Below are 72,089 nucleotides of genomic sequence, written 5' to 3' on the forward strand. Positions count from 1 at the left end.
CCTGTAATATAGAAGTATGATACCTCACAACAAGCTTGTTTTCATTCTCGGAATGTAGGTTTGGATTAACATTTGAAAATCAATGTAGTTCATTGCTCCAACAAAATTTGGAGGAAAGTAGAATATGCACTCTTTTCTTTAAATACAAAAAATAAGCTAATAAAACATAACACAAATATATGGTTTTTCAAAAATAATTTTGCAAACTAGAAACAAACTGATAAAAGATGTCTACTTAATATCAACAGCAAACATCATACATTGTGAAATACTGAAAAATATATTCCTCAGCTCAGGAAGTGATGTTGGCTATGATCTCTTCTATTTAACATTGTACTAGAGAATGTAATTGGTGCAACAGGATAAGAAAAAAAAAATTAAACATGCAAGTGTGCCATTTATTAAGCTACTTTCTCTCAGCCCTAAACCTCTATCTACATTTTGTTTAGTGATTCTGGGTTTGAGAATTGGCAAACCCCACTTCTAGGACAAGAAATCAGGATATTCCTATTGGACATTGTTTAAAGATAAGCAGAAATCATACTTTAAAATTTCCTAACTTGTATGAAAACCAAGTAGTATTAATAATTAACATAACTGGAAAAATATTTTCTAAAGCCCTGTTTTAAACTAAAGGCTTAAATGAAAGTTCTGTGTGCAGTTTCCTGGGAAAATTTATGTATGTGAGATGTGGTATTCTGCCTAGGCTATTTTATAATCTTGCTATTGATTGAAATATGCCTGTGTAATATAATTAAATATTAGTTATTATGAAAGTACTCTCTGTAAGCTCTCCTCCTCTACTGGCCGGCCACTATTCTATCTCTCTGGGAGTAAATCAAGCTCAGAATAATAGTGGTGTCAGTATATATCACCTTGAAGCAATTTAAACTAAACAAAATCTCTTGTGATCACCACATCCTTTTCCAGCTACTACTCTGTCTTCTCTAATTTGCTCATCTTCATGTGAAAAGATAAATCTTGAAATGTTGCCTATATTCAATTGCTTTCTCTACTTTATTATCTTTCATTAACTTCTCAAAACTCTGGAATATGAGAACTGAAAGTGCTGTCTTGAAGGTGGCACTTTGAACTCATCGCCATAGGTCTCAGGACACTTTTCGATCTTTGTCTTACCTTACCGTAAGCAACGTGTGTCATTTTTGACAACTAAATCCCTCTTAAAACTCTTTCATTTCTTTTAGTTTCCATAATACCACCTTCTCTAGATTATTCTGTTTCCTTATTAGCCTCTGTTTTGCTTTTTATTTTAAGCGAACTATTTCATCTATCCCTCCATGATCACGTTCAGTCAGACACTAAACAAATCCTTGTTTACTGTAGTCCAAGAACTGGGGGTACTTGGTAAATAAAGCAGTCATAGGTTCTGCCTTCATGGAGCTTGCAACCTGCTAAAGTAGAAAAACAAAAATCAGGAAATAAATATCTAAATATCTAAATACCAATTGTGATACAACTGATGGGAATGATATAGTAATGACAGGGAATAATAGAGAACTTATTTAGGTGATCAGAAAAATGTATAAATATGTATTAAGATCTACAACTATAACTATATAATAAGGATGGGCTCATGAAACTGGGCTGAAAGACCCAGGTATGGATTAGTGGTGGTGGAGGGCAGAGAGCATGCCATAGGTAGGAATAGCCTTTGCAAATGTCCTGAACTGTATTTTTTTTTTAAGATTTATTTATTTATTTGAGAGAGAGAGAGAGAGAAAGAGAATGGGGAGAGAGGTAGAGGCAGAGGAAGAGAGAAAAACCTCAAGCAGACTCCCCGCTGAGCACAGAGCCCCATGTGGGGCTCAGTCCCAGGACCCTGAGATCATGACCTGATCCAAAATCAAGAGTTGGCCACCCAACTGGTTGAGCCACCCAGGCACCCCTTGAACTGTATTCTTAATACTCTGGAATGTGGTATTCCAGGAGGAGAGCGGTGAGAGGGAGCTGGCAGAGATAAGCCAAGTCCAGATGCTGCAAATCTACAAACCTAGGTCACTCTTTCACTATCTTATCTTCAATTCCATCTTTTTGTTGATAGCCATCAAATTCATATAAAGCCAGCCCAGATTTTAAGAAAGACAGCTGATCTGGGGATAATATTGAGAGCTTATATGTGCTACTTAAAGCCATGAGGCTGGAAGAGATCACAAAATAGTGAAAGAATGAATGTAGTAAGAGAAGAGTCTTGGGATTCTCTCAACATTTATTGATCCAAACAGTGAAGAGGAACTGGCAAAAGACCCTGAGAAGAAGCAAACAGGTGGCCAAGAGGCAAACCAGTAGAGGGTGGTGTCCCAGAAGGCACATGAAACATGAGCATCAAAGATAAGGATATGGACAAATATGTGAAATGTGGATGAGGATTTAGTTAAGAAAAGGAAATTGTCCATTATTTTTAAAGATAAAATAAAGATTATTGGTGATCTTGACAAGAGGTATTTTTCTGTGAGCAAAAAGAAGTGTAGTTAAATATATGTATTAAATTATATATATGTGTGTGTATATATGTGTATATGATTACATATATATGTATATATATATGTAATATAAATCTATTAAGGCATTTTGTTGTAAAGGGTTGCAGAGAAATGTGCCAATAGATATAAGGCATAATGGCTCAATAAACAATACTTTGAATACAGAAGTAACATATTCATATTCTCATCTGATGATCAGATGATGTATTAGGGAGAGAAAGACTGATGATGTAGACACAGAAGGGAATATTACTTGAGACATATTCTAAATAATGAAAAACATGGATATTTTGGGGTGTCTGGGTGGCTCAGTCAGTTAAGCAGCCAACTCTTTGATTTCGGCTCAAGTCATGATTTCAGGGTCCTGGAATCGAGCCCCACGTCCAGCTCCAGGCTCAACAGGGAGTCTGCTTGAGGATTCACTCTCCCTCTCCCTCTGCCCTTCCCCCTGCTCAAGCTACTCTCTCTCTCTCTCTCTAAAATAAATAAATAAATCTTAAAGAAACAGGTATTTCACTTAACAAATATAAAGCATTTGAAAAATGGCAAACAGTAAAAAAATGTCACTTACTATTCCTATTTTATGCTTATTTACTTTCATAACCAAGATTGAATGAGGCAATGGTCCCCATTTTGTGAGAGACAAATAACATACCATAAAGTGCTATCCAACATCAGTAGGACTCTACAATAGAGTCCTCTGATACCGATGTATGCTCAGAATATTTTTTAAAAGTTGATCTGTAAGTAATTTCAGAGCTGTTGTGCACACAAGATCTATAAACTATGCTACCACAATGCCACAGAAGACACTCACGATCGAGGTAGTTTCAAATGGCTAGCTGTTCATTTTTAACTTGCTCTCTAATTAAACTAGGCTTGCTGGCATAAGGAAAGGGTGGGGAGAAGTCAAAGTGCAGCACTTTTCCTTAGACTTAGATAAAATTCTTATTTCTAGTTACTGTGAACTAAATAGAAAATTGTAACATTTCCCCAAAGTCCATAAGTATTTAATTGTAGTTCTAAGAATAAGCCTTTTTTTTTTCCCCAAGTATTCTGAAACTGGGGCATGCTGTGAACTTCTAGTTCTTCCAGTATCTTTTTATTAACCCTACTTTATTTAAAAAAATTCAAAGTATTTTCTGAATATTTGGTAGTCTTTTGCCTAAATACAAAAAAGACATACAAACAAAAAGGAAAACTTCTCCTAGACATAGTCATAACACCTGCACCAGTTTTGAATTAATTAGGATGCTTACATCTAAAAGATGATTTTTTTTTCACCTTTAAGTCCTAAAATAAAAACGATGATCATATTATGTGTTCCAAACTGGGGAGTTGTAGAAGAAACGAAAGGAATTATTCCTGTTTTAATGATTTTAGTATGTAATTGAGATTATAAAATACTTAGTATACAATTATAAAAACTCACAAGTCAGTTTATAATTAGATTCTAGCATGCTGTATCAGAGGGTTAAGTGCTCTGGGTATTAAGCCACTAGAGAGTCAGAGTAACCACGGGAGGACTGTGGGGGGCATGGGACACGACACCCACCTCTTTGGTATAACCAGAGTGGATTTCCACAAGATTAAACGTTAAATGACCTTGTGTTTGTCTTAATCTAAATAAGAGGAAACCATGAGCAAAGTCAAATATGTATTTACTTTCCCCAGCCCTTACTGAACGGCAGTGGCAAGATATTGTTACAACCAATGTTTGAAGATAATCCATCTCTGTGAAGATTGCAAATAAAAAAATCAATATAAACACTCAACAGTTGAAATGTATAAAATTGATATCTACCACAAATAAAAGATTACCTATAAACATGTAATGAATACATAGCTATTTATACTATCAGTTTTCAAAATTAAGATCCATTTTCAAATGGCCTCATTCAAATGTACAGAAGACACTTCATAATGCATATTCAGAGACATATCAGTAATGTAAATTCGGGCTTTTAAAATGTCCCAGGTGTGTGATCACTGGACCAAAAATTGGAAAATCTGAATTTTGAGGTAGACAATCTGAGTGACAATGGCAAAATCACTTAGCCTTTCCAAATCCTTGAGTGGACATTTGTAAATCTTCTGAACTTTGTAGTATTCACTGAGCTACTAGTTGTCTCTGTCTTAGTCTCACTGAAGACTTTTTCCTTCTTAATTATTATAACTAACCTATATTTGGCATTTAATGTGTGTCAGGCAGTTTGAGAGTTTCATTGTGTTATTTTCAGAAGTACTATTAATCATCTATTATTATCCTCACTCTTCCTATTGTTATTTATGTTTTACATACAAGGGAACTGGTACATAAAGCCATTAGGTAATTTTCCAAGATTCCATAGATAATATGTATCAGAGGCAGGATATGATCCCAGTTTCTTTGATTTTAAAACTTGAACAAAAAATCATTAGGCAATTGTGCCTCCCAGAATTGTGTGCCTGTAATATCTATACTTTTATTGAATTAAATATAAATTCACTTTTTTGCAATGGAATTTGATAACACTTAGGTTAAAGTTCTCCAAGAAATTTGTTGAATGATTTTAATTATTTTACATAAGCTTTTCTCAAATAAAAAAAGCTATAAAGTACGTGACAACCTAGTAGCAAGATGAATTAAGACAAAGCTAACCAATCATCTCTGGTCCAACTTATCTTACCCTACAGGTAACTCATATTTATGACCTACGTGTATCCTTGCTAATGCAAATATACGCAACTGTGATAATCGTAGATTATGTGTTGTTTGTTTGTTTCTTGTTTTGTTGAAATAAAACCTTAATATGTATAATCTGCTCTGTTCACCTACTAGGGGTACCCTTAAGAGGCAATCTATTTAGATCTAAATTTATTTTTTTCAGAGTCCTTCATTTGGACTCATAGTTACATAAATATTAATTACTATTATATAATCTACATAATATTTCTTAATCTCTACATATATATACAGTTATATCCATAGTATCGTATCATGCATGTTTTCTCTCCAAAGGCAATTTTTTTTCTTCTGTCACTGCTATTCATTCAACCTTTTCTGTTCTCAAATTGCATTACAAACCACAACCTACATTAGCATTAAGTATAACTTCCTTCCACTTTGTAATCATTCTCTTATATGGGTATCTTACATGAATAAGTTTGTATAATACCTTTAAACATGCATAGACATAAACATTCATATGCATATACACTACTACAAAATGTTATGGTCATTAATTGCCTTCTAAAAATGGAATATTAAACATGATACAAAATTATTTTTGTCCTAGTTCTTCTAACTTCATAATATATTATGGAAATCCCTTGAAGTCAGCTGATATATTTTGTACTAATTCTTTTTTAGAAGTTGCATAATATTCCTTTAGGTAAATGCACCATATTTTTTAAAATCATTTCTTTATTGATGGATTTCCTGGGATCCCACAGAAATAGTGTTCTAATAAACACATTTTACTTATATCCTGAGCTACTTATATTTTCTAAAATTATTTGTGATTCCCAGGTGTAAGACTGTTGAGTAGAAGAATAGGTATGTACATCTTATTTTTAAGAGATGTTGGCAGGTTACTTTCCAGAAATGCCACAACAATTTGCCTATCCATCAGCAAAATGTGAGAGTTCGCTTTGCTATGACTCTCCAACAGCAATAGGACATTTTTGCACTACAAAATTTTTCTAGGTCAGGAATTTTTCCAAGATCTGCCAAGATTTGTGTCTCCTTCTCATCAATCCCTTCTGGAATTAGAAGAGCACTTTCAACCTGCCGTCACAGGTCTTTTCATCAGTTCCAGGGCAAATTCTATTATTTGCTGAGTATTTGTCTTTCCTTCATCTATTTCCTTGTCTCCTGATGGAATTACTGTCATATATATGTTAAGCCTTTGGGCTTATCACTTACCTTTTCAAACCTTGTGGTTTTCTGTGACTTCAAATATTTTTACCATTGTTTCTCCAGCTCACTAATTTAAGTCTTGCTAGTTTCTATCTTCTTTGCAAAATGTGGATAGAGATTGATTGATTGATTTTGAGCTCTAAAGAACTTCTTTAATGCACTGAACTTAAATATCATGAGTTTTTTTCCCTTCGTTTGTTCAGGGTATGCCCAGTAGGAGATTTCAGAGATTCTATTTTCCTAGATATCTTTTCTAATTTTCTGATTCTTCTTTAACTCCCTGGATACAGGATCCTATGGTGTTGTTATCATTTACTGTATGAAAATGTTCAATTATATTGAAAATTATAAAGGGTAATACAATGACCAGCTCTGTGCCAACTTCATCCATTTTCATATGTTTGTCAAGTTTGTTTTAGATCTTGATTTTTCCTTTTAAAAAACAAGCATATTATATATAATTAATCCACCACGTATACTCATTCCCAGTCTCAACCTCATCTTTTATCCTAAGGCATGGTAAAAAAAACACTTCTGATTTTGATATTTACCATTTTTGTATATTGTGTTTAATTTTACTAAATAACTACTGATTCATAAATAGTGTAGATCTAGTTTGGCCTGTTCTTTTAATCCTATATATGTGTGTTTGTATGCATGAGTATGTGTATTATATATCGTTATCAATTTATTATTGGAAGTCGAGGTTTATAGATGCATAGCATCAGGTTTACTGAAAGCATAGCATTGTGCTTTCAGTAATATCACCCTTTTCATCAATCATCACCATAATGTCTTAGAAATTTAGACTGCTTCCAGTGTGTTGCTAATACAAATGCACTTTCAATGAACATTTCTACATGTTTCCTGAGGTGCATCTACGAGAGTTTCTCCAGGCAATTATACCTAAAAGGGCAATTGCTGGATTACAAAATATGCACATTTTCAAGTTTACTAGATATTCCCAGCCAAATTGCACTGTAAAGTAGTTATATCAGATTACACTCTGACCAGCAGCGTGTGAGAATGCCTACTGTTCCAGCTCACTGCCAGCAATCTTTATTTCCAGAGTAAATTTTACAAGTCTGATATTTGTAAAATGATATTGCATATCAATTTCAATTTGGATTTTCCTGATTACTAGTGAGATTGATCAAATTCTCCTATGATTTATGATCATTTGGTTAGTTTTAGGTTTTGCCTCTCTCTAAATGCCTCGTATAATTCAATTTATGTGTGTGTATTTCAGTTTGTAAAAGTTGGTCTATGTTACTCTACCTTTGTTAGCTTTCATTGGTTAGCGTTTTTAACCCTTTACAACATTTTTGTCTTATATTTTAGATGTGTTCCTTATAATCAGTTGTCCATACAATCTGACAATCAATATTTTGACATATTGTTTGTGAGTATTTTGATATCACCTTTAATTATTCATACTTAAAACTTCAGGTCCTCTAAATGAAGTCAGGGCCAACCTTGTTTCAGGTAACATTCTTATTACTATGGATTTCATTTCCATTTTTGCTATCAGTCCCTGATAGTCACACTTTTTTTTAATTTTTTACCAATTTCATTTATTTATTTAAAATAATGTTTATCATATATTTTATGTGCATTTTAGTTAAGATTTTGTTTTTCATTTTTTAAATTCTCCATATTACCAGAATCAGGAGTCTGTTACTTCTCAGTGTGAATTCAGAGGAGGTCAGGATCACCTGCTAGGAGAGCCCAGAAAATAGTCCAGACACATTCTAAGTGGTACTTGTCATGTACTACAGCAGGAAAATGGTCAGTTCTTTATGAAGCTACCAGAAGATGGTCTCTTTACTTGCTAATCTTCTAAATTTCTTTTCATCTCAGTTTGGGGTGGATTTTTGTCCCCTGTTTCGGTCTTTGAGACTCAAAGTGATTTGGCCCCCTCATACATGTTTCTGTTTATTTTTCTCTCTTGGACAAGGGATATATGTGAGCCGAACTCTTTCTAAGATATGTAGTTACAGTACCTGCCCCAGGAATGCCCCATGCTGTGCCAGACTCTGTTCTATGTGGAAAGAAAACATACATCATTCTAGTTGACTCTCTCCATGTCTTGTTTATTTCCTGGACTTCATGACCACTTGGCTTAGATTAAATGGCCATCAGCATAGGACTTGTTACAGGATTCATTTTAGTATGAAATATAGGATATGTGAGAATAATTTTACAGATTATGTAAGAATTGTGGCGTGATGTAGTAATTGAATTATTGCTGTCTCAAATATTATAAAAACACATGTAAAAGTCTGATATGCATGACACGTGAAATTCACAGTTCTCCAAATAACTGTACAGAACATACTAACATGGTAAAAAAATAATTCTTGATCATTTGGTCTGAGTGAGAATTAACTGATCAGGACCCAAACAAATACCTAAACATTCACAATTGGAATTTAATTTAAAGAAAAGAATTCACCTACATAGTTAAGTTCAAGTGTAATGCATATTTGCAGTGTGGTTGGGAAAATTGAGCTTAACCCAAATCTTCACAAACACGGGCCTCAATACAGCATGACTTTTGAAGCCTTTGAGTTTAAATTTGGGCGCTACAACTCATTACTTTGATAACATAAGAAAATAACATTCTCAAGCCTAGTATACTGTCTGTAAACACAAATAATATTTACCTTATAGAAGGCATTATATATCCTATATAGTAAAATATAGAGCACAGCATCTGACTTTTGCTAAAAATTCAATAAATGATAGCAAACTCAGCCCCGAATCATCAGTAAACATTTAAACTTGCAAAGTATTTTCCAGATGTAAAAAAAAAAAAATCTTTTTGTAAAATTGTGATTTGAAAAAAAATCTAAAACTGTGATTTAATGCAGTACTCTTTTAGCAACCTAAAATAAATAGATCTTCTTCTCACTTAGGGTACTATATTCAAGGGAATAAGATGTAAACAAATATAATTAGGGTTACTATACATACAATTATTCTCATGAAACTAAAACCTAACGAATATATGGAGCAGATGATGATAAACTGATCTAGCTGTTATTAACAAGTGTTGGCAGATATTCATAAATGAAGACATTTTAAGGAAAGTCTAAGAGTTAAAATAATCAAATCATATCGTCCTCTGCATATCACACACAGAAAAGAAAAATCCAAGAAAGTTCCTATTGTAGTAAAAGAGGAATAAGAGAAATTAAATTGTTAACAGTGAGTACTTACCCAAAACTCTCACACATACTGACTTCACCTACATTTACTGCATGCACCAATTAGTCTTTTTATGTCTGTGTTAAAGAAAGAGTTTTTGCTATTAAGTTAATATGAAAATTTCATTTCATGTGTTCATAAAAACTATTGAAAAAATGCTTTTTCTGTATTACTCACCTTATTATGTTTATTTTATGCAATATGATATATTCCTGAATAGAACTTAATAATTTACAGATCGTTTAGCAAACCATCTGGGCTTCAAAAAATTAACAACATTTTTGCTGAATTTTAATGGAAAATAATATGAACTTTTGAAAATGTACCTAGAGAATCTAACCTGTAATAAAAGAGTAAGCAAATAACTGAATGTGGAAAGTTATGCTTAAAAAGGGAGCATTAACTCTAGACTTTTCTAAATTTAGATGTCTACTTTTCTTCACCTTTCCTTCTTAAAAATTAGGTAACCTTTAAACTTTTGCTTAAATAAAAGTAACTATTATTCTAATATTAACAACTCATGCTGGCTATTTCAACAAATATCCATTTGAAAATGGATATCATAGTTGCAGATACAATTTTCATTTATTCTTTAAAATATTTTATTTTTTTAAGTAATCTCTAGACCCAATGTGGAGCTCGAACTTACAACCCTGAGATCAAGAGTCATATGCTCTACTGACTGAGCCAGCCAGGCACCCCCATTTATTTAAGCTTCAAAATCAATGTTGAATATATTTTATAGGAATTACTATCTAACAGTGCTGGGAACATGGCAGATATTCAGAATAATACATGGAGAAATGATATAAGTGATTTTTAAAAGTTTGCAACACATAAGCTGAAATGTTTAAATAAATAAGGCAAAATGAGAAAAAGATGATGCTTGGCATCTAAAAATGTATGAAATAATGAAAGAAATCATTACCACAAAGAGAAGCTTAAAAATCAAGAAAATATCATGCTAAGTAATGCGCTCTTTGTGAATATGTATGTTCCTATTTGGTAAACTCTAATTTTGTCAAATGGTCTCTTCTAGTTGATGACTCATTTTATGACAGAATTATATTTTGAAACACAGCCCCTAGAAGCGTGAATAAGGGCTGACTTTTCTTCAAAATAGTTGTAAATATTTAACATATGTTTACCACTGGCTTCACAAATTAACATTCATTGGTGATTAAATAAAAATACAAGTAAAAAAGAACAAAGGTAGCACTCATACACTTTGTTGAGCTGGATAGAATAAAATATAAGATGTAAAAATACTGTTGGACTCCAAATTATTAAACTAAAGCAGTTATTATCTTAAAAGTCCTCCCAAGAATTGTTGACTCATGAAACCTTTTATTTAAAAAAGAATTTGAACTGCCTAGAACAAACTGATATTCTAAAAAGCCCAGAAAACTACAGAAATGAAGAAAAAAAAAGAAATGAAAAGAGAACAAAAGCAAATAGGAGGAAGAAAGTTAAGGTTATGACAAAACTTTGAAGGAATGAAATTATTGCAAGGTTACTGGATAACAGATGTATAAAACATGCAAATTTATTTGATAACATTTGAATAAGCAACATTGAGCTTGTTCATAAAGACTTACCTAAAGGGACTGAAACAGGAAAAATTGTCAGTGTGTTATAAATTGGTCAATCTAAAGTGTCTCTGTTAAAAAAAGTTGGATATCATTTTATGCTAACACCAAGAAATACTATTATGCCAAACTTAAAATAATTAAATATACAAATTAATGGTATCTTACTTATAACGTTTCTAGGATTCTAACATATATCAGGTAATAAAATATTAAGAATAAATATACTTTCTCAAAATTTTAAATTTAAAACTCTATGCTTTTTAAATTAACTTTGAAATATTTCTTACTCTTTCAGTATTAATAGGGAGGTTTGACTGAGATTTCAGAACACTTGTATTCTAAAAGAATATACTTTAATAATCATCTATATAAATTATAATCCTTCAAATCTAAATGTATTCAGAATTTTTAAATAACAAATTACCAACATTTTTGTATAACTTTGGGAAAGAATACTGATTATTAATATAAAAATATTAATGTAATTGTTTTCAAAAATTTTTAAAAATTCTATCTATTCAGATTTTATCCAAAATAGTATTAGATTGTATGTTTACTGGGCCTACGGTTAAACTAAGACACATCATGTCAGGCAAGACTAAAGGAAGGAAATCAATTACCTCCCTGTAGAAAAACTGAAATTTTTAAATATTATTTTCTTATATTCAGTCACTATTATCTTACTCTTTTGTTTTCTTACTTTTGTATTCTAGCCCTTTCTTCTCTTTGCAACATATACAAACATGCACACACAAACCCATACCTGTACTTCCACCAAAACATAATTCTCACTTGAAAGCCATGAAGGTTCATGCAACTACCACAGTAGGCTGAGACTTACCAAAACTCCCTTGAGTCAATACCATTCGTGTTTTATTAACGTGAGTAGTCACTGTTTTCTCTGACTAGCAGGAGAGAGTTGGGTCCTCACTGGAGAAAGATAATAGAATCAGCACCCACTTAAAATCAGAAGTAATGGCATGATTTCACTCAAATACGGAATTTGAAAAACAAAACAAACAAGCAAAGGGAAAAAAAGAGAGAGAGAGAAAGAGAGGCAAACCAAGAAACAGATTCTTAACTGTAGAGAACAAATGGGTGAAATAGGTGATGGGGATTAAGGAGGGCACTTGTGATGAGCACAGAGTGATGCATGGAAGTGTTGAATCATCATCTTGTATACCTGAAACTAATATTACACTGTATGTTAGCTAACTGGAATTTGAATAAAAACTTTTAAATGGTGAAACAAATCAGAGATATTGGGAAAAACTCTTAAAGCAGTTGGAGTAAAATAACTCAAGACTGAATAATAAATATATAGATATGTTAGGAATACCAAAAAAGATGACATGGCCAAAGTCAGAGAAAACAAGAAGCACAATTACAAATGGTTCAGTTATCAGAGTTACCTGAAAGAGATTATAGAATAACAATAGGAAAAATATTAGAAAAAATATTCAGTAGTGTGAAAATAGATGATAAGAGAACTGAATCTATTTAAAATCAAATGGAAATTGTAGACTTGCAAAACTTGCTATGCAAAATTGAGACCTTATTAGTTTGCTTTAAAAAATCTGGAAAAGCAGAGGACATGACTAGTGACTTTGAAGAACAGGTTTATAGGAAATGTCAGAACTGAAGAATACAGACACAAAACAAGAACATAAAAGACATAAGAGAACCAAGGAAAAGATCTAAAATGTGTGATTCCAGATAATGTAATTCCACAGTGGGAGGAAAGAATGAATGGGTCAGAAAAGACAACTGCTGAGAATTTTCCAAAACTGATGAAAGATATCGACCCACAGAATTGAAGCTATTCTTGTTGATTTCCAACATGATACATATGAAAAAAGACAATATAATGTTTTTTAGTATTATGAAGTTCATAATTACTTTATGAAGTTCAGAAAGGCTACTCAAAATGAAAGACATATGGGAAAAGCTCCTAAAGTGGAGAAAAATAATGTGTTGCTTTTAAAAGAGCAACAAAAGAAATTGCCAACTGACTTTTCCATGGTTTTTTGTAAAATCCATTTTTCCCTAAAATTTGTTTCCCTCAAATGTTACAGAGGCAAGAAGGAGTTGGTCTCTGGTGTTTATTTAGTTTTTCCAATTCAGGTGGACTAATTTTAACTGACTTCACATTCAAAGGCTAAGATATAATTGGAATGTTTTGTGTCAAAGTAGATAATATCAGTAATCAACACATGCATTTCCAAGATAAGTTCAGTTTACTTTCTTCTGTGTATTGAACTGGGAGAACAAAGGGCAATACATTGTACATTTCACCTCTATAAATAAATAAATAAATAAATAAATAAATAAATAAATAAATAAATAAGTACAAGGCTGAACAGAGGTTTACTAAAGACTATTCTTAATGCAAATTGCAGTAGATTTAATTCAATCAGGGTTTTAGTTTGACTTTTATCTAGGGTGACATTGAGCTGACCTGATGATCTCATTGCTGGAGAAAGCTAGGCTTAGAGACAACCCCAAGGTCATTTCTATCAAGTAATATCTATGTGTTAACACTCTTTTGTGAAGAAGGATGGGCAACTGGGAACTTTTTTGACATATAACTTTCTAGCACCACAATAAAACACATACTGTGACAATAATAATATAATTTATATATGTGTTAATAATGATTACCCTTTTTCATGCTTTAACTTTGAACTGTAAGTAAGATATTTCCAAGATAATTTTGCTGAGAAATAGGCATATGTATTACAATTCAAAAGTGAGGTTCTAAGCTCTTACATCATTTAAGCCATCTCTGAAAGAGTGTTTTCTTATGCAATTTATAACACAGAAAATATATATATATATATATATATATATACATACATATTTGAAATTATGTTTATTTAGTATTTGAATTTTACTGCTAAAGGCTTGCTTCATCAGTTTACAGAGTTGACTGTGCTTGTGTGACATTTGGGAGGCTCCAGAAGACCCGTCCTGCACTCACATATGCCCCCTTCTCTGCTTCTTGAATATCTTTCACTCTATAATTAGGCGAAAATACTAAGGTATTACCAGTGGAAGGGATAACACCTTAAAGTCTGGTTATATAATATAAAATTATCAATATTAGGATTGGGGAAGCAATGCTTTGTAAAGTATATAATCATCAACAAAATATTTTTTCTCCAGCCTGTGGCCCTTGAGGGAGCTCTCCCTCTCTAGATACATATATATCCCTATTTCTCTATCTCTATCACCTCTTCGCTTCCTCTTTGTATATGCCTTTCTCTTCTTTTTATTTTTTTTATTTCTTTTATTTTTTTTATAGTTGTCGTTTCTGTGTAACCACTCTATTCCACTTCACTAGTTAGTATCAGATGCACTCATTTTGAATGCCCAAATAACAATTTAAAGTGACTATCAATTCCTTCCAGACAAAGACCACCAGGAATATGTGTAGTTAAACAAGTTGGATATAATGATTGTTGAAAGTGAAAGAGCACACACCATGGGGTGTCTCAGTGTAAGGGTGTTAGGGGAAAAAAAAAAAACTATTACAGCATCGGAGATTATTATAATCAATTTAGGGTGAGTTTAAGGCAGTGGGCCTTTAATTTGGATCAGATGCCTTCAGGAAGCATGGGTAATTGATTCTTAATCAGTCTTTTCTAGAAGGAAGGAAAACTGTATAGAAGCAGAGCTATAATTATTAAAGAAGCAGCAGTCATTTCTATTAGCCAAGATAGGGGTATGTCTGGTCATTTTTATGGTTCAGACATTGTTCATGTTCTGTCTGTTCAGACAGGGTTACAAAGTGGTCTTGTTTTGTTGGACATCATCCTAGTTACTGAGTGATATTTTCTGATGTTGCTATTTTGTGAAATAGATAATGTTTGGCAGAAGAACACCATAGTCTAGCTAGGAGTACCAGACCAACTCCCAGATTTCAGGGGATGTTTTTCTCATCATCACCAAGCTACGAGTCTCAGACAGCCCATCTCTCCAGGCAATCTAGTGGTTAAAAGTGCATACTCGAACCACACTGCCAGGTTTGACTGACTACTAGATCTGTCATTTACTAACCACATTGTAGAATACTTCTGTAACTTACTTGTACTTTATCACCTTCATCTGAAAATTGGATGTAATACTTCATAGAAGTACCATGAACTTTAAATTACTCCATGTGAAGTGGTTAGAACCATGCTTAGCACACAGTAATGCTGTGAAAGTGTTAGCTAGTATTTTTTCATTGGTTTTCCTCCTCACAAGTAAGCCCTGGAACTCCCAAGGAAATGCTTATATCATGGCGAAATCCTTTGTTCTATCACTGTTACCTCTACCAGTTGTTTGGGTACCCAGTCCCAGATGCTTCAGAGCCCTCAAGTCACCCTCCAGGGCCATCTGTTTACAGACCCCTGCAGGTGGCTCCTCCTTCAGATTCACCACTTGCCTAAACTCAGCTATCAGCTTAACACTCGTTCCTCCCTAACTGCTAAACTTTTCCCTTTACTGACTGACTGTTGATCCATTATATAAGGAATTTAGATTATAGAATTACAACAGCTCAGGACTATTCTAAAAGTAAGAAGGAGATATTTGTCTTACACTTATGGCGGGGTAGTTCAGAGGATATGCATTTTTGTAACAACTTAGGTACTTTTCCTTTGTTTCCTTCCCTCACGTAGAGAAGCTTTGTAATATCCTACTTTGGTGGTGTTAGCAAGCTGAGAAGAAGCAACCTTAGGTTAAAAACTCTTCCCTCTTTTGTTAAAACCTAAACTGATTGACTTGATTACATAGGGCAATGGTATTGAAGAAAACATGAAGAACATCTCTGATGAACTTCCTAATAGGGGGGAATGGTGTCATGAAATGAGAGACAGAAATATTGGTTGATCTTCTAAGTAGTGGGAACATACACACAACTTTATTCTAGGACAGTGTCCCAAGCAGGTGGCATGTACCATTTTGGCAAGGTTTCTTGTGTCCCATGCACAATAAGGAAGAAGCGGCCCAGTTTTCAGATCTGAAGGGATTAGAACAAAGGATATCTCAGTCATAAGTGCTAGAATTTAAATAATGAAAATAGAAATCCCATGAGGTTAGGCCCTTGACTTTCTTGTTGTGTGAACACTATATGCTTGACAGGAAAACAGTTCCCAGAACTGCTCTAGTAAATACTAGATAAATGTTTACTTAGTCAATAAATTAATGAATGACTGATTAAGTCTCCAGATTTTTGCACAAATTGACTGGAGGTAGCGCAGAGCATTTAAAGAATGGCAGGATGAATATCCTATTAGGATTTGATTTGTTTCAGGAAAACAAATTCATTATTTTATGGCTACCGTGGAACGTGGGTTATGTTTACAAATGTGTCCACCACAGACTTGTGGATATATATAAGGCCACTCACATCACCTTCCCAGAACAATAACAACAAGACAATGCACATATAAAACCACTCCCTGCTTTTAAGTACCCCCCACACCAGAAATAACAATGACAGCAGCACTAGTCCTAGTACAATTTCAACTCTCAGCTCATGAAACTACATTTGTATTCTTTGTGATAAGTTATACAGTCATTAACTCTCATGAGGGTAAAGCCTATTTCTTTTTTCGAAGGTTGTGACAGGTTGACTACTGGCATTTTCTTGTTTAGGTCATGCTTTCTCACACCTCTGGCCTTTTCTCATGCTGCTCCTCGGGTTTAAATGCTTCTCACCATCTGTACCTGGCTAACTTCCACTTCATAGTTCATGGTTTTGCTTAGGCATCCCATACTCCAAGAAGTTTTTCTTAGAAAATAATTTTTAGTGGAAGAGAGAGAGCATGAACACATTGGTAAATGCCTGAAGCCAGGGGCGAAGAAGGAAAAGGAATAGAAAAGAGGGATTAAAAATAAATACTATTTTTTTTTCAATTTTGCTTGGACTGATCTATACTCCTTTTAAAGTAAACATTTTTAAAATTGTATAGTATATCTTAACTCATGTGTAAGCATATAATTAAAATACCTTCACTGATATCATATCTAGATGTTAATGTCCAGATCTCATTTTTTGAGGTTAAACTGTAAAAGATATGCATTTTCAAAGTATTCATTAATAATATCTTGAAAATGTGAGTTACAGAGGAAATTGTATATCTGTATCTATCTAGTCAGATTATTATATTAAAAAATCAATCAAAATTTTAATTGAGAATAGCTCCCAGGAGGATATAGAATTTCAGCATGCTTTGCCACCGCTTTATATTTAGTACCCTCTCTCTCCTGTTAACACTGTTATTTTGTTCTTCATAATAATCATACTATCACTAAAATTAAACATTTGATAAGCTTCCTATGATTTGTTTGGATTAACTGTATTCAGCTAGTTGACCACACTTTATTATACACATAGAATGGTCAAAGGTATTTATAATATATTATCACTGCAAATTAACATACATATTTACACCCATAACTATTTATAAATCTATTTATCCATACCAATGATTATATCTTTATGGCAGTAGATATTGTTAACAATTATTACAGCAGTATTTCACAGCAGAATTATTGCTGCCCTCTTTGAAGGCATTTGTCAATCCTTACTTCATCATGCAGACTATTGTTACCCTCAGGGTAAAATTTATTTTTAAAAGGAGAAATTGGGATTTTCAATATCAGGGTTAAAAGGAAGTTGAAAGTCATCTCATCTTGAAAGTCCCCAATAGCCAATCAAGATCAACCAGTAGATTCTTTAATTATTGTCTATAGGAATGTTCCATATCACAAGAATTAAAAATTCTGGTTTTACATAATGGTCAGGGTTTGAAGCAATGGGGCACAGAATATTAGGCAGAAGAGAGAAGACAAGAGAGCGAGAGTTGTATATTTTCAAAACCTTATTACCCAAATAGGGCTTCAATGGTCAAATGATAGAATGTTATTCCTGGCCACAAAAGCCTACTAATTTATCGTGACACAGTTTAAACTATAGCCTGGGAAACCAACCAGTATAATTATTACTGCATTTTAATGGAAACACTAATTTCTTCCCAAAAAGAAACTTTAAAAGAAATCTTTAGAAACACAACCCTTTTGTCAACTGGGGACCCCTGGATAAATCTAGATTTGTGTAAGGATAATCTTCATTTATATATTTCAAATTGAGAATTGTGTATATTTACCTTAAACTTTCTGTGTTTGGAACTAAAGTCGTACAGTTTGTTCACATTGATTCCTGATTATATACTCCCCATCAAAGTTTATTAAATACACAACATATTCTATGTTCATGTCAAGACCGTTTGCACTAACAAGAACAAAAGGGCAAAACACATAAAGCGCTGAGTTTAGCAGTAGCTGAATTTGCTAAAAGCAAACATGGATGGAAACGTTTATAGAAAAAAGAGCTTAGCTCTACATTGTAATTTACTGAGCCCAGGATTTGTAGCCATCAGTCTATACTATTGGCAGGGAGTGTTTAGGAATTAGAAATTTTAGAAGCTATTTATTTTTTAAATCAGCTTCTTAAATTCAGAGAGTATATGAGCAAAGGATTTTTATGTGCCCATAGGCTTAATTATGGACACCGTCAGAAGTTCTATAATGACTTCATGGTAATCTTATTCATGGTTGACTGGAAATTATTTTAATTGTGACCTGGCTTGGTACTACCTAGCTTTTTTTTTTCCCCCCTTCAAATTTATTATCTTAAAAAAAAACACATTTGAATTAATGTGAAATATTGGAAAATATATCAGGGTGCAACTGGAGGCAGAGAAATAAATTAGAATGAAATTGCCTATTGACTCTCTTTTTCTGGGAGATAGTACAGACTAAAAAGGGCACAAAGAACTTATGTCTAGGTCAAACCCTAACTCATTTTACTCCCAGAATTATAATTTTTAAATAAATAAATAAATTAGAGGATTAGCTAGATTTACACAATATCATGTTTCTCTGCATAACTTTTTTCAGTAAACTCTAGGGTATTCTAGGAAAGTTGTCTGGGAAGGATATAGAGTGGAAAGCTGTAAAATATATATTACATATTTATAATGGGATTGCTTTATTTTTGCTACATTTATCATAAGAAGTTTTTCCAAATAGTTCTTTAGAATGGTAATTGACTCCCACTAGAGGGGAAAATAAGTGGCAAAAACTCTAGAAAAAAGAGGTTTGAGTGTCCAGAGTATAACTTGATAGCTGGTATCATTTGTAACTTCTGAACTACGATAATCTACAACTCAACAAAATCTAGTTAAAATTAATGAACTACCAAAGAAGTGCATGTTCAGCAGCTTAACTAAATGAAAGCAGAAAAATCAAACCCCAAATAAAGAGTAGACTCTCCATCGTACCTAGGGATGAATATATAATAGATGCTGAAAACTCATCGCGCCTTTGTCTGGGAAGGATATAGAGTGGAAAGCTGTAAAATATATATTACATATTTATAATGGGATTGCTTTATTTTTGCTACATTTATCATAAGAAGTTTTTCCAAATAGTTCTTTAGAATGGTAATTGACTCCCACTAGAGGGGAAAATAAGTGGCAAAAACTCTAGAAAAAAGAGGTTTGAGTGTCCAGAGTATAACTTGATAGCTGGTATCATTTGTAACTTCTGAACTACGATAATCTACAACTCAACAAAATCTAGTTAAAATTAATGAACTACCAAAGAAGTGCATGTTCAGCAGCTTAACTAAATGAAAGCAGAAAAATCAAACCCCAAATAAAGAGTAGACTCTCCATCGTACCTAGGGATGAATATATAATAGATGCTGAAAACTCATCGCGCCTTCGTTAGGTGTCTGAGGACATGTCGATGAAGGGAGCTGGAGTCTGACAATTGATTTTATTTTAGGTTAACTTTTAAGATATTTTTTCAGATACATATTTTCCAAAGTACAATTTTCTGCTAGTTTGGATATCATTATATTTCCCAGTATGTATTATAGATTTCATAAGACCACTTGCAAATTTATTTTATTATAGATATTGTTATCTACATAATGGTTATGAAAACATCTGTTATAAAATCAAATGATGGGACGGTCATATTATTTTAAGAGATAACTTCTAGGTTTAATGGAATTTGACTATGCTAATTGAAGTGTCATCTGCCTTTGTGTCATAGATTCCTGAATCTAGAATACTTTTTCACTTTCATGTAAATGTCAGTAATCTGAATTTATAGTTCTTTGTGAGGTTAACTTGGATTTCATGTGTCAAACAAGCAGAAAAATACAAATGTGAAGTTGAACTCTAAAGGAAGATTAATATGTTATTTTTTTAAAGATTTTATGTATTTATTAGAGAGAGAGGGAGAGAGAGCATGAGTAAGGGGAAGGGCAGAGAGTGAGCAAGAGGGAGAAGCAGCTTCTCTGCTGAGTGGGGAGCTGGACATGGGGCCCAATCCCAGGACCCTGAGATCATGACCTGAGCCAAAGTCAGATGCTCAACAGACTGAGCCACCCAGGTGCCCTGGAAGATTAATATTTTAAAGCAGTTTCATGTTGTGTCAACATTCTGTATTCCCCACCTTCTTATAAAACTTGCAGAAAGTACATAAATGGAAGGTAATTAATAAAGTGCAGCAATACCCATATCAACAGTAATGCTATGCTTACTTTTCTACCTTTCATTTATTCAAGACTGGTATCAAGTCGGGAACCTCACAAATAATTGCGTCTTAGAAAAGTGACAGTATTTGAAAAGAGAACTTACAAGTTTGTCCTCTTTTAACTGGAAAATATTTTTTGAAATAGATGAGAAAGAGAAATATATTTTGAAAGTTATTACTTAGTAATAACAATTTTTAAAAAAAATTCTATCAGCATATTATCCATACTTTCCTCTATAATATCAAATAAAATTAGCAAATACTAATGGTAGAAGTGAAATTTAGTATGTGCTACCAAGTTTGAGGCATTGTTCCATACACTTTATGAAGTAATAATTACTAATTCTGTTTTCTAGTGGAGAAGATGGAGGTAGAAATTATATCATATGTGTAAGTTTGCAAAGCTCCTAAACCCAGAGCCAAAAAAGTCACAGGCAGATTTCTCTTGTTCCAACCACTATTTTAACTTGCTTAACTACTATCCTTTACTGTTGTTCTAAGTCCTGTGCACTTCAGACTTCATTAACAGTTTACGGAGATATGGGCAATGGATATAATGGTAATATTTTTAAAATAATCTTGGAACTAAGCTGATAACATCAAATCGGTTTATTATTTATGAAGATTTGGTTGGATCTAAACTCCACCACTTACTAGTTTTGTGATGGTGAGGAGGTTGCTTAAGAGGTCTGTGCTTCCTCAGTTTGTTTCCCAGTGTCAGAGGGGAGGGGAGTGGGGGAATGGGATAGGCTGGTGATGGGTATTAAGGAGGTGTCACGTATTGCATAGTGCACTGGGTATTATACATAAGTAATGAATCATGGAACTTTACATCAAAAACTAGGGATGTACTGTACGGTGACTAACAATATAATAAAAAAATATTATTATAAAAAAAAAGAGTTCTGTGCTCCCTGAGGAGGGCACTTGATAGAATGAGCACAAAGTGTTATATGCAACTGATGAATCACTAAATTCCACCTCTGAAACTAACAATACACTATATGTTAACTGACTTGAATTTAAATTTAAAAATATGCTTTAAATTTAAATTAAAAATATGCTTTTCCTGTAAAATGTGGATAACAATAAAAATAATAATGATAATACCCACTTAAAGAGCTGTTTTGAGGTCACATTATACAAGTCATGTGAAGATGTAAAGTGATTTGCATGATTATTTTTTAAATTTGTGTGTTCTCAGTATTGAACAAGTCAGTTATTACATAGTAACTAGTCAAATTATCACTCATATTAGCAATATCCTTAGTATTATTAGGAAATGACTTAACACTGCGCTGAGTTCTTGAATTAGAGAGATGAATATGGCAGAATCTTGGTGTTGAAAATAATTTTTAAATAACAGCAAATAAATGCGGAGCAAAAAGAACTCTCATCCATTGCTGGTGGGAGTACCAAATAGCCACTTCGAAAGACAGTTGGGAAAATTTTATATAGTTCATAATAGACAATCCCTTGCCGAGATGTTTATTCAAATAAATTGAAAACTCATGTTCACACAAACAGGTGTTTGTGGATGCTTGTAGCAGCTTTATTCAGAATTGCCAAAAATTGGAAGCAACAAAAATGTCTGTTAACAGGAGAATGGATAAACAAACTGATACTTCTCTACAATGGAATATCTATTCAATGATAAAAAGAAAAATATATTAGGAAACAAAGGCAAAAATAAACAGGCCTACATCAAACTAAAAAGCTTTTGCACAGTGAAGGAAACCATCAACAAAACAAAAAGGCAAACTATGAATGGGACGATATTTGCAAATGATGTATCTAATAAGTGGGTTAATATCCAAAATATATATAAAATATGTACAATTCAAAACAAAACAAAATTCAATTAAAAATGGGCAGAGAACCTAAATAGACATTTTCCCAAAAGACATGCAGATGGCAAACGAACACATGAAAAGATGTTCAGGAGCCTCATCATCAGGGAAATGCAAATCAAAACCACAGTGAGATATCACCTCACACCAGTCGAAATGGCTAGTATCAAAAAGACAAGAAATAGCAAGTGCTGGTGAGGGTATGGAGAAAAGGGAACCCAAATATAAGGGAACTGTTGGTGGAAATGTAAATTGGTACAGCCACTATGGAAAATGGCATGGAGATTCCTCAAAAAAACTAAAAATAGAAGTACCATTTGATCCAGTAATTCCACTTCTGGGTTATATATGCAAGGGAAATGAAAACATTAATTAGAAAAGACATATGCACCTGTACGTTTATTGTGGCCTTGTTTATAATAGCCAAGATATGGAAGTCACCCTAGTGTCCATCAATAGATGAATGGATAAAGAAGACATGCGATAGATACACAATGTGATATAGATACACAGTATTAGTTAGCCACATAAAATAATGAAATCCTGCCATTTCTGACAAACAAATACCATATGATTTCACTTATATGTGGAATCTAAAAAAACACAAAACTAATTGGCGAACAAACAAGAAAAACCATAAACAAACTAAATAGAAAACAAACTAGTGGTTGCCAGAGGTGGGGTATGGAGTGATGGACACAATAGGTGAAGGGAATTAAGGGGTACAAACTTCCAGTTATAAAATAAATAAATCAGGGAGATGAAAAGTATAGCATAGAGAATATAATCAATAATATTGTAATAACATTGTATGGGGACAGATGGTGACTACACTTAATTTGTAAGCATTGAGTAATGTATAGAATTGTCAAATTATACCTGAAACTAATATGACATTGTATGACAGCTATACTTTAATAATAAAAAAAGAAAAATATATTGATCAATACAAAAGCATGTATGAATCTAAATGCATTTTGCCTAGTGCAAGAAACCAGAATCTAAAAGTCTATTGATTGTAATATTCCATTCAAATACACACATATGAATGGAATTTATATATACATAAATATAAATATAAACATAAACATAAATATAAATATAAATATAAATATAGTTCCAGAAAGGCCAAGCCATAGGAACAGAAGAAGATCAGTGGTAGGATTTGGAGGCATGGAATGTGGTTTGAGGACAAAAAGGCTATACAGAGGATGTTTTAGGGTGGTAGAAATGTTCTATATGATACTGGGGTGCTGGATACATCATTCTATGCAATTGTCCAAATTCAGGAAATGCATTGTACAAAGCATGAACTTTATGAAAATTTAAAAAGAATAGAAGAGAATCGACCAGAATGACAAGAGGTCTAGTGATGGAATACAATGTGTGAAAAGTAAATCTAACTGTATTACAAATGTATAGCATAATTTTTTTATTATGTCATGTTAGTCACCATACAGTACATCCTTAGTTTTTGTTTTTGTTGTTGTTGTTTTGTTTTTAATAATAATTTTTTTTATGTTATGCTAGTCACCATACAGTACATCCGTAGTTTTTGAGGTAGTGTTCCATGATTCATTGTTTGCATATAACACCAAGTGCCCATGCAATATGTGCCCTCCTTAAATACCCATCACCAGCCTATCCCAATTCCCCACTCCCCTCCCCTCTGAAGCCCTCAGTTTGTTTCCCGGAGTCCATAGTCTCTCATGGCTCATTCCCCCTCCTGTTAACCCCCCCTTCATTCTTCCCTTCCTTCTCCTACCGATCTCCCTGCTATTTCTTATGATCCATAAATGAGTGAAACTATATGATAACGGTCTCTCTGCTTGACTTATTTCATTTAGCATAATCTCCTCCAGTCCCGTCCATGTTGCTGCAAATGTTGGATAATCGTTCTTTCTGATGGCTGAGTAATATTCCATTGTATATATGGACTACATCTTTATCCATTCATTTGTTGAAGGACCTCTCGGCTCCTTCCACAATTTAGCTATTGCGGACAATGCTGCTATGAACATTCGGGTGCATATGGCCCTCATCTTCACTATGTCTGTATCTTTGGGGTAAATACCCAGTAGTGCAATTGCTGGATCATAGGGTAGCTCTATTTTTAACTTTTTGAGGGACCTCCACACTGTTTTCCAAAGTGGCTGTACCAACTTGTATTCCTACCAACAGTGTAAGAGGGTTCCCCTTTCTCCACATCCTCTCCACCATTTGTTGTTTCTTGCCTTGTCAGTTTTTGCCATTCTAACTGGTGTAAGGTGGTATCTCAAGGTGATTTTGATTTGAATTTCCCTGATGGCTAATGCATAATTTAACTGCAGAGCATGGAGTAAAAATGGAACTGACCCAAGTACTGTTAGAAAACAGTACTTTGACTGGAAACATTAAGGTTAACAACAAAAAAGAACTGCAAAAGCGTGGTAGTCCAGTAAATTTATTTCTCACAGATAATAGCTTAGCAGTTTTGAAACTACTTTATATGTATCTGAGTTTTTAAAAATAAGTACTGAATGATAGATAGTGAGAGCCTGCCTTCTTACTGTCAGATATTTCCAAATAGTATCTGTAGATACTCCACCTTCTCGGGGTGGAGTATATGTATACACACACACACACACACACACACACACACACACACACACATTTAGTTTGGAATAAACTAAGATGTATAGGAAAGTTACAAAGATACTACAGAGAGTTTCCATTTACACTTTATCTAGTTTTCATTAATATTAACACAACCATGTCCCATTTGTCAAACTAAGAAATTATCACTAGCACATTACTCTTAAGTTTACTATTAAGCAAAATAAAGTATAGTTTATTTGGATTTCATCAGTTTTTCTATCAATGTCCATTTTCTGTTTCTGGATTCCATCCTGGACACCATGTTGTGTCTTGACTGTATTTGTCTCCTTAGTCTTCTCTTCTGAGTTTCTCAGTATTTGATTTACATGACTTTGACAGTTTCAAAGAATACAGGAAAAATATCCTGTAAAACTTTCCATATTTGGGGCTTATTTGGTGTTTTTCTCATGACTGGACTGGGATTATGGCTTTTGGAGAAGAATGCCACAGAAGTCAAATACCCTTGTCATCACATCATGTCAGGTACCTCATGTCCACCCAATGTGATTGATGTTGTTAACTTCGATCACTTAGTTAAGGTAGTTGTTCCACGTTACCCCAGTGTGAAGTTACTATTTTTTTCCCTTTCATACTTTATTTTTAGAGTGAGTCAGGAAGTTCAGTTAATATTTTAAGGGGAGAGAAGATTAAGCTCCACCCTAACTTGTTAAATTAACATCAGGTGACTTTTATTTAAGCAATAATATCCATATTAATTCCACATTTTTTTCTTTTTTGTTGAAGTATAATTAACAGCAGTGGTACATTAGTTTCAGGCGTACAGCATAAGTATTCAGCAATTCTATACATTGCTCAGTGCTCATCACGATAAGTATACTCTTAATCCCCTTCACCTATCCCACGCATCCTCCCACCCACCTCTGCTCTGGCAACCACCAGTTCTCTCTCTGTTTAAGAATCTGCTTTTTATTTGTCTCTTTTTTCTTTGCATGAAATGTATAACAATACACTGAAGATGCAAAATGTTTCTAAACAAAAATGAAAAATAATTTGATTAGAAATAAGAACTTTACTAGGGCATCTTCTAAAATGTTTAAGATATTCTAGTAAATTTCTTATTTCTAATCATCAGAGTATTTTTCATTTTTATTTAGGAGCACATTTTGCATCTTCTATGTATTACACATTTCATGAATTATCATGAGGCAGCTTTTGGAATATGTAGTAACTTAAACATAGTGGGCGCTTAATAAATGCTGGCTGACTCAGTTAACAAAAGAAGTTCAGTCTTTGTCTCACTTTAATCACAAGAAGAAAAGAATTTCAAAGTGTATGTAATTCCACATAGAAGTCATGCATCTTAGAATTTCTTGAGTCTCAATTTTTAAAAATTTGGTATCATTTTGAAATTCCGTTTTGTAATACAACTTTAAATGCAGTACGTATGAAGAAATATATCATTTAAATTCAGTGAAAGAAAGGTGCTACAATAGCTTCCCAATTCACTTTAATCTCCAGAGGCCTAGGGATTTTTCTTTTTCTGACTCTCCAAATCATTTTCTTCTTCCTTTATTTTTTTCCATTCCATTAATTCTGGTGGATTTAAAATATTGTTAGCCTATTTAGTTTCATTTATTTTTACATGACATTATTTAGATGAAGAAGTTAGAGTAGCTATATTTCAGACTGAAATACATGTTTTAATTCTTAAAGCATTCATTAACTACTAAAATATTTATTGCTAGCATTTAGACATCACACCCTAAAATAAAAAACCCTGCCAAGTGTTCATGTTCTTTGTATAACTAATGTTCAAATAGATACACTGGAAAGATTAGTTGCTACGAAAATCTATTAACTCATAAATGTGGATAATTTAAAACCCTACCTACAAGCTTATCTAGCTTTATAAAAATCTTTCTGCCTGCCTAGGAAAGAATATAGAGGAGGCTTCAAAAATCAGTACACATGTGTAATATCTGTCCCCAATATCAAATTGTATGTAAAATTAAGTGGTCATCACCTAAAAATGATGGTTTAGGAGAAAGTCTGCTTGGTTATAAAAGTAAACGTCTCAGTTGTCGGTTTGACTCATCTCTTCCGTAAATTTGGAAAGACTCTGTGCCATAGATCATTAAGTTAAGATACTTGATAAAAGGGAAACATTTCACATATAGTGAGTTTCATACCCCTGGGAAAGAAATATGTGACTCAGTAGGGATGGACTTCTTTGCTGGGTTTAGGACTGCTATATAGAAAGGTCAGCAAAAGGTTATTTATCCTCGAGTAAAACTAAAATACCAACAAAAACAAAAGGAAACACAGCAGTCAAACAAAAAAAGCCCACCTTGAACTGAGAAAAATTGCCAGTTCTGAAGAGGAGAATATTTCCCAGAGAACCTGAGGAAGCATCATAACATCTTTCCAAGAAAACAAATCACAACCTGGGTAGACCCAAAATACCTTTTGAAGGATCCAGAGAGTTAGAACTAGAAGCACATAAAATGCGAAGAAGAAAATTAAAATAATCAAAAACTCTACAGCAGACAGACAACCATTCTGAATAATTTGTATTTTCAAATAGTATTTCCTGTGCAATATTCCTATATGACTTTTTATAAAATACATGCCCACCATTCATGTCTGTATCCTGCTTTTATTATTAAATATACTTATTTCTCATCGTATATTCCTAAATCTATATGTTTACTGGAAACCTAACATTATTCATCATTACTATTGATCATCAAAGGGAGGATGCAGTTTCAGGTGAATTCAGGTAGGGTTTATATATTTGTAGATTTTTATATCAAGAAGTAGAGAAAATTTATATCCAGTGGTTCTACTTTCCTTGGGTAGGAGGCAAGGGCACCTGCTGAGAATACTAAGGATATGGAGAGCAGACTGAGAGAGGGAGCATAGTAAGATTGCTGTTCTACTTGTCTAGGCAACCGTGAATATATACTGGTGTTAGTCTAACCATTTTTCTGCATGGCAGCATGCAGCTACCTCTGGACAGACATGAAAAGGGCAGAAGTTTGGGCTCATGTGGAACTCTAGTTTTTCTAGAATGGATATTAAAAGAACAAGAGATTTTGAGGAATTTTTGAGCTAGTTTTTGGAGAAAAAACACTGGAAACCAGACTGTAGAGGCACCTAGGGAAATCCAGATGGGAGTGTATCTCCAAACGAAGAAAATCAAGCATGCAACGCTCTGTTGAAATCCTCAACAGCAGAGCCTAGAGAATTTCCCCTCTACTGAACTAGTATCTTCTTTTCATCACTACGGTAGTGTCAAAATATGATTTACAAATATAGACTGCATAAGTAGTAAAGATTTATCTAGCAAGGACATCAGCAGGATAGCAAAGCTGGTTGAAAGGGGATTTGAGGGAGATTTATGTAGTCAGTCAAAGAAGGCATGCAATGATAAGTTTGCTAAGTTAGAAACAGCAGTTTCCTATCCTACTGAGTGAAAATCTGAACCTTTGGAGTTATCTTCTCTTATAAACAGAATTCATTTTCACTTTTATTGGGAAAAATATACAAGTAAACATGTAACACCATAGAGTCTAGGCTCTTATCAATGATAAATAGTCAAAAAACCGAAGAGTGCTCCCTTAGATAATTAGATAGTCCCTGGGCGGTCCTATACGACAGTGCTCCAGTGTGGTATCGAAAAGACATGGAGTTCATCCCTTTGCCTTATATCCAAGTTTGGATATTTTTCTTAACACAAGAAATACATGTTATCTCTTAAAAACCATAGTGTCCATCCAGGCTAAATTTCTACCAGACTTTTTTTCTTTTTCTTAACCTGACTCAGAGACTATAATAAGTATGGTCTCACCTGTTTTCTAACCATTTTTTACCCATCTGTTTTTTTTAAAAGAATTTTCAGTGTTTTCCTGGATGTGGAAATTATAAGAACAAGGAATGGAGGGAGGGTCATGAGTTTGTTTCTCTTTTCAGGCTGTCGTGAGATAAAGGATGTACAGACCGAACACTGAACCCTCACCCCCACCCAGTTCCATCTTCTTTCTACTTAAAAGCCAGTCCAATTCGGCATTGGTTGTGTATCTGTTTCATTCTCCAGTGTTGTAGAATTCTACCTTGTCTGTGTCTTCATAGGGATTCGTGTGTATTATCTCATCATTGAGGGAGTGGAAACCTCACTTCACTCTTTAGAGAGTGTATGAGTGTCCCTATTCATTCACAGGCAAAGGAAAAGCAAGACAAACCAGTTCAGAGCTTATTTTGAGTCTCCACATATCCGAACCGGTTCTACACTGGTTTCAGGTAAATGTTAACAGATCTGCCTGTCACATGAAATGATTAAGAAAAAGTATTTGTATTTTCCTATCCTACTCAAAATGTTTACTTATGAAGTCGATTTTGTATATGTTAATATTTTGTCACATAGAGGAGACTTTGGATTTAATGTGATGATGTTTAAATTTACGTGTAAGCAACTTGACCATAACCTTAAAAAATTACTCTGTAATGCTAATAAGATATCTTTAGAAGAGTTCAGTGAACTGAAATCTGAAAAAAAATGTGCTGTTAAGCCTGGACAGTTGCTACTTTTCATAACACTCCAACATAGTCACGCATTTTTAATGAATGTTTGTGAATCCATATTTCTAATTATTCATTAAAATTCATTGTTAGATGCTATGAATATGCTGTAGCATGAATTTCCATGAATATAAAATGAAAATCAAAACACATAACGCTAAATCTGCAGAAACATTTCTCCAATATGATACCAGAGTTCACAATTATAAATACTTTATAAAGTTTCATATTTTTACTGAGAGTTGTAATTCAAAATTAATTGCATATCTTTACACATGAATTGTCTAGCCAAAATGTTAAAATTATTAAGTTAAAAAATTGAACATGTGTTCTTTTATGTCGAAAAATATTTTGTAAATAGTTTCTGAAGTGAATCACCAGTATTTCAACTATGAAACTTCAAAAACAAAACAAAACAAAAAAAATAATAATGAAAAAAAACCCTCCTAACCAACTTAGATTTCATGAATCAAAGTCTACGTAGGCAAATGAATTGTGGTAAGGGGGCACAGAGTAAAAGAGAATAACATTCAAGACAAAATGTTCAGGTAGGTCATCTGTGAGGGAGTAATATTTTTCTGAGATCTAAATAAATTTGAGAAAGAAGGAACACCAAGAGCAAAGGGACATGGGTAGGAGTGGACTTGGAATACCCCAGACCAGCAAGGTGACTAATATTCCTGGAAGAGACTCACGTGGGGTAGGATGCTATGGGTTAAGTTCAGAGATGGGGTTAAGGATCAAAGTATGAATGGAGTAATAATGCAAAATAAGGCCTTTAAGTTTTGTGCTAAGGAGTAACATAATCTGAATTATCATTTTAAAATAACATTCTGGCTTCTGTGTGGAGAATAGGCTCTGGCCATTGAGAGTAATGGAAGAGAGGAGACTAGTTAGTCAGAGAGGGTAAACAATCAACCAGGTAGGCGGTGGTTTAGACTATGGTGATCGAAATGGAGGTCACAGAGATCATTTCATTGCATATATATTTTTAGAGAAGCCTCTTTCTTACATCATCTACTCTATGTAGACATCAAGACCTTGGCCGATAATGCCATTTGAGGTCACAGTTTTATTAAATCTCATCAACAATATTTGAAGTAAAGTTTTAAACATACTTACATTTTTGAGGTTTAAAAGAATATGTATTTATATCAAATATTTTGATAAATAGCTAAATATACAAAAAAGAAAAGACACCAAGAATCCTAAAAGGGAGATCACATTATGATGTTAAATCTTGGTGTCATTTTTTTTCTATAGATATATATGTATTTTAATTGAAATGACACTATCTATGTGGTTTGGGAATCCGTTTTGACCAACTTAATTTTTCACTCTTTTAGTGTACGTATAACTTTAAGGTATTTTGAAAATAATAATGGTCTTAATTCTATTTAGAAATGTATAACATAGGTATGCCACAAGTTACTCAAGTTTTTCTTTTAGCTCCAAGTCTTATACGAATAGTTAACTAAGTGCATAGTATGGAGTTAGTGCACTGGGCAGTTTGCCAAATATTGGGATTCCCTAGATTTCTATCCTTGATTCTCCTCTTTCCTGATTTTGTTTGTGCTCCTAGAGATCCTCATTTGGTTGCTTAGTTTAACGTCAGTTGAATATACATTTAACTCCCCAGTCTGTGTTCCAAGCTGCAAGTCTTCATACCCATGTATGCATAACAGCTCATGATTGCTTAGAGTGGTTCTGCATGTGAGATGCAGGACCTACAAACACAATACACTGAATACTAAAATTATCTATCGTTCCTCCAAAATAGAATTCCTCATTAAATGTCCTACTTTGGTTTTGGACACCATTTATCCAAACCAGAGACCTACTATGCCTCCTAGGCACTTTTCTTCCACTCTACTTTTACAGGCATTTCCATGAGTGACTGGTATATACCTGTCTAAACAGCCCTCAGCTCACCATCCATGTTGACACCTCCCTAAGCTCATTGTCACCTTTCACCTGGACTCTTAACCTACTTTTATAACTTCTTTTTCTGCCTCCATCTTTGCTTTTCCATAAAGTCAATATTGTGGCTGTTTTACTCCTGTACTTTTTATTCTTCAGTAATTGCTCATCATCTTTAAAAAAAAATTTAAACTTCTGAGATTATCTACCTCCAGACTAGACCCAACTCTTCCCTTCTTGGGGCACTTCCTGCAATAATGCCAAATTGGCAGTTTGCATATATGGCATGTTGTTTAAAACTTCCCCTTTCCAAAATGCTCTTTTCCTTTCATCTACTTGAAACTTCTTCAATTCTTTGAAACTACTAGGATCACAATAAAGAGACTGGATTAAACTGATCCGTTTACTCTGCCTGGGTCTTCACTTCTTCTGTGTCTGACCCCTTTTCCTCAACCAGGCAGTTAATCACCAATTTCTCTGTGCTATTTCTGAATATTATATGCTGTTCAAACACTATATTCATGAATAAAAGTGTGCATACTGCTAGAATATAACTGTATCTCTCTTCAGACTAGCTTTTGAGGTAAAGAATCACGCATTATTTGCATTTGTAAATTTAGTGCCTTCACAGTGACTACTATAAGCAGAATTCAATATTCTTAGTAATTCAGTTGCAACAGAGGATGAATGATAACTACTAAATAAGATAGACATCTATTTAAAGATTTGTCCTTAGTGTAGTGAATAGTCTTTCACCCCAAACTCTTGTTTGATCCTGGTCTGGAACATCTACTTTTGCCATTGTGTTTTGTGTCAACAGTTGATTCCAAAACCTCAGGCCAGTTTAACTAATTTTAGTTAATCCATACCAGTTGGGATCCAGACAGGAAAACAGATATCATACTAATTATTTTAACTGGAAAATTAATATAAGAAATTAAACAGTAATTGAAGGACAAAAAGGCAGAGAGGGAAAACAGGCATAACAGAAATTATATTTGCAGGAAGTAGCTGCTGTCTCTAGAGTTTTGTGAAGAAAGGGCAGAGATTGGTGTTTACTCAGCCTAGAACCTTACAGGAGAGCTCCCAGAAGGGAGCTCAGACCTCTGGAGATGAGACATAACCTCCCTGTGGCTGGTGTGTCAGAGATTTGGACCTGGGCTTGTTTGAAACTGGGATTCCTACATTTGAGTAGGGCCACTGTCCAGATCGTCTCTGAAGGTTACCATAAGGCTGATTTGGGGGTAGTTGAAAAAAATATTGAAAACCAGACAAATTGTTTGGTGTAGAGTGAAGAATCACTGTTAAGAAGACATTGATAGGACCAGTTTAACAGAAGGAATAAGTCCTTTCTCTTACCTCTTTCCTTCAGATCTTCCTCTAGTGATCTGTATTAGCAAAATGCAGTAGGGAATGATCTGCCTAGGAGAAATATGGTTTGCAAAATCATAGCCTCCATACCTCAAGAGGAAGATGAGAGTGGAAATGTGAAGGCAAAAGAACAGTTGAATAACCAAAACACAAATCTTATGGGAATATTGCCATTAATTTGAAGGCTTGATGTACATATCAAGTCAAAGAATAAAGGGACCCATGAATCGGGTCCCCTGAACACAAGCTTCGTGCTATGATGTGAGCAAAATCCGGACTGCTGTCAATCTACAGTTAACAAGCAAGACTTATTCCTGGTCAATTATTTATCATTCACAGATGCAAAGCCAAATTCTTTGGAATGTTTTCATTAGTAAATAATCAATAATATTACCTGATTTTTCCCCCTGCGGGCAAAGACATAAAGTCAACCTAAATGTTTCACAAAATGCTTTAATAGGCTAAACCGATTATGAATTAAATTATGCCCATGCTGATACTCATCTGCACTTTCCTCTATATGTAGACAAATACCTAGTGAATTTGAATTGCAATATTTCAGTGAGTACATTGCTGCACTAGCATAAAAGCTTCATGAATGCATATGGTACCATTGCACTTTTCACAATTGGTGTGTCCCCTGTGTCCAGCTCAGTGCCAGCCATGATGTGGGCCCTCAACATATTTGTTTAAAAATCGATGTCACTTAGTTTTTCAAATCTTACCCTGAGACACATTTAATGTTTTCATTAACTGGAACACCAGGATACTATATCAAGAGTCAGTGACTTAAAAGTATTAAACTTATCTTCAAAGTTTCTAGCTCTCATCTGGAAATGCATTGGTGGTGAGAATCTGCCTTCACAAGACAGAGGCAAATTTTATTTAATGCCTAACATACAGTATAAATTCAATATGAATGATTTAATGTTGATTATAAAGCCTGAGTATTTTTAGGTTCCTATATTTTCATTAAGAGAAATGAAAGAATATACTGCAGGCTGATCTGGTTCTTTCAGTTATTCACTGTTTATCTAATTAAGATACATTTTTAAATATGTTATAAATCATAATGCTCGCTGTGGTCAGACAGAGTACAATGTATTAAAAATCTAAAATACTCTTGAGAGCAACTACGTTAAATGTAGCAGTGCCAATAAAAGCACATATAGGTATTACATATTTTCATATTAACTTTAAAAATAATGTATTCAAAAAATAAAAACAATACCCAAATAAAATATTTCATAATTGCTAATATTTATAAAATAATCAAAATAAAATGATATAACTTCCTTATCATTATACACCAGATATAATATAGTATTATATATTAAAACTTTATTTTTTATGTTTACGTACCATTTATAAACTATATCTCTACTTAAATATCTATCCATCTATCCCTATCTATCTGATTTGTTAGTATTATAGATTATTATATTTATAGCATATATATATAGTATTATATATGTAAATACATATATATTATATATATGTATATAGTATTATAGATTGAGCCATGGATGCCCACATTAAACATTGTTTCTGAGTGGTCTGAGAGAGTTTCTGGATAAAATTAGCACTTCAATTGGCAGACTCAGTAAAGTAGATTGCTCTTCCCAAAGTGATTAGACATCCTCCAATCCAATGAGGGCCTGAATAGAATAAAAGGCAGAGGAAGGAGAAGTTCATCCCTATTTTCCTGCCTCACTGATTAAGCTGGAACAACTCATTTAATCTTCTGTCACTCTCCATCAGCTCCTGTGGTTCACAGGCTCTTTGACTCAGACTGAATTTCCTGGGACTCCGGTTTGCAGACAGCAGATTGTGGGAATTCTCAACCACCATAATCACATGAATCAATTCCTCATCATGATGCTTCATCTGTATATATGCTGTTGGTTCTATTTCTCTGAAGAACCCTGGCTAATACCATACCCAGTCAAGAGCTAATGTATTCTACCCATTGTGTAATACATAGTGACCATGAAGAGAGATAAGACCATCTTTATCCTCAAGGAACTTGCATTCTTTTATTATTTTTTTCTTTTTTTAAGTGATTGACATCTCAATTTTTTTCAGCAGGTTATAAATCTCTTGGAATGGTGATAGTGTCAATAACAATAATAAATATTTGAAGTGATAACAATATTTTGAATTTTCATAAGATGTGCACTTTTAATGCTTTTGCATACATTTCCCAATTTCTTATTTTGATCTATTAACTAATGTAAGGTGTAGAAAGTTTGCATATTATCTCCTTTTACCTATAACAAAAATGAAGTCAGTGACAGTTCATAAATAATACTAATAGATTTTAATCATTTTATATATAATTAAACTTAAAAGTTAGGTTAAAACCTTTTTGCCACAATTAAATTGCATTGTACACATACTATGAAAAACTGTAGCTTTCTGGAATTTGAAATGAAAGTGTGGTTTTCCTTTTGCCTGTGAGATGTAAATTGAGGTTTCTAAGCATAAAAGCCAATGTGAAACTTTGTTTCTTCTTCTACATTCCTTCAAAGATCTAATTTATGTGTTTCTTTCTGTGATTGACTATTCCCAAAGTCTCTGCAACAGCGACAGAATTCTTTATTCTGCTGTAGAAAATGTATCCCACATAAACACTTCCCAGATCTTCTCAGACATATGTGGAACTTACTTTATTTGGACACTCAAAGAATAGAGACTCTGAAATGTTAATGAATGTGAAGACACTAAGGTTATACTTGTCCATGTCTATATAAACTCATTCACGTATGTTCGTAATTCAGGATGGCATTTGGGATCCTGGGTTCCCTTATGTGGGTCTCTCTGTTGAAGGAGAAATGGCAAAAGAGGAAAAAAGAAATGCTTTATTGATCTAGGTAAGCACGTGACAAGCTCTCACTGTAGGTCTCTTCTAGTAAGCTCAGCTGACGCTTACACTTGTAAGGCAGAACACCTGTAAAGAACACCTGGAATTAAAGCCGCCTCTTCCTCTATTCACACCCACAGCTTCAACCTAAGAGTACAAAGAAATGCCAGTTCCAAGTATGCCTAAGAGATCGACAGAAAAGGCATGAAAGAAAGGCAGTGTTAGGCCAAAAGAAATCGGACTCAACATGTATTTTTAAGTAAGGCCGTAGCTAATTCTGTGAGGTGCTATGAACCTGGGATGGCCCTTCGTAATTATCCCAAACTGAGACAAGAAGACAGGGCCTTCATATTTTCATCTCAGCCAGTTGATGGGAGTTCAGGACATGCAACCCCCAAATATGGCAAGTTGGTATATGGAATAGTTTAAGCTGAAAGAGTTTGAGAAAACGGCAAAAAGCAGGAAGGCCCTCTGATGTCCCTCCACAGTTGCCCTTCTTCCCTGAAAGCAGGAGAGAAATTGCCAATGTGAAAAGTACCTTCCCTCTATCAAGAGGAAGCAAGACGTTCTTATCTCTAGAGACAAGGAATTCAGGGTAGAGAAAAAAACCTGTATAAACAAACCTTGTTAAACTAACCAAACTAAGCCTACCTACTTAGTTACTTCCTCACAATTTACTACTACTAGTTACCACCCCCTCACCATTTACTAGCTCCAACCCCTGCGTCTTGTCAGTTCTTTGCAAATTGATTGTTTCTTTGTCTAAAAGGTATAAAACCTTCTGCTCTTATCACTTCTTCAGGTTTTCATTCCCTTGTGAAAACTCCCATGTAATGTGAAAATTCCATTAAATCTGTATGTTTTTCTCTTATAAATCTCTGTGTTCATGTGACATTCAGACCCAGCCAGGGGCCCTCAGGGAGTTGAGGAAAACTTTTTTCCCTCCTCCATAGTCAGTGACTATGGGCAGAGTCCTGGAAGGAGGTGTAACCTTGGGGAGACATTTCCCTGTGGCCAGGGACAAGTTGCAGCGAGAGGCACAGGTGTGAATATTCAGCCGGTGATATTTTTAGCAGCAAGTGAAATTGATGTGTTGGCCCTGAAGGGGGCATCCAGGCAGATCATCACATTATTCATGACAATCATCTCTCAAAGGTTAAATGTTTCCCATTAATACTAAGTTTATTTATAGACATGTTACTCACCTGTCACTATTATTAATACAAATATTTCTTCCATGATATTTCCTAAAAGATGTTTTAATGGAGGATAACTATTGAATTTTGTCTAACAGTTATGTAAATTACCACTTTATTGAATTCCTTTTTGTTTTATCATCTTAGGTTCCACAAGTATATGATTATCCATATGTGCATCTAATCTACCCCTTACTTAAAATAGCAATTTGTTCCTGGAAAAACAAATCTAGGTCAATTATCATCATTAGAATATTAACTATAAGTGACATTATGGGTATACAATTTCTTCAGTAGTTAACAAACAAAAAACATGTGATAGTCTATGTAATTGAAACTTTTATGCAAAAAAAATACAAAAGAAGAGACAAAATAAATCACTATTAGCAAAGCAAATGATGCATGAAATTGCAGCTACTCTCCACCGACAAAACTAGAGTAGGCTGAAAGAAGACCTGACTGCCATGGAGCGAACTGCTCACCTGAGAGGTAGTGCCTGGCTGCTCTCCTTTCTGTGCTCAGCCGCTCCCAAGCCCTGGGAAATCCCCAGGAGCTCAGTCGTGCCGAGATGCCTCCAGGCAGTAAAAGAAAATATGGAAAGTGACTTCCTATGATGTCAAATTCTTGTAAGTCAAACGGGCATTATTTCAGATTGTATCTGTTGTGATCATGTTTTTCATCCTTTCCGATTGGTACAACATTACGAATTGAGTCAGAGAATTGGCTGACACTTCTATACTGTTAAGTAATAATAACAGTTATCACCTTGTCCTATTCCGCATGTTCCTCAGAGGCTTATGTGTTTCACCATTAATTAGGATGACAGATTTTTCTTTCTCGCACTTTTATTATTTCTCTATTTATGCATGAATATACAGATAAAATAGACAATAAGATAGATATATAGATATATATATACAGTTACAGAAAAGTTATATTTGTGTATCCAATTTCTCATTATGTTCCAAACTAACTAGTTGGTATGCTTAGGGACGCCTGGGTGGCTCAGTACATAAAGCGTCTGCATTCCGCTAAGGTCATGATCCCAGGGTCCTGGGGCTCCCTGCTTGGCGGGGAGTCTGCTTCTTCCTCTCCCTTTGCTGCTCCCCCTGATTGTGCCCTCGCTCTCTCTCTCTCTCTCCCTCTCTCTCTCTGTCAAATAAATAAATAAATAAATGGTACACTTAGAATGTTGTTTTGTTTTGTTTCTTTCTGTACTGGTTGCTACAGACACCAATATTTATTATATTATTTCTTTTTGTTGTCTAATTGTTACTTCTGGTAATTTTTCTCAAGAACCAATGGAGTACATCTAATTCATTCAGTTTTGCATATTCGAACATATCTTCTGTTACTTGTCACCTCGGATGGGATTTTAACTGAAAATAAAAATCTGTGTGATTTTTCTTTTCCTGAGATTTAAAAAATTCGTTCCGCTGTGCTCTATCACTGACTGCTGCCCTGCAGTAATCTAATTCTAGCCTGATCTTTCCCTTTTTAAGTGTATCCCTGCGTGTGTTTATTTTCTGGTGTGGTTGCTCAGAGCATTCTTTATTGATGATTTCTAGCAAATGTTTTTAAAAATCTATGTTCATATTAATCTACTGGAATCATGTTTCCCAGGAGTCAGATTCTCTTCTTTCAGTCTATATATTCAAGTCTTCCTTCATTCAAATCACGTTTCCTTTAATGATAGTTTTTCTTCTTCTGTGTGTATGTTTAAGTTTTAATAGTTCTGTTCTCTTCTTCAAAATAGCAATTATGCCAATGCAGAATCAATTTCTCCTCTCATATTTATTGCTCACTTTCTAATTTTCACTTCTCTGTCTTTTTTTACCTCACCCTTTTTTTTCCCACTTTTCTCGGCCAGTGCAACATATTTCTGATTGGATTATCAGTGGAGTTCTTTCCTTTTCTTTTTCTCTTTATTTTCCCATTACAATACAATCCTCAGTTCCAGATAATTTCCCCCTTCCTTCCTCCCTTCCTTCCTCTTTCTTTCCTTCTTCCTTCCTTCCTTCCTTCCTTCCTTCCCTCCTTCCTTCCTTCCCTCCTTCCTTTCTCTCCCTGCCCCCCTCCTTGGCATTCATTTCTTAAGCTCTGCAAGCTCAAAATTGATCTCTTACTGGTTTTGTATCGTTTCTTACTGGTTTTGTATCGTTTCTTCCTGGAGCATATCTGCTCTGAGGCCTTTAAATACTGAGGCCATATTGCATTTAGGTTCTCAAATTTCATGAGCAATGGTTTTTTCTTTAAAGTTTTCACATTTTTTACAGTGTCATCTTACTGGTTTGGGGTTATTTACGTGAAAATTATTATCACACTCCTTTTTTCCCTTTAGCTGTGCAGTGCTTTTGTATAGTTTCCAAAATAGTTCTTTTTTTTTTAATCACTACACATAATTTAATGAGGAGAGCTCATCTTGGACCAACCATTTTTCAGAAATGTAGTGATAGGGTAAAGCCAGAAGATGGATGCTAGGCTCCAGGCACCTAGAGCAGAGAAAGTTGGTGTTATATTCTACTATTATAAATTTCTCTCTGGCAATTTACTTTTAGGTATTACTTTGTGCAGGCTAACAGGTATTAACCCTGAATCACTAGAATCATTCCACAGCATATCATGGAAAAATTTATGTTATTTGTCGCATTTTATTTTTCATACATCCTTAGGTGACAAAGGCACCTGCAGATGACTTTCCACTTACATTTTCCCTCTGTCTTGGGTTAATTTTAGACTATTTTGTGCAAAGATGGCATATCTGAGATTTTTTTTTTTCTTTTTTTATCCTCAATTCCCTCCTTCTTTCCTCTCTGGGATATCAAACCAAGAAAGGCAGATTTAATTTCACATTCAGACCACACATACCAATTTGATTGTTCCAAACACAGCATTATTACTTTTTCCCCCTCGTGAAGTCCCACCTGGTTGGTGGAACTCTGTGCTTTGCCTGCCAAAGCAAGAAGAGAGGAAGAAAGAGAGAGAGATGGAGAGACAGAGAGAGACTTTTTTGAAATTATATATAGAATATCAGTATCACACTGACTATCTTCCAGAGGAGAAATTCATCTTGAGAAAGTTAAAAATTCAACTGGAGTTAGAAGGGGGAAAAGGATAATAGCCATTGAGGAAGAGGTGATAGACTTGTGTTTTGTTTTGTTTTGTTTTGAATTCATTATCAGATTTGGGACCAAAATTCTTTCAGCTTACAATTTTAGTAAATAAACTGAATTAAGTACTATAAGCATCCGTATTGAGCACATTCTTACTGGATATATTAAAAATAAGACAACATGAATATTCCATATATTCATTCTAACAGGCAAAGCATATTGAAAAAAGATCATGATTTCTCTTGACCTCTGAAATGCTTAGTAAGAATAGTGGTGGGCATTGAGGCACCTAGGTGGCTCAGTCAGTTAGGAGTCCAATTTTGGCTTAGGTCATGATCTCAGGGTCATGAGATCAAGCTCCATGTCAGGCTCCACACCGAGAGTGGAGCCTGCCTGAGATTCTCTCTCCCTCTCTCTTTGCCCTTCACCACCCCACACCAATTGTGCTCTCTCACTCTCTCTCTCAAAAAAAAAAAGAAAAAATAGTGGTGGAAAAGAAGTAAAAAAGATACATGTTAAAAGAAAATTTTTAAAGAAGTTTTATTTACAAAGGCAAACATTTTTGAAATTTACATGAATTTTAACTTAAGAAGTTTGCATTGTATACTAGTACATATTCTGGAAAATATCCCCAAATGAATATCTTTAAGTTGAGAAAATCTGTGGGACAGTTCTAGGTTTTGATTACTTTTTGATCACCTACCTTCATTCTGACTTAGATATTAAAGAATTATAAAAAGCAAGCATAGCATATCTGTATTTTCCAAGTTCATTTGAAATTATTGTTAGTTAATGCCAAGATTTTCTAATTTACCAGAAGTTGATTTAAGTCTCTTAGTGGTGGGGGAAGGAGGGGAGGGGCAGACCAAAATGGAAACTTTGAGAACAAACTTTATAATACCTATAGTTCAAATATGATAGGGATAAGAGTCTTTTGGGGGTGAACCCATAAAAAGTGGAAGAAAATTCCATCCAAGATGTTAGAACATTTTACTAAGAGTGATGATTTAGTGCAATGATTAAGATCCTGGATTTAGGTGGCAGATTATGAGGTTGATATCCATTCTCTCCCACTTTCTAGCTGTGGGATCAGCAAGATACTTACATGCTCTCTGCCTTGATTTCCCCAACTGTAAATAGCTGATAATAGCAGTAACTACTGCAAAAGACAAGTAGAACTCTTCAAAGAAATAATTCTTGAAATTATTTATAATAATGACTAGTACATTATTATTTTTATATATAAATATATATATATACTATGTCATTCTTGATATGATTGTTATTATAATTATTAATCATAGTACAATTATATTTTAAAACAAAATAATAAAGGAAGGAAAATAAGGGGAAGAATAACAGGAAGTTTGGAAGAATGTGGTATCAGAGAGTCATGAAGAAAGTGGCACACAAAAACTCAGTTAGACATGTGGTCAATATCAACTTGCTAAAATTCAAAATATTGGTCTCAGAATTACAAGGTAGGGATTTGGGAGAGAAGTTAACAATAGTTACTGGAAGATTAATCAAAGAAGAACCTAGGGTCCCAGATCTGAAAAAATGGAGTGTTTTTTGAGTGACTAATTCAGAGAATTATGCGTAAGAAACATTATTTGAAACTCAGTTAATCAAAAAGCGGCTTAAGTCACAGGACATAAACAAAAATCGAATTCCTGGGGCAAAGCATAGTAAAGATTAAAAGAAAGTCTTATTTGAGGTTGTGAGACCTAACATTTTGCCTAAAACTTCGAAAGTATCTGACATCAAATTGGATATAAGGCCCAGGATTTGCCAAGAAAGTTCCTTCAGTGTGAATTAATCTGTCTAGCCTGGCAGATCTGTCCTTCAATACTCATCAGGAACTTAACCTGTGGCAACACCTCCCTGGCTCTCTGGCTTCTTGTTGGGGTCCACAAAGGGGGAGCATCAGAAGAACACTGGAGGCAAGGATCCTATTGGTCAGATTATTTATTCCTATATGTCTCCCTGTGGCAGTGGCCCAGGATGCCTGCTTCCCTTTGGAGGATTTGGTGAAGTCCCTCAGTTCTAGGCATCGTTACAGAACCCCAATATCACTGACCTTGGGATGCTACACTATGCCTCCCAGTTTTCCTACACACTTCTTACCTGTTGTAATTAGTCTCTTCGTGTAACTCTCTCAGTGTTCCATCTGATTCCTGATTAAGACCCTGCGAGATTCAAAGCCGCCTTCTTATGTCAGCCTTGTATACGCATTTACCAGAGGTTATATTATAAAAAACAAAAATTAAGCTTATTGTCTTTCCTTGCTTCCTTCTTCCCTTCCTACCTTCCTCTCCCTTCCCTTCCTTCCTCTTCTTCTTCCTCCTTTTTTTCACCATTTTCGCTTTCTCCCTTCCTTCCTCTTCTTCTTCCTCCTTTTTTTCACCATTTTCGCTTTCTCCCTCCTCCCTTCCTTCCTTCGTTCTTTCCTCCCTCCCTCTCTTCTTTCTTTTTATTTTCACTCAAAACCATTTATACAGCAATGATTGGATGCTAGATACTGTGTTAAAGGATGGCAGGAGTGTAGTAAAAACCATTTCTGCTGCCGTGGATTTTACGTTTTGGGGGAGAAAAACAAAAAATAACCATGTAATTGTTTAGCACACTAGGCAATGGTATCTACTTTGGAGAGAAAAGAAGTAGGATAACGCGCTGTGTTTGGGGTGCCTGGTTTATTTCATAAAGTAGTCAGAAAAAGCTACCCTGAAAAAGTCACATGAATGGTGTCGAGTTAAGCGAGGAATTTAGAAGTCATGCAGATTCCGGAGAGAAGAGCATGCCAGGCAAAGGCCAAAGCAAGAGAGGAATCCCTGACTCTTGGTCACAAGAATAGGTGATTTGCTTTGCTGTCTTTATTTATAGTCAAGGTAGATGACCTTTATATTAATCTGATGAAATGCAAAAATCAGAATTTTTCTAGAAAGAAATAAGACAAAACTATTCAGTAAAATGTTTGCTCTTTTATTCTCTAGAATATTTATTTTCTAACTATACTGATCCACATAAAACTACATGGAAATACCTTATATGACAGTGGGGATTTATTCTGTGGTTTAAACTTCCTTGGACTTTTTTCAGTTTAACCTTATTTAATGTTTTCAACTTTGAAATATTTAGATTCTATTCTGGCTAACTAAAAAAAAAATCAATCTTAATATCATTTAAAGTCAACATAAGTAGGCTTAAGAACATTTTCTAATTTAATGACATATTTAGAAATGTCAATGGCATGTGGTTATAATATTTATCTTTATGTGTTATAATATTTTAAAACAATCTCTTCTCTAAATTATACCAGCCCACTAGAAATTTGAGAGTATTCAAATAAGTGTAGTAATTTATTCTCAAAGTTTAATAATTTAGATTGCTATATCTTATACAAATATACATTAAATTATATAAGTCTAATTCAGCTTTCTAGAATTTGGTTAGATCAATTGCCTCAGGCACCTCTACTAAATGTTTTCTAGGCATTCTTTGATAAAATTTCCCAACTTTAGTCTTATTATGTGATACCTGTCAAATAAGAATATAAACATGGAAGATTATATTTCCATATTGAAAATGTAATTATGACAATTTAGTAACATTAGAATTGCAATTTTAACACGAAGAACTTTCATCCAAATTAATTGCCAGCACAAGAGATGTGCCTAAATTAAGGCCAAATTAACTTCGGATCCAGATGAAGTCAAATTGATACACAGAATCACACTGTGAATTCCTCTGAGAGCATCTTTACTAGTGTGGGCTAGCTTCCATGTAGCTTAAACATGCTGTACTCAAAGGATAATTCCCTTTAAAGTAATCTATTATATTTGACAACTTTTGGGACATTTGTTGAAAAAATTCATTTCTAAACCTTACCCAGTTTCTCAGTTGAGATGTCAGTATTTTTCATGAGAGACAATTGCTATTGAGAATAATCACCACTAATAGTATCACTCAATTTCAGTTGCAATTCTTTTATTACATTAAAATATATCATTTTATTTTAAGGGAAATTAATGATTCACAAAGTTAAGAATAAAGAAGGAATGTAGGGGCGCCTGGGTGGCACAGCGGTTAAGCGTCTGCCTTCGGCTCAGGGCGTGATCCCGGTGTTATGGGATCGAGCCCCACATCAGGCTCCTCTGCTGGGAGCCTGCTTCTTCCTCTCCCACTCCCCCTGCTTGTGTTCCCTCTCTCACTGGCTGTCTCTATCTCTGTCAAATAAATAAATAAAATCTAAAAAAAAAAAAAAAGGAATGTAAAAGGGATTCTTCATCATATTACTTGTATAGTGTTTTTGAACTGCTAGTTATATTAAAGGTAAGGAATTAGCAGTTTTATATTATAACAAATGTTACAAAATAACTAATAAGAAATGCTACATGGGGTATGCTTTCTGAGGTAATTTTGATAAGATACCTGGTGTAGCACTATTCAGTTCTAATAAAGAATAAATTTAAATAATAGAATCTTAACTAATAAGAAAATCATAGGGAAATAGTAGTGTTGGATTATTTTTGTATCTTTTTTTTTTTACTTTTTTACCTGGGACCCAATTCGACATAAGTGACAGTGGGGTCTTGTGTCTCTCAAAGTGGGCTGTTCATTGTATCTGCCAGTCTGATTGCACACCTCACAAACCACAGCCCCATCTGTGTTTACCTAGCCCTGCATCATAATTTTAAAGTAATACTCAGGAGAGTCAGAAATTTGTAATTTTTAAGAATAGATGTAAGAGGCACCTGGGTGACTCAGTTGGTTAAGCTTACAACTCTTGATTTCCACTCAGGCCATGATCTCAAGGTCCTGGGATGGAGCCCCTAGTCCAGCCGTTTCTCAGCAGGGAGTCTGCTTGAGGATTCTCTCCATCCCACTCTACCCTTCTCCCCCACTCACACTCACTCTCTTTCTCTCTCTCTCTGTTTCTCTGAAACAAAGAAATAAGTATTTTGGCATACCTGGTGGCTCAGTCGGTTAAGGTCTGCCTTAGGCTCAGGTCATGGTCTCAGGGTCCTGGGATCGAGCCCCGCATTGCATGCTCTGCTCAGCGGGGAGCCTGCTTCTCCCTCTCCTGTCTACCAGTCTACCTACCTCTGCTCTCTCTATCTGTCAAAGAAATAAATAAAATCTTTGAAAAGAAAAAGAAATCCTTTAAAAAAAAAAAAGAATAGATTTCTAAGTTAATAATGGATAAATTAGTACAAAATTACAAAATAAGTCTCTGCTCTCTCACCCCAGTTGTGGGCATATTCTACTTTTATTACCAACGTTTTATTTTTTAATGTTTTCTATATGTACTACATTAAGGATATAAATTACTGAGGTATTAGGATCCTGCTGGTCTCAGTGATGTTTTCTTAACATTGACCTTGGTATCCTAACATCTTTCACTAGAGAAATGTCAGTTAATTTGGCATTGTGAAAGTAATTTTTTTGTTGTTTTGGTGGTGGTAGTTGTCATTGTTATGTGTGTATGCTTTTATTTTGTTTTTCTCATGTAAGATTTCACGCGCTTAACAGTGTAATGGAAAATTGTTTAATTTAAAAAAACTCTTATTACTAGCATTATTGAGATATATTTATTTTTCTTCTTTCTTTGTGCCTTTTATTACTGCTCCTCAGAGACAACTGCTTTTAATTTTGTCTCTTTTAATATTTTCTGGAAGAAATCTTCATACGTTTCTAAATGATTGCCTGAGATTATTAAAGTTTTTTTTATTTTAATGCCAGGTAGTTAACATACCGTGTTCTATTAGTCTGAGGTGTACAACATAGAGTCAACAATTCTGTAGCTCACTTGTGACTCATCAGGACAAGTGCACTCCTTAATCCCCACCTCCCCTCTGGTAACCACCAGTTTATTCTCTATAATTAAGAATCTGTTTCTGGGGCACCTGGATGGCTCAGTCCATTAAGCATCTGACTCTTGGTTTCCATTCAGGTCATGATTTCAGGGTCCTGGGATTCAGCCCAGTGTCAGGCTTCCTGCTCAGTGAGGAGTCTACTTCTCCCTCTCCCTTTGACCCTCCACCCACTTGTGTGTGTGCACTCTCTCTCTCTCTCAAATAAATAAATAAATAAATAAATAAATAAATAAATAAATAAATAAAATCTTTAAAAAAAAGAGTCTGTTTTTTGGTTGTCTCTCTATCTCTTTTTTTTTTCCCTTTGTTCATTTGTTTCTTACACTCCACATGAATGAAATCATATGGTATTTGTCTTTCTCTGCATTAGTTTGCTTGGCATTATACTGTCTAGCTCCCCCCATGTCATTGCAAATGGCAGGATTTCTTTCTTTTTTTATGCTTATATTCCATCATTTATAGGTATCACATCTTCTTTAGCACTCATCAATTGGTAGACACTAGGCTACTTCCATATCTTGGCTATTGTAAATAATGCTGCTATAAACATTGGGGTCCATGTATCCCTTTGAATTAGTGTTTTTGTATTCTTTGGGTAAATGCCCAGTAGTATGATTGCTGGATCTTGGGGTAGTTCTGTTTTTAACTTTCTGAGGAGATTCCGTAGTGTTTTTCACAGTGGCTGTACCAGTTTGCATCCCAACAGTGCAAGAAGGTTCGTCTTGCCCCACATCCTCACCAACACCTGTTGTTTCTTGTGTTGTTGGTTTTAGACGTCCTGACAGGCGTAAGGTAATATCTCATAGTGGTTTTCTTTTTATTTCCCTGATGATAAGTGATGTTGAGTAGCTTTCCATATGTCTGTTGGCCATCTGGATGTCTTCTTTGGAGAAATGTGTGTTCCTATTTTTTTAAATTAAACTGTTTGGTTTTGGGGTGTTGCATTTTCAAGTACTTTTCTGTATTTTGGATAGTAACCCTTACCAGATATGTAATTTGCAAAATCTTCTCCCATTCTATAGGTTGCCTTTTAGTTTGTTGATTGTTTCCTTTGCTGTGCAGAAGCTTTTTATTTTCATAAAGTCCCAACAGTTTATTTTTGCTTTGGTTCCCCTTGCCTCAGGAGACCTATCTAGAAAGAAGTTGCTATAGCCCATGTCAGAGAAGTTATTGCCTGTGTACCCTACTATTATTGTATTATTATTGATTAGTTCCTTTATGTATATTATTAACTGTTTTGTGTATTTGGTGCTCCCATGTTGGGTGCATTAATATTTACAGTTTTTATGTCTTCTTGTTGAATTGTCCCAACAAAAAGACATAAGACATTTATTATTATTTAGTGTCCTTCTTTACCTCTTGTTACAGACTTTGTTTTAAAGTCCATTTCCTGGGGCGCCTCGGTGGCACAGCGCTTAAGCGTCTGCCTTCGGCTCAGGGCGTGATCCCGGTGTTATGGGTTCGAGCCCCACATCAGGCTCCTCTGCTATGAGCCTGCTTCTTGCTCTCCCACTCCCCCTGCTTGTGTTCCCTCTCTCGCTGGCTGTCTCTATCTCTGTCGAATAAATAAATAAAATCTTTAAAAAATAAATAAATAAATAAAGTCCATTTTGTGTGATATAAGTATTGTTACTCCAGCTTTTTTTTTTTTTGACATCCATTTCCATGATAGATGTTTCTTCAGCTACTCACTTTCAATCTGCAGGTGTCTAGCTTTAAAATGAATTTCTTGTAAGCAGCATTTGGTGGCTTTTGTTTTTTAACCCATTTATCACCCCGTCATTTGATTGGAGTGTTTACTACATTTACATTCAAAGTAATTATTGATAGATGTGTATTTATTGCCATTTTATTACCTGTTTTGTGGTTGTTTCTGAAGATTTTCTCTGATCCCCCTTGTCTCTCTTTCATGGTTTTCTGCTTTCTTTAGTGACATATTTGGATTTCTTTCTCTTTATTCTTTGCATATTTCTTAGTGTTTTTTGACTTGTGGATACCATTTAGTTTGTGTATAACATCTTCTGCCTGCAGCAATCCATATTAAGTTGATGGCCATTAAGGTTTGAACCTATTCTTTACTCCTCTCCTCCCCACATTTTAGGTATATGGTGTCATATTTTACATACTTTTGTGAGTTTCTTGACTGATATTTCCACTCAAAGACTCTCCTTTATAGGCCCCTGAGTGGCCCAGTCAGTTGACCGTCCATCTCTTGGTTTCAGCTCGGGTCGTGGTCTCACGGTTGTGAGATCCAGCCCCATATCCAACAACCCACTCAGTGCAGAGTCTGCTTGGGATTCTCTCTCCCTCTCCCTTTCCCTCTGCCCCTCCCCCCCATTCACACACTCTTTCTCTGAAATAAAACATATTTTATATATATATATATATTTACATATATATAAATATATATATTTATATATATATATAAATATATATATTTATATTTACATATATATATAAATATATATATATTTTAAGTCTCCTTTAGTATTTCTTGCAGGACTACCTTAATTGTCATGAACTCCTTTAGTTTTTGTTTGTCTGGGTATTTATTTATATCTCCTTCTATTCTGAATGACAGCCTTGCTGGATAGAGTATTCTTGCCTGCAGATTTTTCCCATTCAGCAATTTGAATATATCATGCTACTCCTTTCTGACTTGGAAAGTTTCTGCTGAAAATCCCGATAGTCTTAGTGAGTTTCATTTATAGGTAATTGTCTTCTTTTGTCTTGCTGCTTTTCTTCTTTTTCTTTTAATCACTCTATTTTGCCATTTTTTAAATGATTTTTTATTATATTGTGTTAGTCACCATACAGTACCTCCCCATATTCCGATGTAAAGTTCGATGCTTCATTAGTTGCGTATAACACCCAGTGCACCATGCAATACGTGCCCTCCTTACTACCCATCACCGGTCTATCCCAATCCCCCACCCCCCTCCCCTCTGAGGCCCTCAGTTTGTTTCTCATAGTCCATAGTCTCTCATGTTTCATTCCCTCTTCTGATTACCCCCCCTTTCTTTATCCCATTCTTCCCCTACCGATCATCCTAGTTCTTATGTTCCATAGATAAGAGAAACCATATGATAATTGTCTTTCTCTGCTTGACTTATTTCACTTAGCATTATCTCCTCCAGTGCCGTCTATGTTGCAGCAAATGTTGAGAACTCGCTCTTTCTGATAGCTGAGTAATATTCCATTGTATATATGGACCACAGCTTCTTAATCCATTCATCTGTTGAAGGGCATCTCGGCTCCTTCCACGATTTAGCTATTGTGGACAATGCTGCTATGAACATTGGGGTGCATATGGCCCTTCTCTTCACTACGTCTGTATCTTTGGGGTAAACACCCAGTAGTGCAATGGCTGGATCATAGGGTAGCTCAATTTTTAACTTTTTAAGGGACCTCCACACTGTTTTCCAGAGTGGCTGTACTAACTTGCATTCCCACCAACAATGTAGGAGGGATCCCCTTTCTCCACAACCTTTCCAACAATTGTTGTTTCTTGCCTTGTCTATTTTTGCCATTCTAACTGGCGTAAGGTGGTATCTCAGTGTGGTTTTGATTTGAATTTCCCTGATGGCTAATGATTTTGAACATTTTTTCATGGGTCTGTTAGCCATTTGTATGTCTTCATTGGAAAGGTGTCTGTTCATATCTTCTGCCCATTTTATGATTTGTTTGTTTCTCGTGTATTGAGTTTGAGAAGTTCTTTGTAGATCTTGGATACCAGTCCTTTATCTGTAGTGTCCTTTGCAAATATATTCTCCCATTCCGTGGGCTGCCTCTTAGTTTTTTTGATTGTTTCCTTGGCTGTGCAGAAGCTTTTTATCTTGATGAAGTCCCATAAGTTCATTTTATCTTTAGTTTCTCTTGCCTTTGGAGATGTGTCATGAAAAAGGTTGCTTTGGCCGATGTTGTAGAGGTTGCTGCCTATGTTCTCCTCTAGAATTTTGATGGATTCCTGTCTCACATCGAGGTCTTTCATCCATTTGGAGTTTATTTTTGTGTATGGTATGAGAGAGTGGTCAAGTTTCATTCTTTTGCATGTAGCTGTCCAATTTTCCCAGCACCATTTATTGAAAAGACTGTCTTTTTTCCACCGGATGTTTTTTCCTGCTTTATCAAAGATTAGTTGCCCAAAGAGCCGAGGGTCCATTTCTGGGTTCTCTATTCTGTTCCATTGGTCTATGTCTCTGTTTTTGTGCCAGTACCATGCTGTCTTTGCGATCACAGCTGTGTAGTACAGCTCGAAATCCGGTATTGTGATGCCCCCAGCATTGTTTTTCCTTTTCAACAGTTCCTTGGAAATTCAGGGCCTTTTCTGGTTCCATACAAATTTAAGGACTATCTGTTCCAGTTCTTTGAAAAATGTCCTCGGTATTTTGATCGGGATAGCATTGAAAGTGTAGATTGCTCTGGGTAGCATGGACATTTTAACTATGTTAATTCTTCCCATCCATGAGCATGGAATATTTTTCCATCTTTTTATGTCTTCCTCAATGTCTTTCAAGAGTGATTTATAGTTTCTAGAATATAGGTCCTTTACGTCTCTGGTTAAGTTAATTCCAAGGTAACGTATGGTTTTTGGTGCTATTGTAAATGGGATGGATTCCCTAATATCTCTTTCTTCAGTCTCGTTATTCGTGTATAGAAATGCAAGTGATTTCTGAGCATTGATTTTGTATCCCGCCACATTACTGAATTGCTCTATAACTTCTAATAGTTTGGGAGTGGATTCTTTTGGGTTTTCCATATAGAGTATCATGTCATCTGCGAAGAGAGACATTTTGACTTCTTCTTTGCCAATTTGAATACCTTTGATCCCTTTTTGTCGTCTGATTGCTGTTGCAAGGACTTCTAGTACTATATTGAACAATAGCGGTGAGAGTGGGCATCCTTGTCGTGTTCCTGATCTTAAGGGAAAGGCTTCCAGTTTTTCCCCATTGAGAATAATATTTGCAGTAGGCTTTTCATAGATGGCTTTTATGAGACTGAGAAATGTACCCTCTATTCCTACACTCTGAAGGGTTTTAATCAGGAAAGGATGCTGTTTTTTGTCAAATGCTTTTTCTGCATCAATTGAGAGGATCATATGGTTCCTGAGTCTTTTCTTGTTGATATGATGTATCACGCTGATTGATTTGCGAATATTGAACCACACTTGCATCCCAGGTATGAATCCCACTTGATCATGATGGATAATCCTTTTAATGCACTGTTGGATTCTATTAGCAAGTATCTTGTTGAGGATTTTGGCGTCCATATTCATTAGGGAAATCGGTCTGTAATTCTCCTTTTTGAGGGGGTCTTTGACGGGTTTGGGGATCAAGGTAATATTGGCCTCATAGAATGAGTTTGGTAGCTTTCCTTCTGTTTCTATTTTTTGAAATAGCTTTAGGAGAATAGGTATTATTTCTTCTTTGAATGTTTGGTAGAATTCCCCAGGAAAACCATCCAGGCCTGGAGTTTTGTTATGTGGAAGGCTGTTTATCACTGACTCAATTTCTTCATATATAACTGGCCTGTTTAAGAAATCAATTTCTTCCTGTTTCAATCTTGGTAGTTTATAGGTTTCCAGGAAGGATTCCATCTCTTCCAGATTGCTTAGTTTATTGGCATATAGCTGTTGATAAAAATTTCTAATAATCCTTCCAATTTCAATGGTATTGGTCGTGACCTCTCCTTTTTCATTCATAATTTTAATAATTTGGGTCCTTTCTCTTTTCTTTTGGATAAGTCTTAACAGTGGTCTGTCAATTTTATTGATTCTCTCAAAGAACCAGCTTCTAGTCCTGTTGATCTGCTCTACTGTACTTCTGGTTTCTGATTCATTGATTTCTGCTCTAATTTTGGTCAACTGCTTCCTCGTGAGTGGATTAGGCCTGTCCCTCTGTTCTATTTTGCCATTTTAATCATAATACGTCTTGGTGTGGATTTGCTTTTGTTGATTTTGTTGGGGGTTCTCTGGGCCTCCTGGATCTGGATATCTGTTTCCTTACCCAGATTAGGAAAGTTTTCAGTTATTATCTCTTCAAATAAATTTTCTCTCCCCTTTTCTCTCTGTTCTTGTGGGACTCCTATAATGAGAATGTTATTATGTCTGACAGAGTCACATGTTCCTTAAGTCTATTCTCATTCTGCCTAATTCTGTTTTCTCTGTTCAGCTTGATTACTTTCCATTACTGTGTCTTCTAAGTCATCAATTTGTTCCTCTGCTTCTTCCAGCCTGCTATTCATTCCATCAGTCTTGTTTCTCATTTTGTTTATTGAGCCCTTTATCTCTGCTGTGTTATTCCTTATTTCTGTGTCAATGGTCTCACTCATGTCTTCCACTCTTTTCTCAAGTCTGGTGAGTATCTTTATGATCATTACTTTAAAATCTGTATCAGGCATGCTGCTTATATCTGTTTCACTTAAATTTCTGCCCATGGCCTTATCCTATTCTTTCATTTGTGATAAATTCCTCTGTCTTCTCCTTTTGTCTAAGTCTCTGTGCCTACTGTGTGTTAAGAGAGTCAGCTGTGTCTCCTATTCTTGGGAGTAATGGCCTAATGAAGGAAAGGTCCTGTAGTGCCCTGAAGTGTACTGTCCCCTGTTCTCCAGGGCCTGGTGCTTTAGTGAGTGTTTCAAATGTGTGCTGCATGCGCTGTGCTGTTCTGGTCTCTTTATTCTCAGCCCAGTCATCTCCAGAGACTCTCTTTGTCTGTTGTGCACAGTGTTTGGTCCCTGGTCTGAACGTGGTGAGGTTTAACTAAGTGTGCTCTGGTCTGCTTGTGAAATGAGACCTGTCACCACCACCACTGGAAGCAAGGCTCTGTACAACTCCCCGATCAGGAAACACAGTATGGTCAGGGGTTTAGGCCAAGCTTCTCTGCAAGGGATTGTTTTACTGAGACAGAAAAGTGTGATTGGGAAGGGTGGGTCCCAGAGCAAGCGGGGTGGGACTTGTGTAAGAAAGTTGGGTAGTGAGTATTGGTACTGTCGTGGTTCCTGCGGGTGGCTCTCTGCTTATGCTGAAGGGCAGGAGATGCAAATGGTGCTGGCCAGCTCCCTTGTTCCTGGAGGAGGTCTCTCTATGAATGCTGCCTCTTTGGAATAATCCAAGATGAGCAAGTATCCTCCCCACTGTGTGTCCCGGGTGCTCTTCAGATCACTGTTTCCACACTGTATATATATCCAGGGACTGTTCACCATTCTGTCTAAGAATAGCCTCAGTGCCTCCACGCTCTGCCTAAGTCAAGCCCACTTACCTTTTAAATTCCAGACTTTAAGCCCCTCTGGTTGCATGAGCTCATAAAATTTGTCCCTTCTCACTTTCTATGCCAAGAGCTATGGGTTTTAGTCTTTCCTGTGTGCTTCCCTGTCTGTCTCTCACCCTTTTCTGTTCACTCATGGCTCCCTTCCCACCTAGGTGGGCAAGATCAATTCTTTCCCAAACTGTGTCACTTTAATTTCCTGCCTTCTTTTATGTGGCCTCTTCTCTACCTTTAGTTGTAGAGTTTGTTTTGCCAGGCTTGAGGCTGATTTCTGGGGTATGTAGGATGATTTGATAGTTATGTAGTTGTATTTGTGGGACAGCACAAGCCTATGGTCCTCCTACTCTCTCAACATCTTCCAGACACTGAGATTATTTCTTGATTAATCAAGTTCACTCATTAACCATTGACCTAATATTAATGATATTGATGGAGACCTAATTGATGTACATCTCCCATGTTTGTAAGCCCCTCCTTTCTGCTAATTGCCTTATTTTTATTACCTTAACTGGTAATTTTTAAGCTTCAAACAATAAACTTAAACCTGATTATCTTACTTTATCAATATAAAACAATGTCTATTGATTCTCCTTTTTCTAGTAAAAAGAGATTATCTAAATTTTCACCCATCCTTCTGCCTCTCCTCCTCCATATATCCCCTCCTACATTACTTCAAATGTACATTTATTTGCATTTGGTTACTAAAATTCATTTTTATTTATTGAAAAATAATTAAAATTTCTGGGCTTAGTACTTTTTATCTAAAAATTGAATGTGGATAAATAACATTTAATATGTTTAATTGTTTACTGCAGATCCAATTAGTGAGCTCTGATGGATTGCATCTTCCTCTCTGGCTATCAGTGCTCATGCCCTGTGCCACTCAAAGGAGAAAGTTCCTGGGAGTGAGGTCAAGTAGATTTTCTTTTTAAACTCCACTAATTGCTCAAGTTATGTTACATGGTAGTTCCATTCATATTTAAGTAATGGCATTATTGTACAGGATTTTTGTTCTGTTTTGTTTTCATTCCTAGGACTTCTCGTTGCCTTTCCAATTTCTCTTTGTAATTTGGAAAATATTTCTCCTTTGTCATTTCCAAAACCTCATCTGGTTTTTAGAATTCATTCTAATCTTTAAAGTGAACATACAGTTGCTTATGAATCTTGCTCTAATTTTGCCCAATTACCTTTCAGACCTGCTGTTTTCCTTAGTTTTTTTTCCCACTGAACTAATGGACAAGCTATGTAATTTTTCAAATACCACATTGTCTTCATGTTTGGTTTCCACCCTCTAGTTATTTCCTTTCAACGGGTTTGTGGGATATAAAATTTCTTCATCTTAACAGTTCTGTGAATGACTTTTTAACTCTCATATTTGATGGGTATTATTTGGCTGAGATATGGGATTCAAGATAAAAATCAGGTTTCTTTTAGAATTTTAAATGTGTTGAATTATGTAGGTGGCTCAGTCGGGTAAGTGGCCAACTCTCGATTTCCACTCAAGTCATGATCTCAGGGTCCAAGGATTGAGCGTCATGTTGGCCTCTGTGCTCAGCAGGGAGTCTGCTTGAGGATTTGCTCTCTCTTCTTCTCCCTCTGCCCCCCCCCCCCGCTCATGCTCTCCCTTAGTCTCTCTCTCAAAGAAATAAATAAATCTTTAGAATTTTGAAAGTATTGCTCCAATCTTCCAGCATTGATTGTTGTGGGTGCCTAATAGGATCCAATGTCAAGGGTGAGCAGAGTTGAGGAAGGGAGATTCCAAAATAAGGGCTGAGTTGATGTGAGTTGTCTGGGGTTAGGGGTGGGGGGCAGGATTAAGCATGGTGGAATATCTTTAAAGTGGTTTAGCAATGTCTTGTCACGTAAGACAATGTAGTTTTGTTTACTCTGTTAGTACACAGAATTTTCAATTGATTCCTGAGCATAGTCTCTTCAGCAAGGAGAAAAACCTTCTAATTGGGATATACAGGAGACAAGATGTGAAGAATAGCATAAATGAGAAGATAGTAAGCACTTGGCAACTTAAGTAATAATTTAGCTAGAAATTTCTAAGTCTATTCAAGAGTTGACAGAATACTTATGTTTTATGTGTCAGTTTGACTGGATTATAGTGCCCAGTTGTTTAAACACTAGTATAGATCTTACTATAATGGTATTTTGTGTTAACATGTATAATCAGCTGACTTTAACTAAAAGACGTTATCCTCAGTAATGTGGATGGGCCTCATCCAATCAGTTGAAAGACCTCAAGAACAAAAAACGGCCTCAAAAGCAAAGGCCTCAAGCTCAAAAAAAAAAAAAAAAAAAAAAAAAACTTTCTGGGAAGAGAAGAAAACTCTTCATTCAGACTGCAAAGCCAGCTCCTCCCCAAGAGTTTCCAGCCCGCCATACATATTTCGTAGCCCTCACGATCACACAAACCAGTTCTTTGAAATAAACCTTGCTCTCTCTATATACATATGCATATATGTATAATATATGTATGTGTACATTTACACATATGCAAATATACATATATGTATACATATACACATATATATTCAATGAAAAGTTGAAAGAAAGAAAGAGAAGGGAGAGAAATAGAAGAAATAAACTTAAAGCAGTAATTTGCAGAAGGATCTGAAATAGGCTTAAATATAATACCATCTAATGAGATTACAATCTTGAGTAAATGAAATAAATCAATGATACCCTCCCAGAATAAAGTGTGAAATTAGAAGGAATAGGAATTTCCTCATCAATGAGAAATGCAGTAATGAAGTATTCTACTTTTGTTGGTCACATTCATAGTTTACTTCCAAATCTATTTTACTAAAGCCAAAAACCTATGTGCAATGAACAAAGCTTTAAATGGTCTAGAGAAAAAAATTGTCACAGTGGTCTCTAGAAGTAATGGTATGCCATGTGACAGTTGGAGCTGAGACTAAAACTATTCCTGTTGATACTGGACAGAACTGAAAGGTTGTTCAAGTCAGAGACAGAGACGGCTTTTATAAAAAGTCTGCTCTCCAAAGCTCAGAGCTTAAAAGAGAGAAAGTAAGGAATAAGACCAAACCAAACAAACAAACAAAACCCACAAAACTTCAAGATAAATCAAACTACTATAAATAGATTAGCTATGATTATTTGAAAGAGCTTAGTAAGATACATTTACATTATGATTTTTAAATTCTACAGATTCCCTCTATGCTTCATCTCTTTTTGCATTTAAATCATAGCACTATGAAAAATGACATTAAGTTATTCTTGATATTCTTAATGGAAAATCTTACTTTCATTCAGTTTTATCGGACCACGATGTTCACTCCTTTCTAAGCTGTCCGTGGTTTCTTTCACTCTACACAACCGCGTTGAGTAGTTGAGACAGAGACTGTAGGCCTGCAATGCTGAAAGCATCTGCCATGTGTCTCTATTACAGAAAAGTTTGCTGACCTCGGTTTTACTATGTAGTGCACTGGGGAGAAGATACCATTGCTGTCCAGGCATATTGTTTTGAAAGGGATTGAAGCAGCATAAAGACTCAAATATTTTGTGTGCCCTATTACATATTTCTGCTCTTCTACCTTAAATAAAAATAAAATAAGACTACAACGAGTTTCTTCCTAGTGGCTTACACGCAAGCTCCCATTTAGAAAAGCCATCAGTATCATAGAGGATAAATGTTTTACTGAATAAATGCGTCAGGGGCTAATGAACATTTTGCATGCTGAATGGGATTCTCATGGCTCTAATGATTTTTTCAAGCTTATTTCAGAGCTATGCTAATTGACAAATTTAAATCCTAGTTTGCCTCCGTAGCGCATTTCATTTAATGTGAACATTTCTCTTGTCTTCCAAGTAGCCTTTATTTAGGGATCCATGGTTCTTTTATTCCATGCAAATGATCAATGATTAAGTTAGGCCAGTTGGAGTCTGTATGTTGGAACCATGTACCAGTAAAGATTTTTCTCTTTTCCTTTCTCAGACCTCGAATTCTGTTAACCACATAATGTGGTCCATGCGCCAATATTCCCCCTATATATGTTCAGTTGTTTTCAGCAGGGGACAATGAGCCCCACATTCAGAGAGATGTACTCAGAGTAGGAAAAGAAAGGAGAGAGAACTAATAGCATTGTTAAATGCCTGAAACAGGCAACCTTCTGGGTGTCTAAGTTATGTGAGCCCAATTAATTCTTTTCCTCTTAATGTAATCTTGTAATTTGCATTTGATTCCTTTTTTCTTTTTAATGATTTTATTTATTATTTGAGAGAGAGCATGAGCAGGGGGAAAGGGGAAAAGCAGACTTCCCACCTAGTAGGGAGTCCAACCCACGGCTCAATCCCAGGACCCTGAGATCATGACCTGAGCTGAAGGTGATGAGGGAACAGAAGGCAAGCTGAGGACAAAGCAGAAGCCAACACCCTACAACCTCCCCCCACATGGGATATCGTGACCTTCCTCAGGCTCTCCTGGCTGCCGTAAAGGAAAAATGAACAGGTAACTAATAGAGATCAGAGTCGTGCAAGACCTGAGTCTCCCTCAGTTTACACATGCCCTAATGATTTGCAAGGAAGAAGCTTTCTTATCAGTTGCCTAATGTCCAGACACCCATAACTCAGTTTCCTGAAGCCCTAACATCAACCTCCCCTCCATAAAATTGAGGAAAGCTGAGGCAGAAGGAAATGTAAATAAAATTGAATTTCTTTTAAACCTGCAGCCCATTGATAAGGACCTGTGATAGGAGGGATGTAGCATTCCTCCAGGAAGCTCCCATCTTATTGTTAATGCGTTAGAGGAGAGTGGTGTAAACAACCTTAACCTGACAGTGGCAAGGCCTCCCATATCCTGTGCGTCTTCTTTTCCATATGAAAGTTCTTTCTGGAAACCTCCCTTTTCTCTTACCTCCTCCAACCTCATAGTGTATAATCAGCCACCCTTCACAACCCCAGTGCAACAGCTCTTTCTGTCCATGGGTCCTATCCCCGTGCTTTAATAAACCACCATTCTGCACTGGAGACGTCTCAAGAATTCTTTCTTGGTCCGGCGACGGTCGGCGACTCCAGACTCCACCCCACTGAACCTCACCTATATTCCAAAACTACATCAAAATAGATGTTTAACCCACTGAGCCACCCAGGCACCCCTGGGTTTGTAATTCTTATAAAAAATAAATCCTTGCTAAAAAAGTTAAATTCCAAATTTAAATTTATTCCTTCAGGAATTTTTCCCCTTTCATAATTTTCTGGAATAAAAATATACTGTTTAAGGTATTTTTTTAATCTTTGAAGTATTTTTAAGCAGAAAAAATTCCTCCTATCTGTTCCTCAAAACTGTTTCCTGAAACACAATATCCTATTTTAATAATGGATAGAATTGACATAAAATTTTCTCTTTCTCTCTTTCATCCCCATTTATAATATAATAAAAATGTATTCGAATTTGTTTCTAAAATTTTTAAAATATTGTTGTGAGCCTCTAATCAGAAAATCAGTGTGAACACATTTAGAAAATAGACCACGGGTTGCATTGGTTTATAGAAGTGGCAATTCTTTTGTCCCTACTTTGTTATTTATTCTACTGTGTTTTGTTCCCTAATTTGAAGGGATATTTAAAGACCATGTTGCACTGATTAACAATTAGAGAAGATGTAACATACAAAAGACATCATAACATGTCAGAAACCTGATTTCATAATTTCTATGACTTATGATGGAAATTTATTTGGAATTTAAGTATATTATCTGAAAATTTAAACATAGGTAGCCTATTGGTGATCCAATCGAAGAAGGTTGAAGATCATGGGGAAAAAATTTTGAAGTTAATTTGACAGTATAGTATATCCTTTTTCAGTAATGATCTACTTATCAAAATGGTATATGAGAACTCATTTCTCATAGAAAACATAATAAGAAAGCTTGGGTTTATTATCTTTTCAGAATGCTAAACATCTTCATCTCACTAACTCTAGTTTTAAAATAAGAAATAATGTGCCATGAATGATCAATCAAGGTCAATTTCACTATGTATACTTGTGAATTTGTCTTCTAGGAAATTATATAAGGAAAATTGGGAACTCATATCCCTTACATGCATTTTCACAAAAATACAATAATACATTATTTCTTATAGTTTAAATCTTCAGGAAGCTTCAATCATATACAATATGGAATCAAAGTGAAATAATTTGAATGTATGAAATAACTTAGTGGCCAAATCCCCATAAAATTCCGTGATCAGTTTTCAGATCACTTCTCAGACCAACTGGAATTGGAAATGCAGAATGTAAAGTAAATTATTTGGAAAGTTCATTTAACTAAAACACACAGAAACACACACGTACACAGGCTAAAAATGATTAAAGACAATTTAGGTGATACAAACAAGTGTTTATTTAATGCTTCATGAAGCAGACAGATTCTCCCTAGAGCCCGAAGAACCACAAAATGGGGTGGGAGACAGGAACCTTATACAGGATAAAGAATAAAGAGCAAGGGAGAGAAAAACAGAAAATATCTGACTGGCTGGGGTAACCTTATTTGGACTGAGAAGAAACAAGAAATAAGTATAGACCCCAGAGTTGGGATGGCATTTGGAGATTGGTTCTTGAATATACTGCATTTCTGGTCGAGTGGAACATTTACAGTTATGTGAAAGTTACTAGGTTTTAGTTTGTTGGGGTGGTATCCAGGCCGAAGTAGCTCCATCCGGGGTCTAGAAAGAAATTTCAACACATAATATATGCACACACTCATGTATTCACACAAGCCTGCCTTGAAGAAGGAGTCAAAGAGCAAGTACTAGTTAAGTACTAGTGTTAAATACTAGTGTTAAGCAAGTACTAGTTAAGTACTAGGGTTAAGTACTTATTGGGGTTAATGTAGAGCATGAGGGGCACCTGCGTGCCTCAGATGGTTAAGTGTCTGCCTTCGGCTCAGGTCATGCTCCCAGGGTCCTGGTATGGAGCCCACATTGGGCTCCCTGCTCGGCAGGGAGCCTGCTTCTCCCTCTCCCTCTGCTGTTCCCCCTGCTTGTGCTTTCTCACTCTCTGTCAAATAAATAAATAAAAATCTTAAAAAAAAAATAAAAAGGTAAAAAAAAAAAAATGTAGAGCTTGATATCAGCCATAATACCCGGCTTGCTGAAATGTAACAGGGAGGCCTCCGAGGGCAGGAAAGGTTTCAGAGAAGGGCTTAGGCCTTTGGAATGCTGAGGCCTCCATGACCATTCTGCTATTGGAATACCTTGGGGAGTTGCCTTCCAGAAACTTTCCTAGCGCAAACAGCCACCCTGTGTTCTAAGAGATGTAGGCATTGTCCCTTCGGCTGTGTTTAGTAAAACTCGTGGAACAAGCAGATTAACATATTGTGTCTTTCAGGTAAGCAGATCCTCCTAGTTCCAGTACGACCCCTTGTCACACATCACGTGCTTGAGACACAGTGATAAGGATTTGTGATTATCCTGAAGGACCAATAAAAACGGGAGCAAAGAAGAGCAAAGGGTCTTCACCTCTGAGCGTTGACCACCCCTTGCCTTCTCCTCTCTTTCACAGCAAAGTTGGGAGTAATCTTTCATCTGTCGGTACAGGGATTGCTGGCCATTCCCGGCAAGTACTAGTTATAGATACTTAGAAAAAATTATTTTTGTTTTTTGTAATACACGAAACAAGCTGTATATTGGGAAAAATATAAATATCAAAGATTTACTTTCTATATATGTAAATTTAGAAAAATCATTTCAATATTGTTAGTTAAACATGGCAATCTGATCTGATAACATGCAACTTATGTATTGCATTGGCGGGATAGGGGATAATCTAAAGCATATGACAAGTAGGTATAGAGCAAGACTCAAATGAATTTGAAATAGAGTATCTAAATATTTATCTAAGGGAAAGAAACAGGAAAATAGGGAATGGCAAGAATTGACACCTGACTTTTTTTTCTTGGTGGCACAATATATGACAGAAAGTTACAATAAGATTTTTTTTTTAATTTAAGTTTTGGCTGATCCCTCAAAAATCAAGGACAATTTAAAAATGCAAAGTACCCTCAGATCCTAAAGAAGGGATCCACCTATTAAAGGCGTATTTAGTTGTGAAATGAGTCCTGCCACCTCTGGTGTGTATGAGTTCGAAATTGAAAAATCCACTTGGGAGAGAGTATTTCAGATTCTTGGCTTTAGTACTCTTTTTAGAAATGGAGAAAGGTGTTTCCTTCCTTTTAAAACAAATGTAGGGAAGTATTAATACAACCACTTGACAGCTTGCTATGTATTTCCTAAAGTTCAGGGGACATAGCTATTATTTGACTCCTGTAAGGAGAAGTCTGTCTTTCTTTCTTTCTTTCTTTCTTTCTTTCTTTCTTTCTTTCTTTCTTTCTTAAAGTCTTAATATAAAGTTGCAGATAAGGCTGTCATTTTCTGGCAATGGAGTAAAGAAAGGCAGTGTAGCGAGGTTATGTTTGCATAATAAGTATATTTCTTACGGACTAAATAGAGTGAACAAGGGAGTCTATCTAGGATCAGCCTAAGGGAGATCTCACCTCTCAAGTACTTCCTAAAAGTTTAAGAGAGATAGACTTCTGCAAGTCTGAGGACTGAGGACAGAGCAGAAGGTTGCCAGCTACAAGTAACATGTAAATAACCAAGAAGAATGTAATTCGATCAGCATTTGAAAAGCAATATCTACCAAATATACATTTGCCCTTGATATCGTACCAACACCAAAAGACATCTCTATCAGTCAGTAAGAACCATTCAGCCTCCTTGTCCCCTCCTCCCCATCCCCCCTTTTGTTTCAATCCAGAGGAGCCCAAAGTAGCAGGTGTGGAGTTGGGCAGGAAAAGGAGGAAAGAAGGAAAGAGAAATAGCCTTTCCCACTTGCAAGCTTTATGGCCTGAGGCAGAACTGAGTTGGCACTAGGAAGAAATTTTCAACTGAATTTATAAATAAAGTTTTAATATTAGATTAAAAAAGGGTTATTTAATCACTGAAATGACATCCCACTTGTGATTGACATGGACTAGCAAAGCAATGAGACCTGCACAAAATTGCACTCACCCCTATCTCCTCCAAAAAGGTCTAGAGCATGGCTTTAAAGGTCTTTGGAAAAATAAAATTAATGCCTGCTCACCCTTAACTAAGTTCCCCTTATTCAATGTGGTTACAAATGTCATGCCTGGGGTGTCTAATGAAAGAGCTAAGTGGGATTCTAGGGACCTTCTGGAATGACATTGAAGGGTGTTAGGAGGCAATTAGAAGAACAATACATATATATTCACAACACATTATGCTAATTCCCAAATTTTGAATAGGGATAGTCTTCAATATGTGTTCAAGTTCTATCTCTCCATTACAAAAAGCAAGCTAAAAACTGCATCTCTATACTTGCAGACTCTTGACTATTGAGCTATTCATTTCCTATAGTGTCTTCTGCTCTGAGAGATGTAACAAAGACCGTTAAATATCATCGTAGGATGTTCTCCTCTCTTGTTCTGCACTACCAGCCACTACATGCCTTATGCTATTCTCCATACTATGAATATTTTTTCTGATTCATTCACTAACTCTCCTTATTTCTCCTCCTTATTACTCTGCTTAGCCTCCCTCATTTTACTTTATAAACATGGGTATGATTTCCTCCTTTAATCTCTTTAAATGCTCTTAGTAATCTAGTAGCCTCTTAGCTTCAATTCCATATACAATGGACTATCATGCTGGGAAAGATTAGATAGATAGATAGATAGATAGATAGATAGATAGATAGATGATAGACAGTCTGAGCTCTGAATATTTTGAACAACTTCATTCTGTTTACTTCCTGGAGAACAACCTGAGCATGGTTGAAACAGAGAGATAATTTCTATTGCTAAGTTAAAAGATGTTAGAGAGTGCTTTGCTCCCATTTATTTATTTAAAAAAGTATTATTGATCACCTTCTCTGTGCCAAATATTATGCTAGACATAGGGGCCACATGTATAATGAATTCAATGAATAAAGCTCTTCCATTAATGGTGATATAGAAGGGAAGGAGAACCCAAATAACTCTCATAAAACAATTTAACACACACACACACACAGTACAATTGTGATTATGGCTAAAAATGAACATAACAATGCTAAAAGACGGGATAGCGTGAAGGCCCAGGGGGGAGCCTCACTGAAGAAGGACTGTTTCAGTTGAAACTTGAAGTATATGTAGGAGTTAGAAAGGTGAAAAGAAATAGCATCCCAAGAGAATTGATTGTGTGGAAGCACTTAGGGAAAAAAAAAAATAGGAGCTTTAGAAAAATTGTGAGGAAATTATGGATGAAGCAAGCATAGAAGGGGCGGAGTTAAGTGACACAGATGATGGCAGATAAAAAGGTAAGAAAAGGCCAAATCGTTAAGGGTTTTCTGGGTCAAGGTAAAGGCTAAAATTTATGCTAAGTGCAGTAGATGACAACCATTGAAGGGCTTTAAACGGGAGAGTAAAATGATCAGTGTTACATCTACTGATTTTACCTTAATAATGTATCTCACAAAGTTTCTGTATTCTCTATGCTTGTGACCATTACTCCCAGAGTTCTAATAAATCGACAAATCCAGGCCCTTATTACTCCTCACCTGAATTATTATAGGAGACTTTTAAAAGACTCCTTCAAATTTAGATTCCCGTTGAAGTACAACTTTGATCCTCTCTCTTTCCTATTCAGTGACTCCTCATTAGCTAACAGATATTACCCTGTTTCCTAGCTGACATTCAAAACTCCCTGTTCTTTGTCTCCTGTCTTATTTTATATTAAAACTTAGTTAGCAATCAACTTGAACTCCTCCACATTTCCTACGCATACTTGCAACTAACCCTTCTCATCATTTTCTCTAGCTTGTTTCCTATGCCTTTATTCTCTTTATGTTCAAATTCTCTCAGTGCTTTAAAATGTTACCCTAATGCCCCTTCTAATGCCTACAAATATTCTTTGACCAACTCAAGCCAGGTGTGTGTCCTTCCCTCTCTTGTATTATAACTTAATCAATTAGGCAAAAATATAGAGAGAGCTGTAATACAGAAGGCACTCTACTAGGCACTGTGTTGTGTTTTTTTTTTTTTTTCTTAAGATAAATGCAAGTTTTCTATTAGAGAAGAACATGCCTTTTCACCCAAATAAAAGATGTATCATGCAGTGCTGTAATTTGATAACCCCCATACTGGGGATATACAATATCAATGTGAGCTCAAAGGGCAAGCACTAAATATTTCCTTGAGGAGTCAAAAGAGGCATGTCTAACTAGGCCTTGAAGACAAGTTTTTAGATCAAGTGAGGTCAAGGGCATTCCAGAGAGGAAGAATGTCTGTTCATGTCCTACTACTTCTGGAGTGTACACACCCTGACTTTGGGACCTGGATCTACTTCTCCATATATTCAGCAGCCAGCAGCATTCTGCCTTGCACAGACAGACAATAATCTGTTTCCTGTCCATTATCTTCAACTGCAGGTACTGAAGATCAGAAAGCTCATGGAATCTTCCCTGTAACGTCCTATCATATATCCTTAGCAATTTTTACCATCATGCTTCATAACAAAGTTTATCATTGTCCACATACAACCACCCATCACCCACTTTTCCCAAACAGACAGGTTATTGAGGGAACTCTTGATCCCCACCCTGATATTTTCTTCCATGGGCAGGGCCACTCATTAGCGTTGTAGCCCTGGCCACTGTTTGTTACCTCCTTTACTCATGGGATGGGAAGAGTGAATTTATTGAAGTTGAGTTGAGGAAAAGAAGCCAGACAAGGATGACTCTGCCCTTCCATTTTTCCTTTTTCTGAGGAATTTAGCTAACTGTAGGAAACATTCATTTTCCTCTCTTCCTGTATATCAAGGGAAACTGTGATGATCACACAGCAGCCCCAGAAAGCTGTCTCTGACTAGGTGAGAAACTGTTCAGTTCTGGGATTCTATATTAAGGAGCCTCCTTTTTAAAATGTTTTTTCTCCATTCCTTCCTTCCTTTCTTCCTTCCTTCCTTCTTTCCTTCCATCCTTCCTCCCTCTCTCACTCCCTCCCTCCCTTCTTTTTTTTTTTTTTTTGCTAATGTAAGTAATATACTCCAAAAGTCAAAAAAGGGTTTTATTTTGTATTTAATGTGTCCTTCAACCCTCACTAATATACACAGTGGTTGTCTTAATTGAAATGAGTAACTATTCCCTGTGTAACAAATTTTAGCCAGATGAAGTCCCCAGGCACCAACTGTAGCAAGTTCCAGTTTTTCCCAATGGCATGCTCTCATGATTCCAGGATGCCTATGGCTCATCCATCGGGGGTAGTGACAAAGGTGGTATTCAGTAAATATTTATTTCAAGTGAATGTCTTATGGCTGTTAGTCCATATTTATGACAGCTTTATAAAATCAATATACTTACAACTATTGTCTTATTGTACATGTAAACAAAAGATGCCAGGAGGCAATTTCTTGTGTGATCTTGCTCCATTAATTTTAGTGTTTATGTTTAAGGTGAATTAGTGTCAGTATCTAACTAAACACAATTTAATGATTAATAATTTCACTAAATTCCACTTATTGCAAAGATGCAAAGTATACACAGAGTTTAATGTTATGATAATACCTATATTTTCATATACAATGTATTTTTTTAAATTTTAAGATTGTCATAAAACAATTAAGTTCCACTAAAATAGTCACTGTGGCATCCACATAAGTGAACTGTCCCCACTTCAGACTCAGAAATAGTATGAGGATTTTTCACATTGCAGAAGGACACCATCTGATGAAAATGTATTCCTTTTTATTCTTTTATTAGTTGAGATGAACATTTATATTTTACATAAGCAATAATGTTAAAAACAAGATTCCAACTTCTGTAATTCTGAGACAAATTCTAGAACTGTACCATTTCTTCAACAAAATCAGTTCTGCTTAAGCCTGGAGTCATTTTTTTCTTTAAGTTAAATTTAAAAAGGTAAATTTTTAAAAACTCAATTTAAAAATAAATTTTTAAAAACCTAAACCATGCAAAATGTAAAACATGATAAATTCCTTTTGAAGCCTTATAAATAATCCCATTTTTTTGGTGTAATAAAGTTAACCATTTTATCTTTATCTTCCCTCTTTTATGTTTCTTAAAAAAAAAAGATTTAATTTATTTATTTTAGAGAGAGCCAGAACATGAGTGAAGGGGGGGCAAAGGGAGAGAATCTCAAGCAGACTCCCAGCTGAGCGCAGAGCCCAGTGGGGCTATATCTCCGGACCCATGAGATCTGATCTGAGCCAAAATCGTGAGTAGGATGCTTAACCAACTGAGCCATGCAGAGGCCCTTCCTCTTTTATCTTTCTATAAGTGTCCTACATGTGTACAATTACATGTACATAACATGTATGTACTTGAAGATATTTCAACATTAATAGTAAATATATAATTTTACTAAGACCTATTTTTTATGGGTCTCGTTGAAACCATTTCTCTACTAATAGAGTGAAATGTTACATCGACACTTTAGAAAATCATATATTTTCTTTTGCATGTTTTCTTAAATAATAAAAACAGCTATAAATTATTGCTGGAGATTGAAACACTTAGAAAATTTTTGTAAAATGTTAAATTTAGCTTATAAAAATCTTGATTATAGAATTTCAAATTATAAAACAAAAGAAAAAATTAAAAGCAAAAAAGAAAGAGTGAAAATTAATTAGTCATTAATATCACTGAGATATAATGTAATACATTCCTATACTTAAAATCAGGACCAGTGACATCTGTGTGAAACATAAGGAAGAGTAAATAAGTAAATGATTTTACTTTATTTAGATGCATGGACACTGTATATACAACCTCTTTTCTCCTGAGTAGATGATTAGAAAGTCATTAAGCTCAATTTTGATCACTAAAGAGATGTGAAACAGAACTGGCAAGAAGAAAACATTGGAGAAAGTAACATATGTTCTGTCTATATCATGAACACCAGATAAGACAGCAAATGGGGATAAGTTATATTTTCCAAAAGATTCAAGATCCTTTGCACTTCATCCAGATTTAGAACTAGAAAAAAATTGAAAATTCCAATTAGACGTAATCATTTCAAATAATACATCTTTCCTCTAAGATTTTGGCATTTCCTCTTAATTTCCTGTCACTTGGAGTTTAATTAGTGTGCTCATATTAGTTTTTAAAACATTGAACAAAAATTTTTTTTTTCAAAGAACTGAAATCCTTTTGGAAACCAGGTGTCAGTATTCAATTCTCCAACTATTTTGACATGCTGATTTTCACTCTTTTGGAATCCTTTTGAAGCTTATTAGAAACACACCTAAAATAAGACAATGAACACGTTCAATTTTATTTGCCAAATCATTGGAAAGACTAAGTTTCAAACTTAATGAACATACCTTACATTAAGATAAATTGCTCCTATCACTTTTTTTTTTTTTGACAAGCCATGACACTTTGATATAGAGAGAATTAGGTTAGACATGCATAAGTTTTACTTTACAAATTTACTAATCAAAAAAGAAGAAGAAGAAGAAAGCATAAAAGCAATACTAAATACTTTTTAGAAGACTTGCAAATTGATTTTGTAGTTTTGTACCCTCCATGGTTCTTCTGAAATATAAAAGGAATTTTGCAAGTCATGCTCAGATTTACAAGGTAATCTTATAGTTATTCTAAGACTACATGATATAACAATTCTTATAATATTACATGATAAAAACTGAGTATATTTACTTCAAGGGAAAACACTAATTTTAGTTCAAGAGAAATGGAAATATGTTTGAGTTCAGTTTGCAAAGACTGTCAAACTAATACCTTTCAAATGATTATGTTTTACTTGGGTTACTTGTCATAATGCATTATATTTTTGGAGGCCAGGAGAGTAATATACATATTCCCACTACTAGACATATTTCCTCAAAAAATTTTTTTTGTATCTACAAAATAAATTTCACTGAATATTAAGGATATAATTTATATATATATATATACACACACACACACACACACACACATATATATATATATATAACAATTGATATTTATGAAACTCATAGTTTTATTTGGACCTTTTAAAAATGAACCTATAAACTAAAGAAGTAACATTAAATGTCCAGAAGTGAATAAGAAAGTTAATGAAAAGTTGGTTCCAAGGACATAATAATAAAGGGTTTCAGAAACTGCATCATTCAGAAAAATTACCCTTGACAAAATGAAAAAAGGGAGAAAAATGTTTCCTCTCATCCACCTATTTTCTCAGGATCATACATTCTTGATCGCCAGCATATATTTTGTAATTCGCTATTTATATTTAAGAACATGAAAAGAAGAGCTTGTCTGTTCTGTAATTAGAAGGGCAAAAAAACTCATCTGTTTGTATGTAATTATAAAATACTAAATAGAAAGAGTACTTTCTCTCAGCCAGGCAAGCAAGCATTAGCTGACACCCTGCAGTCTCCCCTGACCCCCACTCCTGGGTGGGACATGTGTGACATTCTTCCAGGAATCTCCCAACTATCTTAATGTCAAGGCCTTGCTAGATGGGTAAGCAACTTTAACTTGACAATGGTAAGGCCTCTGGTATCTCCTAGGTCCTCTTTAGCATGTGAAAGTTCTTTTGAAACCTCCCTTTTTCCTTACCTCCCCCAACCTGATAGTATATCATCAGCCACCCCTCACAACCCTGGTGCAGCAGTTCTTTCTGCCCACAGGTCCTGTCCCTGTGCTTTAATAAACCACCATTTTGCACATAAATAAATAAATAAATAAATAAATAAATAAATAAATAAATAAACGTGTTATTATTATTACCATTTTCTGTATTTTATGATTAGAAAAAGATGGCTAGTTGATAGATAATTTGTGGAGGGTCACTCAGTAAATTGCAGGACTGAGATGTAGATCAGGTTGTCTAATCTATTGTCTTTCTCCCTGAAGCTTCACTGAAAGTTTCACCAGAAGAGGTCAAACAGTTTAACAATAATTATTTTTAGAGTAAATATTTTTAGAAGAAAATAGTTCATTGTAATCAAATACTGAAGGGGCACCTGGGTGGCTCAGTTGGTTAAGCATGTTCCTTCAGTTCAGGTCATTGGCTCCCTGCTCAGCATGGGACTGGTGGGGGGTGGAGGTGTCTGCTTCTCCCTCTCCTCCCAGCTTGTGCTCGCTCTTACTATCTCTGTCTCTCTCTCAAACAAATAAATAAAACCTTTAAAAAAAATCAAATACTGAAAATAAGAATATTTGCTGTTTAATGTATGAAGAGATTATAAATAACATAGCAGAGACAAACCGTAAAATGTGTTAAGATCATTTATCATTTCTGAATAAAGTTTCTTTTTAATTTCTTTAACTTAGGAATACTTACTTTCATATTGGGTATAAAATATTTCACATGTTATCTATACAATATGTTGTATTTTTAGGTGAGAGATACAGACATGAGAATGGGATTGCAAAAGAGGTTTAAGAAAAAATGTCACATGGTACGAACAAGCATCTTGAATATCCCCAATTCTAATGTCTTAAACATTATTAAATGATATTGTCTAACTTTTGCTAAAGATGCCTGAAATCATATAAATTATACTCTGATTCTCTGTAAATGTATCAAACATCTATATATTTATTTAAGGTGTCTTGGGCCATTAGCCCTCCAGCTTGCCTAGAACTTCCCTGGTTTAGTACTGGAAGTCTTATGACCCTAGAAGGAACCCTCTTACTTAGGCAACCAGAATAGTTGGTTACCCTTTTTATTTGATAAAACTAGAAAATAGAATTGCAGGAAAATAGCCCACAACCCAAGAGTAGTTTTTACATAGAAATCAAATGAGTTACCTCCATGTCAATACTTACTTTGGTCAATATGTGGAAAGATCCTAACTGTATTCATACTGTAACCATTGGTTTAGTTCAATAATTGCTCATTATGAGAACATTACATATCAGACTATATGTCAGGTTGTTGAGTATAAAGATAGATATATTGCATCCTCTACTCAGAAAAGAAAAATAAGAAAAATCATGACTCAACGGGGTTGTTATGAGAAAACACCAGCCTTTATACGCATGTGATAGGAGTTCAAATAAGGGGTTAATGATATTTGGTCATGTTGAGCATAGAAAGAGAATGAATTCCCAGGTGACCAATACACATAAAATAGAATACAGTCACTGGGAATGAACCAGATGGAGAAAATTGTATTTACGAAAGGACAAAGCAATGTGATAAGCCACTTTGAAAATGGGGTGGGCAAAAGTACAAAGGATAACAAACCACAAAGGGAAATAATTCTGGATAACAAAAACTATATAAATAGTAAAAATTAACACCTACCAAGTTCTTATGTTTGGTAAGGACTGTATTCTGTGCTTTACCTGATAAATCCCAGTTTCTGTTCACACCACCACTCTGGGCCAAGTTTATTTCCTAATAAGAACTAGTCGAGGGGCGCCTGGGTGGCACAGCGGTTAAGCATCTGCCTTCGGCTCAGGGCGTGATCCCGGCGTTCTGGGATCGAGCCCCACATCAGGCTCTTCCACTATGAGTCTGCTTCTTCCTCTCCCACTCCCCCTGCTTGTGTTCCCTCTCTCGCTGACTGTCTCTATCTCTGTCGAATAAATAAATAAAATCTTTAAAAAAAAAAAAAAAGAACTAGTCGAAGCATAGAATCAAATGATCTAATCTTTTAAGTTACACCAACCAATAAAAAACATAGAATTTGGAAACAGTTATTTTTAACCTTTCAATGTATCATTAAGTAAGTTTAAAATGCAGCTTAAGGATTCGTATCAACATACTTTATATAAAGTAGCCAATTTCAGTAATTCCAAATTTAATTAGAAGTCTTCCTATATATAAACTTTTTTTTATTTTTTAATTTGAGTATAGTTGGCACAATGTTACATTATTTTCACGTGTACAGTATAGTGATTCAACAACTCAGTACGTTATGCTATGCTCACCACAAGTGTAGTTACCATCTATGACCATACAACACTATCACAATATCATTGATTATATTTCATACATTATACCTTTTATTCTAGTGACTTATTCATTCTTAAACTGGAAGCTTGTATCTCCCACTTCCCTTCACCCATTTTGTCCAACGCCCCACACCCTTCCCTCTGTCAACCATCAGTTTGTCCCCTATGTTTATAGGTCTGATTTTGCTGTTTGCTTATTCATTTGTTTTATTTTTTTTAGATTCCATATATGAGTGAAATCATATGATATTTGCCTTTCTCTGTCTGACATTTCACTTAGCATAATATCCTCGAGGTCCATCCATATTGTCACAAATGGCAAGATTTCATCCTTTTTTTTATTCCATCGTATTATACACCACATCTTTATTAATGTGTACTGATGGACACAGGTTACCTCCATATCTTGGCTATTGTAAATAATGCTGTGATAAGCATTAGGGTGCATATATCTTTTCAATATAGTGTTTTTGTTTTCTTTGGGTAAATACCCAGTAGTGGAATTATTGGTTAATATGATATTTCTATTTTTAATTTTTTGAGGAAACGCCACACTGTTTTCTACATTGACTGTACAAATTTACATTCCCACCAACAGTGCACAAGGGTTCCTTTTTCTCCACACCCTCTCCAACAATTCTTATTTCTTTTTTTAAATTTTAGCCATTCTGACAGGTGTAAGGTGATAGCTTATGGTTTGA

This window comes from Ursus arctos, unplaced genomic scaffold (assembly GCF_023065955.2).
Source record: "Ursus arctos isolate Adak ecotype North America unplaced genomic scaffold, UrsArc2.0 scaffold_10, whole genome shotgun sequence".
Taxonomy (NCBI): domain Eukaryota; kingdom Metazoa; phylum Chordata; class Mammalia; order Carnivora; family Ursidae; genus Ursus; species Ursus arctos.